The following is a 72,089-nucleotide window of genomic DNA, read 5'->3' as shown; positions in this document are numbered from 1 at the left end:
AAATAATGAGAAATCTCTAATCATCAACCTACTACCAAATCATTTCGTAAAACAACAATTATGTTTAGATTGAAGTACACATTGATATTATGCATGTTATGTGAACAAAACGAAGATTTTCGTTACCGTGTAAGGCCAAAATCGCTCACGCCCGCTTAGTTAATACCTATATCCGCTGTACTGATGATAAACGGTGTATACATATTTACTCGTCCTGAATATGCATGCAATATTTATTTGTCACTGCGCATTTAGAAAATAAATACAGTTTATTCAAAATCCTTACAGGTTTAATATCAATTGTAAAGATTTTAGTTTACATAAACTATAAGAATTGTGATTAATAAAATACGGACAGGAGGGTTGGGGGTTTAGTTTGTAAATTGTTTTTTTTTACTGGCTATTATATTTTTCTATTCTTTAACTTTTATGTTTATTATTAATAATGCGCTATGTAAACCCCATTTATACCCCATACACTACATGATACTTAAGAAGAGGCATCAGTCAGCGTACAGGCATCAGCATACCCGTCCAATAGTATACCAGAAAGACACCACTGTACCGGAAATCATTATCTAAAGTGAACTAGAAATAGTTTTACACAAAAGTAATATCTTTATGTAGCACTGATCTTCATGTGCTTTTTTATAATTTCAAATGTGGCGTCACTTTATGCGTTGAGGCTTTGGCTAACTTGGATATTTTTTTGTGCTGGGTTATGTTGGTTTATGTAATGTATTCGTTTTTATTCTGTAGTCAGTTAATACTTCGGTTTCATCATGTATATCCATTATATAGTCATTTTATAAAATTAACTTTTTGCAAAAGTATAAATTATTCTATATAATAAGGATGTTCTTATCCCAAGCAGAAAACTCTGGTCACAACTTTTTTTGAAATTTTGTTCCTCAGTGCCTTTCAACTTTGTATTTGTTTTTGGCATCTGAGCGTCACTGGTTAGTCTTGTGTGGACAAAACGCACTTCTGGCGTATTCAAATTTTACCTGGTGCAGGAATCCAAATATACATATAGATGTATACAAAATTGTTAACTATTACTTAATTGATCATAGTAAATTCTTTAAATATCGCTTTAAAAAATGAGATTGTCTTTTATAAAGCGATGTTCATAAGACGATATTATTATTTTTTTAAATTCCGTGATTTATTCAGAAAACTAAATTACCGTTGTTTCCTTGGATTCTTGTATTCCAGTGAACTGCAAGATGTAGCTGTAGCTTTGCCTTTCCTCTTGGTTCGTATTTCGACAGCGGACACAGTGGACAACGAAATGATATATAGTCACCATTACAACAAGCATCGCACTTTTCCAGCTTGCTTTTCAAATGATCGAATGATAGTTTAAACATATTTTATTGTCCAAAACCGACAAACGAATGATGTAAAAGTGAATTTGTCCATTGTTACAGTAGGACAGAGGGAAGAGCCTCTTGTAATAACATTAATAACGTCCACTTATTTTGTTTTTAAACTTATACAACGTTGTGTCCTTCTAAACCTATGCAGATTTCAAGGCGTCTGTATTGACAGTAATACATATTTATTCTCTCAAGTTCTTACAAAACTTTTTTTTGTTTATTAGATATACCATAAAGCAGGTAATTAGCTTCCAAGATTCAAAACGTGACTGAGAGTTTAAAATATGCTTTCAAAGACATAAAATAAAGTTATGTGTTAAATTTGTCTGATGCTGTCTGGTATGTTTACCTTATCCTCTGTAGCAAGTCGTAAAAAGGTCTGGAAATTTGACACAATTAAACCTAATTAACGATGTTGTGATATAGACGACAGTTTTAGGGAAAACGGTAGTATTAAACTTTCCCAGCATTAGGTTGGCTTTTGTGTACCCAAGGCAGGTGAAGGAAGTCAAATTAGGAGCGCTGTGATTGGATGTAAGGGTACAATATATTTTTGATTTATCTATGAATAACTGCAGTGTGTATATTTACAATATAAATTTTGAAACCTTTTGAAATATTTTCTAGAGAATTATTCGAAAAGACTTCCAAAATTTCATTAATTTAGTGCAAAATGACCGTGGGCATGGATAACATAAACAAGCTCCGTTGGAAGTTGGTCATGATACTATTTGGCTTTAATTTTTAAAACAGAATAATAAAGTACTAACACAACATATAACTGTTTTATCCAGGTTTTTATCTTAAAAAGTGGTAAATTTAGAAAATGTTACTATTGTCGCCTATGGAAGAATGAATAGTACCGTTTACGGGTACCCTGGTGTATGGAAGAGACTTTTACTAACCTCGGTAGCGCGCTATATATAAATCTATTTATATCTGGGATATTCCCGAAAATGTAAAACAATTTTTATACGGATAGGTTCCAATTTCAGATCAAACCGTATTTGATTAGAAGAGGTTTGTAGCATCAACTAGTAGTATTTATTGTCGATAATACATATATAATTTATTGAAATTAAATTTGAATTATACAGTCTGATTTATCAGTGATTTGATGGGTTTAATTTGTAGTGGGTGTGTGGTAGGGGGGTTGGGAATACTGTCACTGTAAACATATTTTTGGTGGTTACTAACTGTTTGTATTGCAATTTTACTTACTAGTTAATTGATCTTTTTTATCTTGAATTGTTTTCCAAGATGTTACATTGGATAGCCTGCATTTTCAGTAACATATGAAAAAATGTTGACTCCAATTTGTTGAAAGTCATGTTTTTTTTAAAATAAAAGTAAAATTTTAAAATTAAATATGTTGAGTGATCAATTTACTATACAGATGAAATTTATAGAAATATAGTTGCCATTTTAATGTGATGAAAATAATTCCTTTTTCAAACAAAACACACACAATAATTACATTTTCATAATGATTTCTTCCTAACCTAATACTGTTATTGTAAATGGTTATAGCATGTCACAAATTCATTTGTCTTTCGTCTTTTACGTCAAAAGCAATAGTGTGTTCAATTACAGGAACGACAATTTTTGCTTATACATAGATTTCCTCAATACAAAAGAACTAAAGTTCATTTGTTTTTGTAACTTCTATGTTTGACAACAATTCAAAGGCAATGAAAATATATGAATTGTAAATACAGTGTAAAGCTTTTTAATCTTTTGAATTGCCTTACTATACAAAACATTCATCCAAAACTTATTATGTTGAATGTTAAAGTTATTATATCGCAGGTTTTTTGAAGTAAAACTGATGAATATCACATTCTAGTGAATATTGAAAAATATATAATAATTAATTTGGATGAAATAACTCTGACCTCTCCTTGTAAATGGAATTTATGTTCTTCTTTTTTTGGCAGTTTGATCACCAATCTTTTGTCCATATTCAGATTAAGCTTTTTCTCGTCCGTCATGCCAGTTTCAATGTCTTTTGAAATGTTTTCACGCTGCCACTTTGAAACAGATTTCTGAAATAAAAGATGATAAATATTTATACCTGTTCTCCCATAGTTTGCAATACAACTTTATTGTTTTAAACCAAGGAATATAATCTCCCTCATGCAAAGCTTTGATTATTTGCCCGGCTGTTGGCTTTTTTATTTTGTCCTTTTTGGTTTATAGCTCTTTATCCTTTTAATAGGCTTTGAATTTTCAAATATTTTGGTCTCGAGCATCACTGAAGAGACATTGATTGTCGAAATGTGCATCTGGTGCAGCAACATTTGGTACTGTTTATGTTATTTTAGTTAACAATTTCTTACACCCTCAGTTTTCCAGTCTTTATTTCTGGATAGTATTTTCCCTTTTTAAATAGTCAAAATTTCTGTTGATCTAAGGCTACGACATTCAATAATTTTGGAGCTGACCTTGTGGTCACACAAACATTTAATCATTGAAATGTGAATTGAATTTTAATGAACGTCGTAAACAGTAAGATGTATTCAAAAACATCATACAGCCAAAGTTAGACCAATCAAAATCTATGCAAAGATAATCATTCCCTCCCCACTTTCCCTGAAGAAAGAATGGATGAAATGCATCACATTTTGATTATCAAAAATCAAATCCTCTGTCACCCGATATTTTTGTAAGGTTAGATAAAAGTTCACTAATGAATATAAAAATGATGATATGTGGTATGATTGCCTATTTGACAACTATCCACTAAAGTTCAATTGAAGTGAATGTTAGCTGTAGTAGGTAACCATATGGCCTTCAACAATGAGAAAAACACATACTGTATATACACTATAACAGGTTCGACATACAAAAATGTGAAACAATTCAATTGAGAAAACTAATCGCCTGATTCATAACAAAACCAATCACGTAACTACAGGCATCTGACTTGGGACAAGCACATAACGTTTGTGGTGGGGTACAGTTAAACATGTTCTTGAGTGCTCAACCCTCTCCTAACCTTGGACAGTCATGTTGCATCACATAATAAGAACAAACTGTAAAAATCAGTAGCAATTGACTTAACTCAAAAGATTGGTATAAGGCATAAAAACAACTGAAATAAACACAATAGACACAAAGCACAAAAATATCAGTAGATACAGACAGCTAGTTCAAAGCCGTTTACAACTAATTAATAAATCAAAATCTCCCAGACTTAAGTACCGATCAATACACATTCAATGAATTAATTGTGAAGACTTATAAATGCATGATCATGCGCTATGCCAAAATATAAGTAAATAATATCAACAGAATGTAGGATCTCAAGTTCTCATCAGTTTTCATTTAAAGCAATATATAATTTATAAGGATTAACTTTTAAGCTTACATTGATCAGAAAGGAAATAAAAATATCATATAAAGTTAACAGTTGAAATTGATACACTTTTAGTATGGGATACTATTAGCTCACTTTATTGTGTAGGTGATGCCATCCGGAATGCCACTACAGACAGGTTAATCTTGTTTTGTGTTTGTCTTTGTTATATGAATTTGTTGGTTAAACTTATGTGTGATTACACCATAGCTGTTCGTCTTTTTATATTCTATCAGTATATATATATAAATAAATATATCAAAAAGTGTGATTTAAGTTAACTCAATGTCTGATCAAGACTGATATCAATGTTTCCGACAGAACTTTGAATGGTTTATACCATATAGTCTGTGACAAAAATAACTTCTTGGGCAATAATTGTAGCAGGACAATTCATTTTCTTGGTTGGCTGAATTAAAAACAAAATTTTCCCATAAACATGGTCATGAACCTAAATTGGAAAAAAAGTGTTTACTTTTTAAACTGCATTGTAGTTATAAAATTAACACATATAACATTTAAAATGTTCGAGTATGTGTGTTAAATTTGGATAGAGAACCATCTTATATGTTACATTCCCAACATATAAACAGTACATTAGTTAACCAACTCATACTTATTCTTCACGTTTTCAAAAGAAAATTTTAGCAAATATCTTCTAAAAATTTTAATCAGTATTTTGCCTTAAGTAAAACAAATCAGAAGCTACTTATAGAACAAAAGTTTAATAATGTTAAATTTGACAATATACATTAAAAACTACAATGGTTTTATAAGTCGCAATACGTGTATTTACAGCATACTAGAAAAAACCCACACGAGCGTAGCTTGAAGGATAACTTGAAATGTTTATGGTGATACACAGCTTGGGTTCGTGTTTTTCACACTGTTTTAATGCACTTATGCATTATGTTGATGGATTTGATTAGTTTGTCAGTTCTTCTGTCAGTGTTCCGAGAAAGGAGGAATTTACTAAGAGAAGAAGAAAACAATATAATGATCAAACATATTTCTTCGAGTTTGTTATATTTCTTCTTATTTTGAGTGATGCGAGTTTGATAAAACGATGCAAGTTGTTATAATTAGTGAGAGTGTTTGAAAGGTGCGAGATGGCCGTGGGCTGAGTTGTCACAAAATTAAATACAAAACCATTTCCGCCTGCTTACAAAACGTAGACGGCAAGGAACCAGTTATAGAACTTTATTTGGAGTTTAATTTAAAAAGCTACACTAGTTAAAGCAATTACTATATGAAGTTTTTAAGTACATAACATACACTAACTTTTTATTATCAAATAATACTTCAGACGATGTAAGAATCTATATTTAACATAAATTTGAACTCATTATAAGTTATGGTTTGGAAAGTCTGCCAAGACATGCATCTGTTTATCAAGCTTGTATAAATAAATAATGTTGTTTTTTTGAAAATATAGTTATATTGCTTTTTCTAAACCGATGAAAATATTAAATTACAGATTCAGGTTTGTTCTTTTTTGCCTTATTTCTATCAGGTCCATAATGACACTTATATCGTTCTACTGATAAAACAATGTATGGATTGTCTGGCAGAAGTCCATCATTTTCATAATCCTTCCACTGAATTTTGTGCTGTTTTTCCTAATATCTACAAAACAGGCCAATAAATATCAACACATGCTGAATTAAAACCTAGTTGATGGCTTTTTTTTATGTTGTGCTCTAATGTGATTACCCTGTACCCCTTTTTTAAGAATTGCAATACATATCTGTAGAGTGACCTGTCTTCCTGTATAACTGTCAACCTGTTAATTAGAATGGCTCATTATCTTAGTCTAATTCATAGCAGGAAGCATTTATGTTCCTTTTTCTATCATGTGTCTCATGTTCTTTGCCCCAACAAAGGCTGCTCATGGATAAAACAGCAACAGCAATGAATCATACATAAATCATGTTAATACATATATCTGAAAACATTCTTTTGTTAACTGCACAACTTAATACTAGTTGGTTTTTGACATGATCTGTATCAGTATCTTTTGATAAAAATAAGACATGGATTATTTAAGTAACTTGTAAACAGACTTATCCACTTTTATCCTTAATATAAACAGTAAATTATGTTATTCATTTCCTGAATTTAGAGTAAATATTTTTGGTCTGAATATTGTATGGTGAACTAGTTTTCTATGTTTATCTTCATGTACTACCTGTGAATCAAATTTAATTGATTTTTGGAAGTGCTAACTGACTTTAGAATGATTACGATGATTCAAGATTGTTTTCTTATAGATAGCCTAGCTGACTACTAGAGTGACTCAAGTTCTTTTGTTTACATATAATACTGGGCTAGCAAGAGTACCTTCTTGGCTTCAAAAAATAAATTTAAGCCAGAAAACAAGATACTAAGTGCCTTTGGATCTCAAAATATTATTGAATTTGTGTCTTTCTCACCTTTGTAAAAAGCAATAATGTATGACAAATTTAAGTAAATTCCAAGATAAATCATTGCCTTAATGAATGAGTTCGGCTTCGTGCTTTCTTTTGCCTTTATTGGATTCGATTTTCACTGATGAGTCTATTGTAGACGAAACGTGCGTCTGGCGTATATACAAAATTAAGTCCTGGTATCTCTGATGAGTTAATTTACATCGGCTGACCCAAGGTCAATCGGTATTAACCATATCGTCTTACAATCAGTCCTTACTGTAACTTAATAAAATGAACACGAAATTTACCAGAAAGTGCATGAATTTGAAAGTGGTCTTTTTACGGGGGCCAGTAGCTGAATAGCACAATAATCAATTAAAATGCATAGACTTTATGCAAGTCTCACTCCTAGTCTTGTGTTTCTAGGGGCTCATTCATGGCAAGTGAGTTGGAATCCAATCTCAACTGACTATGATATTCACTTTTTACTAAAGCAAAAAGTAAAATCACAAAAATACTGAACTTAGAGGAAAATCAATTCGGAAAGTCCATAATCACTTGGCAAAATCAAATAACAAAACGCATCAAAAACGAATGGACAAGAACTGTCATATTCCTGACTTGGTACAGGCATTTTCAAATGTAGAAAATGGTGGATTAAACCTGGTTTTATAGCGCTAATCCTCTCACTTTGATGACCGTCTCATCAAATTCCGTTATATTTACATTGATGCGTTAACTAAACAGACACAATAAATAAAATAGTCAAAATATGGGTACATCAGTCATCATCGTATACAATTTTAAAAGGAACAATTGAACAGAACACAAAAACTTCTATCTACAAATCCAGCTTCTTCCATCAATGATAAACTGAAGATAAACGACAATTCGTACCTTCGTCAACTCCTACTCAACCGACCTAGATACCTAATATTTTATTTAGCATGATTTTGTTTCATTTATTAGGTTACCAGTATATTTTTTATTAAGTGTATTTTTAAAATGCAGGATTTATAGGCCTTTAATCGTGAAGTAACTAATTCATTATTTTAAACCCTTGTAGGTAAATACGAATATAATAGAACATCATGATCAAGCTTGATCAACTCATAGCATATTTGAAAAGGATATTTTTTACTGATTTTACTAGGGTAAATATTAAAAGATTAAGTAATCATTTTGATTGTTTTAAGAAGTCTTAAGATTTTCTTGTATTCGTAAACAGCGCGAAAGCTTGGATTCCGGAAGTGATCATAAGAAATCCCCTCAAAAATCTATTTTTATCTAATTATATTGCGTGCGCATTAGTACGGCTACCGAGGTTAGTATAAAGTCTCTTCCCTGGTGTATGTAAGCTGACTGATACTGGAGTACTTAAGAGTAGGTTTTCAAACAGAAATCCTCGGTCAACATCATTTATGTAAGTTTCTTCCTAATAATCAGCCAAACAAATATTTTATTGTTTTTAATTTACTTGAATAATAATTCATAAGTATTCATTATATATTTTTGTAAATATTGAATATAAACTCATCATAGATACCAGGACTAAATTTATATATATACGCCAGACGCGCGTTTCGTCTACAAAAATCTCATCAGTGACGCTCGAATCCAAAAAAGTTTAAAAAAAAAGGCCAAACTGAATAATAACAATAACGCATGAATTTAGATCGACATAGATGGGTCATTTTTAAAAAATGTCGAATTATAAGTACACCAATGCTAATTTTTTTTAAATTTCTAATGGAAATTTCAGTTGTAATTGGTTAAATGAAAGCTAGTAGGATTTATGATTCAGAACATTAATAATAAACACGATTTACATATATTTTGATAAGATTAAAATGTATTTCAGTACGATTTTTTGGTTATTTGTGTGCGTACAGTGTCAGAGTAACAAATTTCAAACGATTTTTTTTTCGATTTTCTGATCGCCTAGATATCTGCAAATTGGACTCTTTAAGAACGTTTATAATAACTCTAACGAAAAATTGAAGCTTCTTCATTATTATATGTATTTTGTCTACAAACTAAATTCAATCAGCGTACATGAGGTTCATGTCCATCCTGTTGCTGCTACTTAAATCAGCCGTTAATTTATTATTTCTATGAATATTAAATTAGTCAGCGTTGATTTCAAAAGTGCAAAGTAACCTTAACATTTCATTTAGTCCTTTTTTGATCGCTAGTGTTTCAAGACATTTGGTGAAGAAACATAGAGGGTACTTTTTTCCCTGTCTATGCTGTTACCAACATTTTGATTAATTACACCAAAAGTATACTTGTAAACACTGCAATCACGTATTGGAAACCAAAATCACAACAGAAAAACATTATCACTTCACCAAACGGAGTAGTTATTTCACAACAGCAATCAAAAATGAAGACATTTGTCTATCCTGGTATGTCTTACCTGTTACAATGGTTACAGTAACAGGATAGACAATTGTAGATAGAAACGTCTAAAAAATGCTGAACAATATGAATTGATATCTAAGACTTGCATTACTGGTGGTAATTTTTCTAACCTTTGAAAACCAATTTTTAGAAGCATTTTTCAGTACAACCTGAAAAATTGTACTTTCGTGTTAATTTGACTTGTTAACACCATTTGTGAGGCCCCTCATGGGGGGGTCCTAGTAATCACATAATCACCATTTTTTTGCCAATATAATCACATAATCATTAAATATTTGCTTATCTTTAGTAATCAAATAATCATAAACTAAAAATACAGTCCTAGGTAATCAAATAATCATGAAATATTTGGCTTAATAATCAAATAATCATTAAAAAAACGGCCAAGTAATCACATAATCAAAAACCCCATGAGGGCCCTCATTTGTAATGCGTTTCTTTAATTCAGATTTTACTTATTTTGTGTTCTATCTCGTCTCACTATTTTTAGTATGTACCACCTTTGACAGTTATTCAGTATGACGAAAAATTTTCAATTATGTAATCTTACTCTGAACAACAAATTTATTTTGTAATTTTTTTTTACTTCCGTACTGTAACGTCTATGTTACATAGAGATCTACGTTTTCATATTGTATTTATATTGTGTCGTAGATCAAACTTATTCGTTCAGTGTATGTTTTCTTGTTTTTGTTTAAATGTCTTTTTAATCGAGTTAAGCCATTTCAATTGATATTTTATAGTGTGTCTTTTATAATGGAATTTTGTAATGTTAGACTACTGTCTCAGGTAAGAGTGAAGGTTGGCGCATGTTAAAACGTTTAAACACGCTGCATTTATATGCTGTCCTAAGTCAGGAGCCTGTTGTTCAGTGGTTGTCGTTTGCTGGTGTGGTTCATAGGTGTTTCTCGTTTCTCGTTTTTTATATAGATTACACCATTGATTTTCCTGTTTGAATTGTTTTACACTAATCATTTTGGGGCCCTTTATGGCTTGCTGTTCAATATTAACCAAGGCTCCGTGTTGAAGGCCGTACTTAGACCTATAATTTTTAACTTTTTATACATTGTGACCTAGGTGGAAAGTTGTCTCATTGACACTCATACAACATCTTTTTATTTATATTGTATAAGTTCCAATAATTAGGTTTTTCCACTTTTCTGTGGAAAGACCTCTTGGTTTTCTTCTGATTATTATTTAGGTTTTTCCACTTTTCTGTGGAAGACCTCTTGGTTTTCTTCTGATTATTATTAGGTTTTTCCACTTTTCTGTGGAAAGACTTTTTGGTTTTTTTCTTCTGATTATTTTTTTTTCTTCTTCCACCACATTTTTCTGACGGTGCTTTTTAGTTACGCAAGATGTCGCTCAAATTTTTTGTGTAAGATATCGAACAGTTAATACAATTTTGAAACTCACCCTGTTAAGCTGAACACTTTTTATTGTAAGAGTTATCTCCCCAAAAACTGTTTTTCTTGTGTTCAAATCTCCTTCGCAACCATTCAAGATTACCAAAAAATTATTTCACCAATTTGCTCGTTATATACTCATGATCTTCAAAATAATTTTGACCGAAGCGGTTTGGAGACTTCATATGGGAGTTACTTCCCCTTTTGTATTTTTTAATAAGAAATATGTAGTTGTAATTGGTAAACCATAAGTGATAAAGACCTAGGGTCTTTTGAGTAGAGATCTTTGTTCCAAAAAAAAAAAAGAAAAATAGTATGCTGATTTCAAAAATTCATGGTTTCTATGCAATATTTTTAAAATAAGGTTGATAATTAAATACTTCTGGTTGAAAAATGTTACTTCCAGTATCATTTAACTGTTTAATTTACACAGTTTCCAAAATTATATTGTTCTATATAAATTTCCATTAAAAAAGAACAAAAAAATAGCTACTTCTAAATTGGGCTACGAAAACAATACATCTTTTACAGTCCATATTATACAGGTGTGTCGAAAATCCCATGAAGAAAATAGGGACAAGGTCAAAGGTCAAGGTCATTTTTAAATTTGTATTTTGGCCTATTTTCACCACTTTTCAAACACAATATACGATATCGACAACATATTTTTATTAAATGTTAGTTGCGACAAGTTGTAACACATACATATTGGCTTAAAGGGTGCGCTTACATCAAATTAGAGTTTTATCCCTCATTATTTAAAAATATGCATATGGAGATATAACTCATGAACAAATATAATTTAGATCTAGGGTCTTTTGATTTGAGGTCCTTGGTTGATGACCTTGAAATTGAGGTTAAATTGACGTTTTAGATTTTGACCTTTGCTTTTACCTCATATGTATACATGATAAAGCCATGGGACTTTTTGCATTCAGTTGGAAGCCATTTGACCTTGAATAAAGGAACCCCATTGAAACTGGAAGTAGCTATATTTTTGTACTTTTAGAATGGAAAAGTATATAGAACAATATAATTTTGAAAACAGTGTAAATTAAACAGTAAAATGATACCGGAAGTAACATTTTTCAACCAGAAGTATTTAATTATCAACCTTATTTTAAAAATATTGCATAGAAACCATGATTTTTTTAAAATCAGCATACTATTAGCTCTTATTTGAATCTGTTCTTGACATTTTAAACCAAAATTTTACTATTTTCATATCAAGATACTTGTTTTTTTTTTGGAAAGACCTTCAATTGTTCTCTCAACTTTAATTTTAAATAACTTTAGTTTTTTTTGAACAAATATCCAATTGAACCTGGAAACTTGAGTTTAACATTTGGACATTTTCATACGTGTGTTTAGTTTTTCTGTACTTTTAAAACAAAAGTCACCTGAAAATTCATAGTATAGAAATATTCATGAATTTTGCTAATCCAAGAGCAATTAAAAAAACTCACCAAAATACTAAGCTTATCATTTAAATTCTGCGAAAGGTATAGGTCAACAGTTTTTTTTTTGTGATATATTTTTGATTTACATAGTACCGATATCAAGTGAGTTCTGTATTTCGATTTAACACCCTTGTAAAATTGTTAGTTAAATTTAGTCTAACTGTATTTATTATTTACTGAATTTGTGATTTCATTTTCTTCAGAATGACGTATGGATGGAAAACATCCTTTATAGCCCTGACCATGGGATTTTCGACACACCTGTATAATGTGGACTGTAAAAGATGTATTGTTTTCGTAGCCCAATTTAGAAGTCATATCTCTCCTGTTATGGCCATTACAAAAGAATTAGAAAAGTACAATCACTCAGCAACATTTGTGCTTTCAACATCGATGGACAAAGAAATACGATCCAAGGGATTATCGATTAAGTCTGTAGTAGCAAACAGTCTTGATAAAGCGTCTTTTTTTGACGACGTACAAGCTATATTGGAAATGACAATGAATGGTTCTATGAATTTTCCCTTCCTTCAATTATTTAGAAATGCATATGATCACTGTCATTCGTTTTCGACCGATGATGAACTCTTCGGAATCATAGAAGCTGCAAAGTTTGACTATGCCATCGTTGATTATGGCCCTTTTCTTTGCTACGAAATTTTAGCATACAAACTTTCATTACCCTTCATTTTTGTTTCTGCAATCTATGATCAAAATCTCCACCGAACGCCATTTAATCCTGCCTATATGCCGGCATTCTTGTCAGGATTTACAGACAAAATGACCTTCTGGGAACGAATGATGAATACCGTATTGTATACTTATCAACTTATCAAACCCACAATGCCTTCGTTTGGATATCTTGTCTCTAAATATGTTCCAGAAAAGCCTTTTATGTCAAACAGCGAATTAAAAACTAGATTTTTGCTACACATAATTAACGGGGATATTTTAATGGATTATCCAATTTCCATTGCCTCGAATGCCATTTTATGTGGTGGATTGGCAGCCGGACCCTCTAAAACTTTGATGTCTAGGATAGAGTCATTTGTTGAGAAGTCTAAAGATGGCTTAGTAATTGTTTCCTTTGGTAGCATAATTAAGACATGCCCTGAAAAAATAATTAATAAATTAATTTCAGCCTTTCAAAAGATGAAGGATTTAAATTTTATATTTCGTAGTGGAGATTATGTAAAAGAAAATGGAAACATATTACTATTGCCATGGTTACCACAGAATGATCTGCTTGGGCATGTAAAAACGAAACTATTCATCACTCATTGTGGGAAGAGCGGCGTCTTTGAAGCTCTATACCATGGCGTACCAATGATTACATTTCCAATTGCTCTTGATCAAAACTCAAATGCAGCTGTTATAAAAGACAAAGGATATGGAATTTCAATGGATATTTTAGATTTTTCTGTGAACGAATTAGTTGACAACATCAATAAAGTAGTGCATAACAGCACTTTCATGTTCAGCATTAAAAATGCATCTGAGATATTCCACAGTCGTCCACAAACTCCAAGACAAAGAGCAGCTTATTGGATAGACTTGGTGACTAAGTATGGGTCAGAGCATTTCAGACCAGCATCGCTAGATATGCCGTGGTATTCATATTTTATGGTAGACGTTTATCTAGTTTACCTTGTCGGACTAGTTTTGGCCGTATATTCTGTTAAGTTATTTCTTAAGTATTGTATTAAAATATGCTGTTGGAAAAAGAATACAAAACAAAAACTGCAATGAACCTACGCGTGTTATGCAAATTGAATTTTTACACAGCAAATCTAAATATGTTACAAAAAGATAATTTTCACTTAGTTTCTTTCATAATGTATGATATTAGAACACTAATACTGATACATGGATATCGACAGGATTAAAATATTAATTTGATAAATTAACTATAAAGTATAAACGTTAAAAATAATAATGGAAAATTCACTTCTTACTATTGCACTAGAGATGACAGCGATGAAAACAAGCGTGAACGGGTAGAGATCAATCACCACAATGATATATATATATATATAAACAAGATTGCACACACTGAAATGTCTCGCCTTCTTTACTAATCATTGATATTATGTCGATAGTCCTAAGTATAAAGCTTTATTACAACTGTCACATAAACTTAACATTAACCAAGATAGCTAAACAAAGACCAATGAACCATGAAAATGAGGTCAAGGTCAGATGAATCATGAAACTGAGGTCAAGGTCAAATGAACCATGCCAGGCAGACATGTACAGCTAACAATGCTTCCATACAGCAAATATAGTTGACCTATTACTTATAGTTTAAGAAAAATAGACCAAAACACAAAACTTAACACTGTGCAATGAACCATGAAATTGAGGTCATGGTCAAATAAAACCTGCGGGACTGACACATAGATCATAACATATTTCCATACACCAAATATAGTTGACCTTTGGCATATAATAGTAGATAAAAAGACCAAAACTTAAAAACTTAACTTTGACCACTGAACCATGAAAATGAAGTCAAGGTCAGATGACATCTGCTCGCTAGACATGTACACCGTACAATCATTCTATACAACAAATATAGTAGACCTATTTCATACAGTATGAGAAAAACAGACCAACACACAAAAACTTAACTATAACCACTGAACCATGAAAATGAGATCAAGGTCAGATGACACCTGCCAGTTGGACATGTACACCTTACAGTTCTTCCATACACCAAATATACTAGCCCTATTGCTTATATTATCTGAGATATGGACTTGACCACCAAAACTTAACCTTGTTCACTGATCCATGAAATGAGGTCGAGGTCAAGTGAAGACTGTCTGACGGGCATGGAACCTTGCAAGGTACGCACATACCAAATATAGTTATCCTATTACTTATAATAAGAGAGAATTCAACATAACAAAAATTCTGAACTTTTTTTTCCATAGGTCACTGAACCATGAAAATGAGGCCAAGGACATTGTACATGTGACTGACGAAAACTTCGTAACATGAGGCATCTATATACAAAATATGAAGCATCCAGGTCTTTCACCTTCTAAAATATAAACCTTTAAAAAAGTTAGCTAACGCCGCCGCCGCCGCCGCCGCCGCCGGATCACTATCCCTATGTCGAGCTTTCTGCAACAAAAGTTGCAGGCTCGACAAAAACCAATGCATCTAATTCGTTTCGTTTGATCACAGATTCACCCGCGCACATGATGTTACTGAATTCTTTAGTTCTTGCAATTTATTCTAGTTTTTAAAGTGGAAATATTTTTGTATCAAACATAGAATAAGGCCGTGTTCACACCAAACGCTGTGTACAATAAACATGTTTACATTTGGTTTAATGTAATGTACACTAGTTTCACATTAAATTTGTTCACATCTATACACCTTGTTTAGCTACCTGTACATAAGATTTGTTCACACCGGTAAACTATATGTCATTTAAATGTTCATTACGTAGAACCGAATTCAAATTTTCGAACAACTTTTCTAGCAGTTGGGGAACGACCATTTGACTTTAAAAAAAGGGGGATGGATTTTCCCACCATTTGATTAAAACAAAAATCGGGTCTTACAGATGATTAGAATAAACAAATATTCCGAATCCAAAGTTTCCCCATACATTATAGTGTTAAATATTGAATTGGTACCATCGAAAAAAAACCTTAATATAAACTTTCGCGCGAGAAAATTATTTGACTAAACACCCCCCCCCCCCCCACCCCGCCTATTTTTTTGAAGTAAAGTGGTTGCTCCCTTAAGAAAGTCATTTTGGATGATTTGCAGTAGTTTAAGGATGTCTCGATGATGCATTAAAATCGTAGGCTCGGCATCAGCGTGCTTACAGGCGAAGAAAAAGAATTGCGATATTAAGGATCACTACATTTCTATCTTTTCTGTTTGTTTCAAATGGTATTTTTTCTCCAAGGAGTACTTGGCAAAGGGAGGGGGTAATGTTTTTTTCTTTCTTTTCTAATTGTATTTTTTCTTTTCTAATGGTATTTAAACGGATCTGAGATACTACACAAACAAACAATTAACCTCACTCTTTTTCAGTTATGCATTTATGAGTGAATCGTTGTTTGAGTAAAGACCAGTGGCAAATATTTCTGTCAGTGTGTACATGTACGTACAGTCGATTCGGGAATTGAATGAATTATGTGTTTGGCAATAATGATGGACGAGTCTTTCTAAGGGGTAAATAAGGCTACATAAAGTGTTTTTATAACAAATAAATATATCAAGTTTAGACAAATATTTCTGTAAAGAACTTTATTAATAAGTGTTATAAGTATCAATTTTATATAAAAATCGTTTCATTTTTAAATATAAATGGGGAAATTTAAGTTCTGAATGCCTAGTTTTGTAAACACTTAACCTACACAAGGCCTACGTCGACTAACGACTGCATGTAGACAAAACATGATTTAACTACATGTAAACATTGAATTTTATCTATTGGAACGTAATTATGTTTAGTTTATGTGTGAGTTACACTAACACAACACCGAGTTTAGGTCAATGTGAACACGGCCTTATACTAGTAGTATTTTCTTCTTTTTGACCAGTGGATTTTGAATTGGCCCCTTGGTATCTTCACGCTCTTTTGTCATATTATATATGTAGGGAGGGGTTAAAGAAATCGAACTGTAAAAACAGTATTAGTTTCTTTAGTATGGAAATGCGAAAGATACCCGTACACGTCTTCTACAGTATGAAAATGTAAAAGATACCCGTATAGGTCTATTTAAGAATATAAGGATGAACACATACGGCATATTATATATGTAGGGAGGGGTTAAAGAAATCGAACAGTATAAGTCTCTTTAGTATGGAAATGCGAAAGATACCCGTACACGTCTTCTACAGTGTGGCAATGTTAAAGATACCCGTATACGTCTATTTAAGAACAAGGATGAACACAAACGCAACTACGCCAACTAAAATTTTTTAATTTTATAAAGTGCAAGACTATCTTTATGAAAGAGTTACTCTAACAATGCAAAAAAAAAAAAAATCATTGTTTTATCACATTTTGGAATGAGACTAACACGGATGAAGTCCTTTAGTTGTGCAGAAATATATTTCAATACGATATCATTTCATCGTGTTTGTAGATTTTTATCTTGACAATATATCGTTGCACAAACCATAAGACTTTTATAATTTGTTTGTGGAGTAAACGTTAGACTTTCCGACATGTATTTAATTTGCTGGCATTTGATTATTTGTGTCGTTTGGTTGCTGTATTATTTCTGTTTACCCCGCATATTCTTCTCTTCATATACATATAACCTATGTTTTAACTGACATTGGTATGTCGTGATATGTTTTCAACATATACATACTGGTTGATTGCATTTATTTGAAGGTTATCGTTTTGCAAATCAATTATCTATACTACTTAAATGACAAGGTTCAATTTGTGAGCGAGCATCACTCAAAAACGTCGAATCAAAGAATTCAACTTTATATATAACTAATATAGGTCAATGATGTTGATAAAAAATACACCATTCCAGGCCCTTTTAGTTTCCACGTAATAATATCACCAATAATTAATGTCCGGGTCGAACCGATACCAGTATGAGTATATGTCACATGAAGTTTCCGTATGTAGTATGTATGTATTTTCTGTATCTTAATCCCTTAATAGGAGCACCACCACGAGTTATTGCGTAAAGGAGGAAATTTAACACACGGCATCGGTACAGATTTATATTAGCATTTGCCTAACAAGTTTTCCAGGCTGGCCGTGACGGGTTTTACTACAAGAAAGTTAACTTTCCCTTAAAACAATAAGTACAATGCAATAAAACATACGTACACACTCATATGATTCGTTCATTCTCAAAATATAAAAAAAAATGCAAAATATAAACACAATTATATACGAAAAATAGAAATAAGGTCAACCCGGATGCCGCACAAATGCCATGGCAACAAACGGGAAACCGGTAAGGACATACTCGGATTCTAAACCGATACCGCTAAGCGGTCCAGCTATATTCCTGGTAGAGTAAAGTCGAAAATCCTACGATAAAAAATCTCAGAACAAAACTACCTATTTATTAGGGGAACAGCTAAAACCCTCAGACATCAAATAGATTGGTCTGATAGTTTCCCTCATAGAAACTACTAATGGATCCCATGTCTCAATCAAACTTGAAAATATCTGCAGAAACTTTCCTCAACAAAATATATAATCCAAATAAAATTGTGAATGGAAATGGAGAACAACCCGACCATAGAAAAGACAACAGCAGAAGGTCGCCAACAGGTCTTCAATGTAGCGAGAAATTCCCGCACCCGGAGGCGTCCTTTCAGATGGCCCCTAAACAAATATATACTAATTCAGTGATAATGAACGCCACACTAAACTCCAAATTGTACACAAGAAACTAAAATAAAAATAATGCAAGAATAACAAAGGCCAGAGGCTCCAGACTTGTGACAGGCGCAAAAATGCGGCGGGGTTAAACATGTTTATGAGATTCAAAACATGAAATATACGATGTAAGGATAAATAAAATTTATTATTGAAACCAATTTGACAAAGCAATTTCAAAGATGTTGAAGGATTTTTTTTACGTCAGCTTTCATCGGCCAGTGGTATGCAAAAAATCAAGTAAGAAAACCAGGACAAGTTCAAACAGAAATATTTTGAAAGCAGCGAAAACAGTGCACCCTATAATCAGCATAACTTTATCAGATGACAATACGAATAAGGCTAAAAATAATGCGTACGTATTTCAATTTAGTCACGGAACCGCAATGTCGCGGGTGTGTTCTAGTTACATTTAAGTAATTAGAAATGGGTTTAACTATCACTATTTTCTCTTCAGTAGAATGCATTCAAATCAATATTAAAATTAATTAGTTTCGTTTGTCATTTTTTTACACAAAAGTGTAATGATAATAATTTAGAAATGCAATGTTCAATAAATACCACGCTGTTAGTACCTGAATTTGTTTTATAAGGATAAAACAACATTATAATGGTCACCCTCTGGGAGCTTTAATGACCTTCTTTCACATCTTCATTATCCGCTACATAATAACTACTCTTTTTTCACAGCCTATTGATTTTCTAAAATGTTTGACTGATTGTGCACTTGACAAGGGATGCATAAATACATTTTCTGCAATAAACAGACTGGTCAGTAAAATTTATGATGTGGCTGTTTTCCGTCTTTTTAAACCAGTAAGATCGGAACTATTACATGATGAAAAGAGGAAATTCCTGCCAGTCAGTTTTCGAATAAGTCTGTTCCTATTGTATCCTACAGTAACACCAAAAACCATTGCACCAAAAGTATTTAACTATAAACAAGCATTGCAAGACCTTGATTTTAGAGAATACTTATGAAACCCTCTGCCATGTGATTAAGTTCAGGGAACCCCAACACATCAACCATAACTAAAAATAATTATGGATTTCATTGAGGACTACACAAGAGCATGGGCTAAACGAGAAGAAGTTGAACTGGACACTTTGTCAGAATGGGTCAAAACAATCAGGTCTCTCATTCTGTTTTTGAAAGCTACTTATTATGTTAAAATATTCCCTGATGCTTGAAGTTTGTTGGATGAACTTCAAAACCACTAATTTTAGCAACTGTGTGAGGTGAGGGGAAAACTTTCTGTTATTTTTCAAATACTGTGGATTCATTTATATTCGTGGGTATCAATTTTCGTGGATTGCTGAAAACTTGCATATTCGTGGATATTTGATTTCGTGGTTTTGCCAATCTCTGTATACAAAGCCTATTGGAAATATGATATTCGTGGAACATTTGAATTCGTGGTTTATCTGTACCTACGAAAACCACGAAAATTGGTATCCAACGAATAATAATGAATCCACAGTATTGTAATTATTATTCCCTTTTCAGGTGTTTCGTACAACGACTTTTTAGTTTTTAAGTGCCTGCGCCAACGTGACCCAGGATTTTTTTTTATTCCAATGTCATAAGCACTGTTTTTGCTATCTAAATTACCGTACTTTTCTCCGGGTCACGTAAGCGCACCTTATAAAGTTTTAAGAAACAATGACCAAAAATCGTGATGTTTCCTTTTTTTGGCGTTTTTGTGCCCTTTTACCCCCTTACCGCACCCATCTTCTGAAATTAATGGTTTGGAAGTTCATCCAAACAAACTTCAAACCTAAGAGCATGTTTAAACATGATAAGTAGCTTTCCAAAACAAAATTTGAAAAATGAGAAAATAGGGGAACCAAAAACGGGCCTTATTGTGCCTTGTCCTTTATAACTATGGAATTAGAAATGAAAGAAAAAACAGACACTACTTCTTCCACCTCATTTTTAGACTTATACCTCACATTTGACATAAGCGGTCATCTCAGTTCCGCAATCGAAATTATAAATTTCCCTATTTTCTCCTTTTAAAAAAGTTCATCGGAAGATACGTTGTTTAAGTGTCATCTTTATTACGTGTTTTATTTGTCTTTGTATATTTTTAACCTTAACTATTTAGTTCAGTTTTTGTAATATACTTTTGGCAAATAATAAATTTGAAATCCTTCCATGACACGATAAAGCCTTTAATGTATATTGTTCTAAGCATGTAGTCAGCATTAAAGGTAGCACAATACAAAGATTTCATAACTCCAACTCCTAGTTTTTAAATTCTGTAACTTTCTTAATAATGATTGAAAATTTATAACAGTGGTAGTTATGGATAGCTAAAAGATTACTCCTTCAAATTAATTCAATGTTAGTATTATGCAACAATTATGTAAATAATTATAATGTTAATTGTGTCTAAAATATTTTTCACCAAATTTCCACTAGTAAATTAGCTTCTGCATATTCATAGAGGGCTGATTTTATTATATGTTGTTCCTATAGCCATTATCTACAAAAGGGTGTCTCAGATTTCAGATAGAATGTATAGAACAAGTTTTACACCTACATCTTTCATGCGGTTAAGATATTTACACTAATTAGAGATTCATGAGAGAATGAAATACCATAGGGACAAGTTGAGACACCCTTTTGGAACCCATGACGTGTTGATTAAGATTACGTTAAAATTTTCTATATAGTTAAAGATATGATAGAGCTAAATTCATTCAAGTGAACTGACCGAGATTTTGTTACTTATTACATAATAAGTGATTACATAATAATTGCACAATAAAAATATTGCATTCATTTACAGAAAGTTACAACATTTTGAAGGTTCGTGATTGGAAGTAAACAAATCTTTGTATTGTGCTACCTTAAAAGGATATTTATTTTTACGTTTACACTTGTTGAAATGGGATCGTTTGCGATGTGTATCATCAGTAGACTTCGCATATTAGACGATGACATACTGACATATTATTCGAATAGAAAAGAGCAAGCATTAATGTTTTATATAGTTAGATGTATAGACATACATGTTTAAACGAATGACATAGCATTAAATGAAAGATCTTAGAACTAAATAAATCAAATTGTAGCTATTGAGGGACCAGCAATTAAAATGTTACATTTAGGTATAAGCAATTTCATGTAATACATTAATATAACATACAATTTTGGTTTTAACGTTTTGTACTTTCAATTTTTATGATTACTACTCTGACATCATAAATGTTGCATACATACTGCAAAGTGAAAGCACCAACACAAAATGATATAAATGGGATTCAACCACAAATATGCAAAAGCATGAATAAAAGTAGATTTAAAAATGTTGTATATATTTATACACATATTGTATGATACACAATATTCATGAAAAGGTAACTTCACTTAAACAGGTTTGCAGAAAAGTATAAGCCAGTGAGCTCCATTTAGAGTGAGATACATAATGTTGAAATGAACGACATCAACTTCTGTTGATCAGTACCAGTAAAGACTTACTGCGATGGAAATCAAAATCTTCTCTTTTGTACAACTATCATCCTATCGTTACTCCCTTTCATCATTAGAGTTGATTTTATATTATTTATTCAATGATTTGTACTGTACAATCCTTATTTACATTGTAAAAAGCTATCCAATGCCATCACGAATGACGGTCTTAATAATTGTTGATTCCATATATCCAGTAAATGATTAAATTAAATATCGGTGTGCTCAAATGTTAAATACTCATAAGGTTTTGGCACTTCGATTCTTTTGTGGTAGTAATGTTTGACAAAACATAGACCATTATAGCTTCTGAGATATAGTTTAAATCTTAATTTCTCAACATTAGCATATATTATGTTGCTAACGACAATAGTTACATATTGAAGTGGCTCACCCCTGACATTCATTTCAAAGGAAATCCCCAACCTCCGAGACTTTAAAAAGAAAAGGGTCCTTTGACCATTTTGTATCTCAAAAAGCTTAGCAGGTATGATACATGTATAACTGTATCTTATTCAAGTACATCTTGCAGCTACCACATATTACACAATCATGTTTATCAACGTATATAGATGACCTCAGTTGCCTAGTCATCTAAGTGCTCCATCTGCAATGATCAATAAGTCTTGCCTGTCAAACAAGTTTGTGAGTTTAAATCCTCCCCTTGGTAGATGCAAGGTACTCAAAAGTTGCTGGTTGTCTCTATGTACTCTAGGTTCTTCCAACAAAACAATTGCAAATAAAATAAGAAGATACGGTATAATTGCGAATGAGACAACTCTCCATCAAATTCACAATGTATAAAAAGTTTACAATTATAGGTAAAAGTACGGCCTTCCATATGGAGTCTTGGCTCACAACGAATAGCAAAAGCTATAAAGGGCCCAAACCTTCATATAGGCAATTTAAAGTGTTAAAGGTGGTGCTAGACTACATATATCAACCAACCAACAATGTACACAATTATTGTATATCGACTTACGTGTAATGATGTGCAGGTGTCAATTCCAGGGAATTATGTGGGAACGGGAAATAGAAAATTACAGGTATGTAAAATGTGACATTTCCATTGTGATTACTGAGGTCCAAATTTTAGGGCTCTTGCATGTGTAAACTAGAGGCTCTTAAGAGACAAAATTGTGTTTTGGTGATGGTGATGTGTTTGTAGATCTTACTTTACTGAACATTCTTGCCTCTTACAATGATCTTTTTTCCTCAATTTATAATGAACTTGGCCCATTAGTTACAGAGGAAAATATTTTATTACAAAAATTTACAAAATTTACAAAATTATTAAAAATTGACTATAAAAGGCAATAACTCCTCTTAAGGGATCAACTGACCTTTTTGGTTTCGTTGACTTATTTGTGGATCTTACTTTGCTGAACATTATTGCTGTTCACAGTTTATCTCTATAAAATATAATATTCAAGATAACAACCAAAAACAGCCAAATTTCCTTAAAATTACCAATTCAGGGGCATCAACCTAACAACGGGTTGTCCGATTCATCTAACAATTTTAGGGCAGATAGATCTTGACATGATAAACAATTTAACCCCGTCAGATTTTTGAGTTATAAGCCAAAAACTGCATTTTACCCATATGTTCTATTTTTAGCCATGGCGGTCATCTTGGTTGCTGACCGGGTCACCGGACAAAATTTTAAAACTAGATACCCGAATGATGATTTTGGCCTTTCAGGTCAGGTGAGGTAAAAATGCTTAAAATTATCTGAAATTAACAACATTTCCGTTTCAAAGGATGTTGAACTCATTAAAGAAGAAAAATAAAAAGATATGATAGAAAACGTGGGTGTAAAACGTGCCCCTCCAAAGGTGTTGTTTCATTTTCATTTTGTTTGATACCAGGCTTATAAGTTTACTTCGTCAAACGCACGTTCAGTTTACAATCGAGCTTGTATCAAAACGTTCAGAAAAAGCAATCCCTTCTTTCAAATTTATTGTGATATCAATCATATCTGCTAGTTTTGAATATGATAGTGTTGCATGTTATTTGCTTTCGGAAATGTTATAATGAATTTTGTACTGCATACATGTATTGATATACTATTTATGAAGAATCTTCTATGTATCTGTTTTGGGATCATACGTCATGTATTATTCTTAGTTTTTGGCGGCTTGGATTTTATACAGCCATATGGTTTTCTTGTAATCTCTAGCGAATATATGTTTTTCCATCGAATGCAAAGTTCATAAAGTTTTATAAACTAATAACTTTCGAGTTCCGAACATTCGGTTTGTCAATGAGTTTTGTGGTACTTTTGTCTGCTTTTGATTTTAATTTAATATTTACGTATCGGACGTGTATCTTATATTCTGCTAGTATTATGTTAAGGGGTAAGTAAAATTGGCTTTTCACTCTATACTCTTCTATCATTCCAATAAGATTATTTAATTAACATGTTTACTTTTAATATTAAACACTTCATATAGCCCTTCTAGTTGTTATGTCATTAAAAAGACACTATCAAAGGTCATTTTATGATATATCTATTATAAATTAATAATAACAAGATTAAAACTAAAAAAAAAGCAGTTTCACACAGTTAATGTCATCACTAGTCAAAACTATAGTAAACATATTTTATTGTTTATACTATAAACTGACATTAAAGTCGACAGGATAAAGAGTCTAATAATTTGCTTACTTTTGAAACTTTATACAATTAGCAGTGCAATATTCAGAATTTTGTTACTCATACGTGGTTTTGTTTTAAAAAAAAATGAATTATGTCACCGACAAGGACAATAGTTTATTTTTAAAGTTGTCTGGTAATATGATGTAATTCAGTCATGTTACAAAATTGGAAATCTAGAGCTTTTTAAAAACACCGTAGGTACATGGGAATAACCCTGGACCCAATAAAAGCTATGATACCGTGTGGAAGTCATTGTCACCCTATGCATACATGCAAGAATGCAATTAGCTTTGAAAACTAACTTTGACCTCAATATAATGTTTATGTAGCCTTTGAATTGTAACTAATAAATTTGCATGTAGCCATCATTATATTGTTTATAAGGTTTTCTAATGCATATTATTAAAAAAAAAATATACCTATATTGTCCAAATATACGCGTATGGTCGGACCATATGAGTACACGTATATGGTCATGACCATACGCGTATGGTCCAATCACGCATATGGTCCGGAACATAACTATGACAAATGAAAATTTTGTAGAAAGATACAAACAGATTGATCTCCGTTTGAAGAGTTTTGAAGAAAAATAATGGTACGTTTGGTATTCATTTTTACCATTTACATTAAAAAAGGAGTTGTATTAATAACTTAAACCAAATGCATATTATGATTACTGTATTTAAAGCATGCATGACCTGCAATTTCTCTTTTGATTCAAATGCAAACTCTGTTTGCAGAGTATAAACATAAAGGATTACGTCAGCAAATTGTAAATGACCGAATTAGGAGCCGTTTTGATAATACTTCATTTATGATCACGAAAAAAAGTATATGATCGCATCGAATAACATAGATTTAAATTTTAAAGTTCATTGTTTCTGTTTTAAACAGAAATATTTTGTATCAATTTTTACAAAGTGATATGACCCATCCAAATCTCGTGTTCGTTTATGTAATGTCACTTTTATTCAATTACAGACAAATGCCACAAGAACAAAATTAGAGTTAAATAGTTATTGAAATCTCTGTTTGCTAATTATCGGTATTATTTGTAATTTTCTACATGTTACAAAATGTATGCTTGTATTTTTCAAGTTACATAAAAAGAGAAAAAAAAAACTATCACATCTTTTCTATCATTTCATTAATATTGCTTATTTGATGCTGATGTTTGGTTCGATATCTTCTTCGTGTTATCAGAACTCATCAAAGAAACTATACTCAAATTTAATACTCCAGATGTGCATTTAGTTTACAGAGAACTCCAAAGTAGCGCCTAAATCTAATCATTCCTTCGTAAATTTTACGAACGCCATCAGGAGTTGGTTGACCGTTATGGAATAACCGTTTCACTAATGATATCGGCTATGTTCCTAACGTTTTTCTGTCAAGGATTATGGCAGGCAATGGGCTAAACGCGAGAAAGAAGACGTAGATACTCTTTCCGAACGGATTAAGGCTGCGAGATTGTTAATACAAATCAAAATAAGGAAACTCAATGGGTCTATTAATACCCATGCTAAATCAATGTTTAAAGACCCAAATGTTGCAAAACGCGTGTTCTTCCTCCATGACAAATATGGTGTTGTCCCCGCAGATAAAGCCCTAAACAACATCGTTTTATGTGCAAATAACATTATATAAACTGCTTGATAAACGAATTAGATATTGACAATTTACTAGGAAACTCAAGATATACACACACGAGACTTACTAAAGAAAATATACTGATAATCATGGGTTCTTTTCCATGTTCCTTTGCAATTTCGACCAAAGATATAGAACTAGATCTTCTATCGCTGTATTGGATACTTAAACTAACAACCAAGGGTATATTTCTGGGTCTTGCGAGTGCTCCACGAAACCTCTTTCTAAATTATTAACATCAATTTTATCAACAATCAAAGACGGGCTTCAAAGTTATTGTGAAACCACCTATTCTAGAGGTGGCGTGAATCAGATGTGGATACTAAAAAAATCAAAAGATCTTTTAGAGTACATACAATCTAAGTTTCTATCTTGCAATAGTATTTAAAAAATTGACTTTTCTGCACTTTACACAAGTATTCCCCGTTTCACTATAAATGTATTATGTTGCTAATGCTGTAAAGGGATATTATGTGTTCGTATAAAATCACGACATCAGTATCATATACTCGTCCTTGGTAAATGTAAATTGCATGTTTTTGTATCGAATGTTGCACGTGATAATTGTTTCGATCAAAATTTAGAACGTAAGCACAGATTACATATTTTCACATTCAATATAGAATGGAAATCCCGTGTTCTATGAAGTTGCATCTTTGTTAAAAGTTTCTCAGATAAAAATAGTGAGAGGTATAACAATATCACAGCCATTTGCAATTTATGCTCTGTCTCAGCATTGTATCATCCCCACCAAAAAAAAAAACAATAAAAAAAAAAACAAAAAAAAAACAAAATTCGCAGTCTTTAAATTTCTTTTATCCAATATGTATATTTGAAACAGTTGCTGAAATGTTTTCATTTGGTATGTTACATAACATATTTGTTTTTGATTTAAATATCATAAATTTAACATCATATGTTTTAATTAAAGAAACGTGTTTCTCGAACATTGTACATCAGGCTTGTTAAAGTGTGGGTATTAGAAAGTTAAAAATGCGAAATTATACACACTTTGGTAGTTGTCTCATCGGGAATCGTACAGCATCTCTTTGTATATATATTGGAATAATGAAATTTTAAGACTGCGATTTTTATAGTTTTTTTTAACTGGACAAAAAACATAAATCACCATCAAACTTAAAAATGTCAAATCATTAACTCTCATAAAATTAACAAGTACAAGTACAATACTGAGAATCGTCATTAAGATTTTGAAATAGCAGATAACTATCGGTCTAAATCTTTATCGAAATGTGCTAATTTCGAGAGCAGTATGTAATTCATGTGTAAGAGTTTTCATATTAATATAGAAATTATGTGTTTTATCATATTTTACAAAAAACAGGAAATATATTTTAGGTTCATTCTTTTTCAACTTTGCCACATAAGGGGATATAACCCAGATAAAGTAACTTTTATAATAGAATGTGTTGTGAATTTACCTATTTTATTATAGAGCGAGAAAATGAGTCCGCTGACCTAATTTTTTCCTTTTCTTATCTGAAAGCATATTATTAGAGATATCTTTTCATATTTTATCACAATTATATGGTGTAGTTTTCTTTTTATCACACACAATTGGGGGTTCCATGCATAATCTATACAAAATCTGACAATTTTGCACAACCTTTATCGTGAAAAAAAGCCCGGTGATCCATACTATCATGGTCCGTTTCCATGTATGTTGGCGTTTGTTTTTGTAGCAGTTCACTGTTTATGCTGTTCCGTTGTTTTCCTCTTATAATTGATGTGTTTCTTCGGTTTTAATTTTTGACCTGTATATGTTTTAGTTAAATCGATTTAAGACTATTGAACAGCGGTATACTACTGATGCCTTTTTAAACTACATTTTGACACAAGTTTTTAAAAAGATCTATGGATTTTAATGTAGACCCCAACATACTACTTTAATGGAGTGTTTTACCTGATTCCAAGTAGTTATAGAGACATTATGATCTTATTTGTTATTTGTGAAAGTGTATTGATAGGTTAGTTGCCATTATTATCTATTGTGAAAGGAGAAGAATGCGATCTGTGGTGCAAAATGCAAGACAGAGAATATCCCTCTTGTTTGAAAAAGCATTTTATGATAAACTATGCTCTATTAGCTATTACGTTATGACACTCCTTTCTTTCTTTCCTTCTGTTCTGTTTCTTTTTTTTCTTTACATAATGATCCATATAAGATCAAATCTTACTGGTAATTAAATTGCTTACCTCGCAATCGAGTTATTTGAATCAAGATAAAAAAAAAAAAAAAAAACCGAGGCAGAAGCTACGTCGTGTAGATAATTAGTCATTAAAACTCTTATTTTCTCATCTACCGATTAAAACTGTCTTGCATTTTGCACGACAGATCGTCTACGTCTCCTTTCCCAATGGATAATAATTGCAACTAACCTATCAGTACTTACAAATGTAACACATTTTGCCTCAACTTACTAGTCTAAAATGAGTTTTACTAGTCTGAGGCATCTGTCTAATGGCTAACAGTGCAAAACAGCTATATCTGTAACACTTTTCAGTAAGATGTAAATTCATCCACTTTTATGTATTTATGATCATCAAGCTTTTTCAAAGATTTATTAGAAAGTCAAATGATATTGTCAGAACTCTGCATTTAGATATTACACTTACAATTTGATGATTTTATGAAATTTCTATTTCCATATACTAGCGTAGGAGTACTGGTACAACATTAAAGAAGTTTATGAACATCTACAATAAAGGAAAATGTACTCAGTGTGACGGTAAAGTGTTGATATGTAGACTTGGTGAAGAAAATGATAGAACGACACACTTCTGTGGACAATGTCAGGATAACAACCTCAAACAAAAAAAACCAAGGTGAATTCAACACTTCATCAAATCTGTTAACTACTGTGGGTTCATTGTTTTCATTGGATACAATTTTCATGGTTTTCATTGTTACTTAGGAACCACAAAGTCCAATGTACAACGAATTATAAAAAGATATTTAAACTTTGAAAAAATATGAAATTAAATGTTAATGAAAAGTTTTCTTTAACCACGAAAAATTGGTACCCACAGAAATAAATAAATTCACAGTATCTTAATTTTATATTATCATGCTGATCTTCATGTCTCAAACAGAATACATATATCAGCATTGTAAACAGGTTAACTTCCTGATTTTAGCAGCATCTTTCTTATAAACTGCTGGTAACCTATTTTTCGTCAATTTTGAGCACCTAATTATAACACAAAGAAAGATAACTAGAATTTTATCATTTTGTTATTACTGAAACACGAACTCAAGATCTGTTTCCATCCGTCAAACTATATAACATTTAGGTTTAAGTCTTTTGAGTCATGGTACCAAGATAAGAAGGTCTTTTAAGGGAGAGAGGGGTCTTCATTTTGTATCCTTTATTTTTTAGGCCATTTTTGTCTATTCTTGAGTTATTATGCCAATTTAATTAATACATTATCAAGAATGATGCAAATAAAAGAAAACAAGACTTCTTAGCTTAGCATCAGTATACTTCGTATTACTCTATTTCTAGAGTAAAAAACAAGGCTCACAGAATCGCTGTAAAAATCAAAACCCTTTAAAATCTTGTTGCATACCTAAACCCCCATGAGAATTTTCAAAAGTTAGAAAGTTTGCAGCAAGAATTTTAAAATGGATTTTCAAAAAATCAGATTTTTTTCTTTTGAAAATTTTCAGTAGAAAAATCTAAAGCTGGGCTTATGAATATTTTTGTTTTGTCATGTTAATTTAAAATGACAGTTTCATGTCAAAAGGCATAGATAAAAGCACAGGAAGGAGTTGACTGGGCATGCTCGGTTTGTACCCTTGTAAATAAAGCAATAGCAGTCACGTGTGATTCTTGTATGACTAAAAGGGAAAGTAATCCTACCCAAGATGTGAAGAAAAAAGGCAGAAAATTAGTGTATCAGGGGAGACGAACATACATAGATTTAGAATTTTTTTTTTTTAAAGTCATTGTTCATACAGTACTAAAAGTACTAAAGCCTGCCTGATTTCAAACTTATGACTGCTGACCCTTATCTAACCATATATTTTCCAATCTCATGTTCCCCATAAATATGTTATGTGTATCAACAGAAGGAAAATTAGTGTCAGTAGTGTAATTATAGACTAAAGTATGTTCCTTCAAGCATATGTATATTGACTTTTATTCATGTTTTTTTTTAGTGAATAAGTTTAATATGAACAGATGAAAAAGGATTTTTTTTACTGATAAAACCTTTGAAGCATACATGAACCTAATCCCCTTTTTTGTAAATGATCCTATATATTCATTTAATTTTACTTTTATGCCAGGTAAAGCTGTCGCTAATTTGACGAATGGAACAAAAGACAATCTTATAAACTTAACTGCAAATTATCAAAAAAGAAAACCTCAAGTACCTTAAAAGACTTAAAATAGACAAAGATGTCAAAAATAATGCAAAACTAGATGTTCTTATCAGTAAGATTCCCCTTGTCCTGGGCAAAAACAGAAATGCTATATGACAGAAGTACGCAAAAAGGGAGATAACTATCTCAGATGGTTTTTTTTAGTTGCAGTCTTCCAAGATCAAAACAGTGGAATTTTTTAAAGGTTCGTATCAAGTCTTCATTCATGATCAGTTATTTTGTTTTTAAAACAAATTAGAAAATATATTGTTGCTAACCGGTACTATTGAAATGAAATTTAAACAAAATGGAATACAGCTTCCATTTAAGAAATTTGCAACATAGACAAATTGATGAAAATTGATTACATTTTTTGAAATACAATGTACTTTAAAGTCCGAAATGTTTGCTTTTCTTTATATGTAAAATTGTAATAGGACAGATACATAGTTAAATGAAATTCATTAATTCAATTCCGAGCTAAAATTATAGAAAACAGTTGAATCGAAGTGAAATATAAAAAAAAATAGCTTACCTAAATTCCTGTATTCTATTAAGACAAAATCAAATATTCCTATACCAAAATTGAAAAGGTCTTCTTTTACAATGACATTCATAAAATAAGTCGAAATTTTGAAATAAAAACTTGTGTTATTAATAATAATAAAAAAATCAATGCATTTTCACTATACCTTTAGACATTACAACCTGTGTACAGTACAACATGTGACATACTCTGAATGAAGGTCATCATCTGCTTTGTTCTTCATCAAAAGGTGATAATTTATTCAGGGTCATAAAACATTGGATGTCAGCCACTAATTGGGATCATATATCATTTCTAGTAACTTCCTTTCTTATTAAGGTAAAATAATGATTGTACATCATAGGCATTGTAATCAATTGTTCCTTTGCGTTATTATAAATAAATATGTATTAACCTCTGATTATGCAAATGCATACCTGTCAACATTCAAAATGCCCATAGGTTTTAACGTGCAAGATGGCTCTCAAATTCATTCAAAACCCTTAAAGGAGGTTTCAAATTCATTTTTGTCTCGCTTGACGCAGTCAAAAAGCAAGACATAGGTATGCTGTTGTATAAGAATTTGCACATCTCATCACCATGAAGATTTTTGGGCCCCGGCCCGTCAGTTATGGTCTGTTGACTTCAAAACGTTTGCTTGGTTTTCATATATTAGTTTGTGATAAGGTGAGTATATGGGGAACACTAGTGGTAAGTTAATGGTACTAAGTAATTGGTATGCAGTTGTATAAGCATTCGCATATCTCATTTCAATGTAGATTTCTATGTACCGTCCCCCTCAGACATGGTCTATTGACTTTTTTGCTTGGTTTTCACTAAGTTTGTGATAAGGTCAGTTTTTGGGAACAACTGGTGGTAAGTAATTAGATCATGATATTTGCTGGTATGCAGGTGTATATAGCATTCGCATATCTCATTTCCATGGAGATTATTTTGCCCCGCCTTCATTGTCTATAGACTGAAATATTTGCTAAATTTTCACGTATGGTTTGTGATTAGGTCAGTTTATTGGCAAACACTAGTGGTAAGTTAATGGTAATTGGTATGCAGTTGTATAAGTATTTGCATATCTCATTTTCATGGATATTATTTTGCCCCGCCCCCTCAGTCATGGTCTTTTGACTTTGAAACCTTTGCTTAGTTTTCATGTATTAGTTTGCTATTAGGTAAGTTTATGGGGAACCACTAGTGGTAGATCAATGATATTTGGTTTGCAGTTGAATTAGCTTTAGTACATCACATTTCCATGGAGATTTTATACCACGGACCCTCAGTTATTGTTAATTGACTTTGAAATTTTGCTTAGTTTATAGGTATAAAGTTGTGTTTAGGTTTGTTTGAAGGGAACTACTTATAAAAAGTCAAAGGTATTTGGTATGCAGTTGTATTTCCATGGAGATTGCTTCGTCATGTAACTTCAGTCATGGTGTATTGACTTTCAATATTTGCCAAACTTGCATGTTAAAGAGTTGCTATTTTAATTTCAGCATTTGCATTATCGAAATTAGCAAAAAGCGACACATACCTCTGTAATAACAGTTTATAATGTTGTTTATTTGCTTTTTCTTTTTTTACAATCCTATACCCGTGGTAAAGTTGATTGTTTTGTTCTAAATTGTAGACAACATTGCTTTTCAAATACTAATTGGGAATGACAGTTGGCAGGTATACCAATGATATGTTTATAGGAACTTTAAGCTAGTAATTTAACAAGCTTGTTTTCTTCTAGATGTAACAATACAATGATGTACATGTAACTATTCTTTTACATTAGTTTTCGATAACAAAGTGGTACACATTAGTTTTCGATAAGAAAGTGGTACACATTAGTTTTCGATAACAAAGTGGTACAATCTATTATAATTAACTACAAATATGATTTCCGAAACAACTATTTTGTTAATTTCTTGGATTATTCTGTTGTTTTTTGCTTATTATTTTTGTCACAAACTAATTATTATATGTGAATATGGCAATAAAAGTATTGAATTTGTCTGTAATGAATATTTTGAGATGTAAATAGAGAGAGAATAGATTTCCTAAATTCAATTTAGATAAAGTTCTAAAAAATTAGAAAACATTTGTTAAACAATTTTGAATAGAGATATGTAGCCAAAAATCTTAACAGTTTTGATTTTGCGGCTTTACTGCGATCACTGCTTTTTTGTTTAAAAGAGTCATATATTTACTCTTTACTTTCTGATTTTACTGATGAGCTAGCATGTTTAACCCTGCCACATTCTGTATTTATGTGCCTGTACAAAGTCTGATAGGAGACTGTATTCAGTGGTTGTTGTTTGTTGATGTGTTACATTTTTATTTTTCGTTCATTTTTTGTACTTAAATTAGACCATTATTTCTCATTTGAGTTATTTTACATTTGTCATCTCAGGGCCTTTTATAGCTGACTATGCGGTATGGGCGTTGCTAATTGTTGAAGGCCCTACAGTGATATATAGTTGTAAATTTCTGTGAAATTTTGTCTCTTGTTGAGAGTTGTCTCATTTGCAACCATACCACAGCTTATTTTTTTTAAAAGAAGTCTTGTTTTTGCATATACTTGTACTTATTAATTGGCATAATAACTCAATAAAAAAATAAGAATACAAAATGAAAACCCCCCTCCCATAAAAAATCTTCTTACCTTTGTACCATGACTCAAAAGACCTAACCTAAATGTCCTAACGTCAGAAGGAGGAAACATATTTTGAGTTAGTGTATCAGTAATATGATTATGGATAAATTTGGAGTTATCCTTCTTGGTATTGAAAGGTGCTCCAAGTTGGTGAAGTCCTATACACGCTAGAAGTGAAAATCAAAATAGGTAAAAAGCAGTTTGATGATGTAGATTCTGTGAAAATCAGTATTTTTACCTGTTTTACGATGCCAATATATGGATTCAGGTTGAGACATGAAAATAGAGAGGTTTTACAAACATTGGATTCTGTGGAATCATTTATTTCAGTGTTTTTAAATTTTCCTGGCTTGAGAAAAACTTTCGTGGATATTTGATTTCAAGTTTTTGTTTAAAGTTTACATACATTCGTATAGAAAATTTGTAATTCATTGTATATTGGAATTAGTGGTTCCTGGGTAATTATGAAATCCATGAAAATTGGCAGGTCTGATTCTGTAATAACGTTTATTCTGTAAAGTTGTTGTTGATTTTTGGAAAATAAAGTGTTGACTTTACCTTGTTTGTTTTTGTTTGAGGTTGTTATCTTGGAATTAATTTAAACATATTTCTTTATAGTGGATTGGGAAACAAGTTTTGCAACTTATATTAATCCCTTTCCACTTTGCTGGTGGGAGTGCTGCCTTGTAGTGGCATTAGCCTGCTCTTTTTCGAAATCTACAAAGGTGTCTTTAACGTGCAAAAGATATGGCTCTTTCTTAACACGGGTCAGCCATTTATCGTCCCTTTCCGATGGACTATCATCGTTTCCTACAGACCATACTCGCAAATGGTGTCAAGGCATTGTCCACAGAAGTATGTCATTCTATCATTATCTTCACCAAGTCTACATATCACCACTTAACCGTCACACTGAGCACATTTTCCGTTATTGTAGATATTCATAAACTTCTTTAAATTTGTACCAGTACTCCAACTCTAGTACATAAAATTAAGAATTTCATATAAATCATCAAATTTTTAGTGTAACAAATAAATGCACAAAGTGTTCAGACAACATCATAGGACTTTCTAATAAAACTTGTAATAGCTTGATGATAAAAAATACTTGAAAGTGGATAAATATATCTTACTGAAAATGTTACAGGTGCAGATAATTGTTCAGTTCATGCCTGCAATATTGGCACAAAATACCTTTGTACAGACACCATTTTGATTCGGTTTAACATCTGGAATATGTGTGACATAGATGATCATATATATTTTCCCATTGTCATAGCCAGAGCCATGTCCCCTTGACTTTGATTTTAGCATCAGCCTCTATGAATGATCACCATATTTTGTAACTTGCCATAAGCTACGTAAATATAAAAAGTGTGCTACTAGTGTGGGAGGATCTGCTTGCCTTGTTGGAGCACCTCCTCTCCCCCTGGTTTTCTGTGAAGTTTGTGATGCTCAGATTTTAGTTTTTTTGGTAATGATTTTTAGAGACTGCATTGTGTCATCTGCTTGTTATTCTATTGCTTGTAGTCTTGTCCTAAAATTTTAGAGTTATGTCCCATGGTGCCGTCTGTCCCTTTTTTATAGATCAAGAAGGCAGTGTAATAAATATAAAGGAGTAGGTCCAGTAAGACCTCTTTTTGGCTTCAAAATATAGTAGTTTCACAAAATTGTGTAAATGTAAACTTTTAGTTATATATTGGAAAGTAGAATGCTTCTGCTACATAAATATGTTTTGATAATACAATGCACATATATCGGGTACTAGCATCATTAAGTCATGCTAAATTACTGCAATCTTCACAATTGTAGCATTTTAGTTAAATTTTAGACAGTTTCCGTCTTAAATGAAAGTGGCCTCATTTGTGTTCATTCTTATTATTGAAATGTGAGTTGTAATCGATGAAAATAAATAACATTCAGAAAGATTAAGGATGAACGCGGATGTGGCCACTTTCATTGTTGACAAAAACCATCTGAAAAGTGACATTATTTTGCAAATTTGATAGATTTTTCATATTTAAGCTTGAATCGGTGCGTTTTTAATGAGTAAATCAGTTAAAATCTTTCACATAAACTATTTGAATCAACTGAAATAGAAACTTAAGTGTTTTAAAAGTGTCCAAACTCGTTCGTCCGATGAACCTGAAATTTGAGGCCTTTATCGGACTTACTCCTTTATTAACGTACAGAAAACCATAGAGCCATCTCTGGTCATCTTCACTAAATGTAGTACATGTTCTTCTTTCAATTCATTTATCTTAAAAAATGTTATACATTCAAATCCTTGCCCATAAGTAAATACAATATAGATCTTAAAACAGAAAATGATAAATTCCTACTCGACCAACCATATTCTATTAATCATTTACTGTGGATTCATTATTATTCCTGTAACCTTATCAATGATCGTTCTTCAAACATTGTTATAGCTTACTTATATTAATTAAATGAAAAGATAGATTACTCTATTTACCTATTTACAACATTTCACAATAAAACTTCTGTTTTTAAAAAAAACTTCACGTTTTGTTTTCTGATTTATTTGATGTATTTATTTCTCCCCTAAAATAACATTGAAACTAAATTCATCTTAACTAAATTAATCTCTCTGATTTCACAACAACTGCATCGAACATTCTTATGATGTTCCAATTTTGCCTTTTGTACATAAACTTTTGTTTTCCCTTATTTTTTATTTGCCTGAATTTCATGAATGATCATTCGAATTATATGTGTTTATCTTGCATCATGGTTTTCAAAGCAGTCATATTTCTTTTATTGTCATTTACATGTATTGTCTTGTATTTGACAAATGGGATATAGTAGCATATAAATACAATAGGACTGTCTTATCAAAAGATAAGTCTGGGTTGTTTGAGAAAAAAAAACACATTTGTATCGTTCTCAGTGTATGACTTACTTGTAGCGTTATTTATGACTGTTTCAAGACTCAAACTATGTATTTTTAGTTTATACAGATCTTCTGCTTATATGATTTCATTTAACATAGTTATTATGTTTATTGCTAATAATTGGTGACATCTAACCGAACCCGTGTCATGAGCGCACATGCGAAATATCTGAGAAAACATTGTCAATTTTCCTTGGTAAAATAAGAAGCCTTAGAAATAAACTGAATTATATTGTCGATATAGTTGAAGATAACGATGTCGTATTCTTGACAGAAACCCATTTAGACTCAAATATAACAGATTCTGAATTATATATATCCGGTTTGAAATACCGGTTCGAAAAAATAGAAATTCTCATGGGGGTTTCATTATTATGTATTATAAAAGCTATGTCGACATGATTTAGAGAATTGCCAACTTGAGAGTATGTGGTTTGAGCTAAAAACTAAATTCCGATCCATATTAATAAACATCAATTATAGATCGGAACGGCAATCTTCTGTTTATTTCTGGCAGTATTTTGATCAAATATTGAAAAATGCCCTGGATAAAAATAATTGCATAATTTGCTTAGCTAGGTGACCTGAATAAAAACTTTATGTCAGATCTACCGTCAAATATAAGAGATATTTTTTTCATCAATGGCCTTGTTAACATAATTGATAAAGCTACTCATTTTGACAGACGAACAGGTAGCACGTCTTTACTTGATCCTATTTTAGTCACTAATTCTATACCAGTTCTAGAAAAAGACACAATACCTTTTGATAGAGGTATTAGTGATCATGATGTAACATATTTCACAACTGATTGTGGTTTTAGTAAAAAACAAACTTATAAAAGATTGATATGGGATTATAAAAAAGGTGATTATGACATAATGAAACAAAAAGTAGTCGAAACAAATTGGGAATATTTAATTTCTGATGAAAGCGACGTTCATGTTGCTGCAACTAATTTCACGAACACATTTCTTAATATAGCATACCAGTGACGATAAAGTTTGGTATGATTCGAATTTGCGGCGTGAAACAAGAAAACGCGAAAGGCTTCGAATTGTTTTATTCGCTCGAATAGTACATCCGCATAAAAGGAATTTAAACAACAAAGGAACAAAGTAAATAACTTAAAAAAGCAAACTAAAAAACATTTTTTAACAGTATTAATGAAAATTTAGATGATCTAAAAGTTACAAACTGTAAACAGTACTGGAAAACGGTTAACATGTTAATTAAAAGTGATACACCGTCTCATGATTTACCTCCCATAACGGACCCTGATCATAACTTTAAACTTGCGTACACTAGTAACCCGAATTTAACTTGATCGGACAAAAACGCATTAACGCTGTTTAAATGAGATTAATCGTATGAGGGAACCGAAAAGTCCGACATTTTAATTAAGTATTTTTGTTCAATTTCTAATTTAGATGGCGCTTGTAAAGATTTGCCGGAATTTGAAGACCGATGTCTTGAGATTATTTCACAAATTGTAGTTAGTGAACAAGATGTACTTGATATTCTTTCAACGCTCGATGTTAATTAAGCTGTTGGACCAGATATCATTAGCAACAGAATGTAACTTGCTGTCAGAAATGAAATTTCCAAACCATTATGTCTTTCTTTAACAAATCTTTAAATGATTAAATATTTTCAGAAAAATGGAAGATTGCACATGTTCCCTTATTCAAAGGTGGTGACAAGTCATTACCTTCTAACTACAGGCCAGTCTATTGTCATGTGGGAGTTAGTCTTAGGAAAAAATGTTTTCAAAAATATTTTTAACCATTTACATGAAAATAAACTATTATACAAGTATCAATCAGTCAAACTCACAGATCGAAAATAAACTGACAAAGCCAAAAATGAAAAAGACAAACAGACAAACAATAGCACACATGACACAACATAGAAAAACAAAGGATAAGCAAAACGAACCCCCCCCCCCCCAAAAAAATAAGGGTGATCTCAGGTGCTCCGGAAGGGTAAGCAGATCCTGCTCCACATGTGCCACCCGTCGTGTTGCTTATGTGATAACAAATTCGGTAAAAAGTCTAAATCGGTTGGTCACATTCATATTCATATTTAAACTAACGAGACCAACCGTAAGCATATGTGTAAAAACCGTAATAAAAGAAAATATTTAAGTATTAACATACAAATATTCTCAATGGGTTATATATAAACACTAAAAGGATGAAAATCACCATGTAATCTTAATTATCTCATCGCACCTTATAATTCAAGTATTAAGTACCAGGTATAACCCACCATTTTTTTTTTATTAAAATGTCCTGTTCCAAGTCAGTTATATTATAGTTCGTTTCTGTGTGTGTTACATTTTAATGATGTGTTTTGTCGTGTCGTAGTTCTCATCTTATATTTTATGTGTTTCCCTCAGCTTTAGTTTGTAACCCGGTTTTTTTCAATCGATTTATGTATTTCGAACAGCGGTATACTACTGTTGCCTTTATTTATTGTTGTAATAAGATCTTAGAAAATTGTTTATATTGGCACTAACAGCGATTTTATCATCAAACCCAAAACATATTTTAAATTTGTATTCTTATTAACTGCTTTCAGGGATTTATAAATACACATATTCGTTAATTTTCTATTCAGAGATTGCTTTATCTATATATAACAGGATACTTATGTATTTTAAAGGTTACATTCTTACGATAGTGCATACAAATGTTCCGGGTTTAAACGTTGTAACAGGCGCCAACGTTCACCCAAACCTGAGACTGCAGTGTAAATTATCCACCGAAATGGTTCAACTCCTTCAAAAGACATTTAACAAAAAACAGGTAAACCTTCCCGGAACAAACCAGTTTTATCTATGACACAATATCTATGGAATATTAAAGCGTAGATGCTTTTATAATATAGACAATACTGTAATAACACAACGTACACACGTAAGTTCAAATATAATAATATTGTTGTTATGAGTAAAAAGTAAACATTTTTTTACATTTTCGGGCCCTTCATAGCTGGCTGTACGGTGTGAGCCAAGGCTCTGTGTTGAAGGCCGTACTTTGACCTCCAATCGGTAGCTATGTATACTAGTGCATTGTGACTCGCTTGAAGAGTTGTGTCATGCAGGGGCACTCATATCCACATCTTCTTATAAAAATTGTATAATAATGATTGTTTTCTAAGTTCAAACATTTCTTAGTATAAATTTCAACAATTTTCTATTCCTTAAAATTAGGCTTTCTTGAACAAAATTGAATTGAACATGGCATTTGAGTTTTTTATGCTTGTGTTTATATTTCCGCACTAGATGTGACTGACTCCGCCTGCATTCTTATCTCTAAAAGAATGTCGATCAACTGGAAAGTCGTGATACAGAGAGATTCACGAAATTCTGTTAATCTAAGAGCAGTAAAAATACTACAAAGCTTATTTTCAACTGTTTTTTTAGTTCTCTCCTAGGTTAGGGGGAGGGTTGGGATCCCGCTAACATGTTTAACCCCGCCACATTATATATGTATGTGCCTGTCCCAAGTCAGGAGCCTGTAATTCAGTGTTTGTCGTTTGTTTATGTGTTACATATTTGTTTTTCGTTCATTTTTTTTCTTTTACATAAATAAGGCCGTTATTTTTCTCGTTTGAATTGTTTTACATTGTCTTATCGGGGCCTTCTATAGCTGACTATGCGGTATGGACTTTGCTCATTGTTGAAGGCCGTACGGTGACCTATAGTTGTTAATGTCTGTGTCATTTTGGTCTTTTGTGGATAGTTGTCTCATTGGCAATCATACCACATCTTCTTTTTTAAATTATGATTTAAATACTGCAAAAGATAAATAAAATTGTCAGTTGTATTTCGTCTAACTGTTTTTTTCATTTACTGAATTAATGATTTTATATTCTTCAGGATGACGTATGAATAGAAAACATTCGATATTGCTGTAATCCTGGGATCTTTGAAAAATTTGTATTATGTGGACTCTAAAAAAATGTAATGTTTTCGTAGACCAATTGAGAAGTCACTTCTCTACTGTAATAGACATTACAAAAAAATTAGAAAAGTACAATCACTCAGCAACATTTGTGCTTTCAACATCAATGGACAAAGAAATACGTTCCAATGGATTATCGATTAGTTATGTAGTAGCAAAAAGTCTTGATAATGCCACGTGGATAATGCGTCCATTTTTCATTACGTTCAACTTATATCGGAATTAAAAATGAATGGTTCTAAGTCTTTTTCCTTACTTCAATTACTGGGAAATATGATCACTGTCATTCGTTTTTGACAAATGATGAACTATTTGGAATCTTAAAAGCTGCAAAGTTTGACTATGCCATCGTTGACTATGCTCCTTTTGTTTGCTACGAAAATTAAGCATACAAACTTTCATTACCCTTCATTTTAAGTTCTGCCCACTATGATACAAGTCTCCACCGAACGCCATTTAATCCTGTCTATATGCCAGCACTATGGTCAGGATATATAGACAAAATGACATTCCTGGAACGAATGATTAATATCGTATTGTATAATATTCATCTTATCAAACCCACAATGCCTTCATTTGGCAATCTAGTTGCAATCTAGTTCCAGAAAAGCCGTTTATGTCAAACAGCGAATTGAAAAGTAGCTTTTTGCTGCACATAATTGAGGGGATAGTTTAATGGATTATCCAATTCCCATTGCCTCGAATGCCATTTTATGTGGTGGATTAGCAGCCAGGCCCGTTAATTCGTTGATATCTAAGATAGAGACATTTGTTGAGAAGTCTAAAGATGACTTAGTTATCGTTGCCTTTGGTAGCATAATTAAGTCATGCCCTGAATATATAATGAATAAATTAATTTCAGCTTTTCAAAAGATGAAGCATTTCAGTTTTATATTTCGTAATGAAGATTATGAAAAAGAATATGGAAACATATTACTTTTGCCATGGTTACCACAGAATGATCTGCTTTGGCATGTCAAAACCAAACTATTTATCACTCATTGTGGAAAGAGCAGCATCTTTGAACCATGGCGTACCTATGCTTGCATTTCCAATTGCTCTTTATAAAAAAAAACAAATGCCGCTGTTATATAAGAAAAGGGTTATGGAATTTCAATGGATATTTTAGATTTTTCTGTGAACGAATTAGTTGACAACATTAATGAAGTAGTGCATAACAGCAATTTCATGTTCAGCATTAAAAATGCATCTGAGATATTCCACAGTCGTCCACAAACACCAACACAAAAGGAAGCTTATTGGATAGACTTGGTGACTAAGTATGGAACAGAACATTTCAGACCAGCATCGCTAGATATTCAGTGGTATTCATATTTTATGGTAGATGTTTATCTGATCTACATTCTGGGACTAGGTTTTGTCGTATATTCTTTTAAGTTATTTCTTAAGTTTTGTATTAAAATATGTTGTAGAAAAAAGAATGCCAAAGAAAAACTGCACTAAAACCAAGTGTTTTATGTAAATTGAATTTGTACAAACTAATATCTGAAAATATTAGAAAAGACCATTTACAGGCTCTATGTTTGTTTCAAAATGTATGATATAATAATACTGATACTGATACATGCATATCAACATGGTTCAAACATGAATTTGTTTAAGGCCGTGTTCACATCAAACGCTGTGTACAGTAAACATGTTTACATTTGGTTTAATGTAATGTACACAAGTTTTACATTAAATTTGTTCACATCTATACACCTTGTTTAGCTACCTGTACATAAGATTTGTTCACACTTGTAAACTATATGTCATTTAAATGTTCATTACGTAGAACGTAATTCAAATTTTCGAACAACTTTTCTAGCAGTTAGGGAACTATCATTTGACTTTAAAAAAAAAGTGTGATGGATTTTTCCACATTTTGATTAAAACAAAAATCGGGTCATTCAGATGATTAGAATGAACAAATATTCTGAATCCAAAGTTTCCCCATACATTAAAGTGTAAAATATTGAATTGGTACCATAGAAAAAAAACCACTAATTATAAACTTTCGCGCGAGAAAAAAATCTTACTCAGAACCCCCCTCCCCCTTTTTTTAAGTAAAGTGGTTGCTCCTTTAAGAAAGTCATTTTGGATGATTTGCAGTAGTTTAAAGATGTCTCGATTACGCATTAAAAACGTAGGCTCGCCATCACCGTGCTTACAGACGAAGAAAAAGAATTGCGATGTTAAGGATCACTACATTTTTATCTTTTCTGTTTGTTTCAAGTGGTATTTTTTCTCCAAGGAGTATTTGGCAAAGGGAGGGGGTAATGTTTTTTTTTATTTCTAATTTTCTTTTAACGGATCAGAGATACTACACAAACAAACAACTAACCTCGCCCATTTTTCAGTAATAAAATTGAGAAAGGGAATGGGGAATGTGTCAAAGCGACAACAACACGACATCAGCCGAAGGCAACCAATGGGTCTTCAATGTAGCGAGAAACACCCGCACCCGTAGGCGTCCTTCAGCTGGCCCCTTAAAAAATATGTAAACTAGTACAGTGATAATGGACGTCATACTAAACTCCAAATTATACACAAGAAACTAAAATTAAAAATCATACAAGACTAACAAAGGCCAGAGGCTTTTATGAGTGAATCGTTGTTTGAGTATAAAGACCATTGGCAAATATTTCTGTCAGTGTGTACGTCCAATCGATTCGGGAAGACCTTTTCAAATGAATTATGTGTTCGGCAATGATGATGGATGAGTCTTGATAAGGGGTTGATAAGGCTACGTAAAGTGTTTTTATAACAAATAAATATATCAAGTTTAGACAAATATTTCTGTAAAGAACTTTATTAATAAGTGTTATAAATATCAATTTTATATAAAAATTGTTTTTTTTTAAATATACATGGGAAAATTTAAGTTCTGAATGCCTAGTGTTGTGTACACTTAACCTACACAAGGCCAACATCGACCATCGACTGCATGTAGACAAAACATGATTCAAACTACATGTAAACATTGAGTTTTATCAATGGGAACGTAATTATGTTTAGTTTATGTGAGAGTTACACTAACACAACACCGAGTTTAGGTCAATGTGAACACGGCCTTAGTAACTGTAAAGTATAAAAATTCAAAATAATAATAGGAAACCTATTTCTAATGATAGCACCAGCGATGACAGCTACGAAGCTAAGCGTGAACGGGTAGAGATCATTCACCATCGTGTTTGTTAAGAAAAACAATGCATCTGATTCTCTTTGTTTATTAAAATATGCTCACTACCGATATGATTTTACTGAATTGTAGATATCCGACAATTTATTTCAGTTGATGAATTTTTAACGTGGAAATTTTTTTTTGTATGGAACAGAGTCTTTTCTTATTTTCTTCTTTTTGTCCAGACGGTTTTTGATTTCTTCTTTTTACATATTATATATGTAAGGAGAGATCGGGCTGTAAAACAAAGTATGCATTTCTTTAGTATGAAAATATGAAAGATACCTGTGCATATCTATTTAGGTATAGGGATGAACACATACGATGCCAAGCATAACCTACTAAGAAGTAAAAAAATAAATTTGACAAAGTTCAAGACTGCCAGCAGTATGAAAGAGATAGTCAGTTTTTTCACACAAAAAACTTAGTATGTTTATCACATTTTTGAATAGGTCGTGTCTGATGAAGGTCTGTTGTGCCGAAATATGTATTTCCATGCGATTTCATTTCATCTTGTGTGTTGATCTTTAATTGTTTGTCAATAACGTTGCTTAAACCATAAAACTTTTATAATTTTGTTTTTCTGTGCTGTAAATATCAGACTGTCCGATATATATGTGCTGGCATTTCATTATTTGTGTCGTATTGGTTGCTGTCTAAATTACGTTCACTTTACATTTTCTTTTATTCATTATGTTCAAACTGACATTTCATGTCGGGGACTTTTATAGCCGATTTTACGGTATGGGTTTTTCTAATTGTTGAAAGCCGCACTGTTGCCTATAGTTGCTTACATCCACTTTATTTGAACTTTGGTGGATAGTTGTATCTATGGAAATTATACTTCATCTCATTACTGTCATATTGATATGTCGTGTTATGTTTTCAACATATACATTTGTACACACTGGTTGATTGCATTTATTTTGAGGGTTATCATTTTTGGAAATCAGTATTTACATTTAATTGAATAGACATAAGTTTAAAGGATCAATTAATATTCTTCAGTAGAATATATTCAAACCAAATCAAATATTAAAGTAATTCTGGAACAACCCCAATTCGTTTGTCAATTTTTTTAAACAGTGTAATAGATAAGATGTTCAAGCGCAATGTTCAATAAATACCACGCTGTTAGTACTTGGATTTGTTTTGCATTTTAAGGAGTACATTATAACTCAGTGAAAATGGCAAAGGAACGCTCACGTCGAACGAATTGTATCAAATGTTCTTGTTTCATTTTCTGGATTTTAACTGGAATAATTTGTATTTTAGCAACAGAAGTTATTCAAAGTTATTCATGCACCCATGAAGATTCTGCGACACGAAATGGATTTATAATTTTGCCAATTGTAGGCAGTTTCTCCGTATTTTGTGCTGGAATGAGTTTGTTTCCACAGATGGGAAAACGATTCTGCCTGAAAGTTGTTTGTTCCATTCTTTGGGTTTCCATAGCAGTGCCGTGCATTGCTATATCATGTGTACTTGTTTCCAGAAAATGCAATAATCATATCGCAATAATTATTTTGATTGCTATTGGTATTGTCTCAAAACTAATCGCTGGTTTGGTAACTGGTAGTTGGGTAAACAAAGGAAATTCCTGTCGAGAAGGTGGAAAGAAGAGATCCGGGGATAAATCCAAAATTATCGAATAGCATTAAAAAAAAAAGACATGAAAGGACAGAGTGGAATTAGAAATGTACTGTGATCAATTGAACATAAGATTTGTTCAAGTGGCTGAACGTTTATTGTAATACTTAAGTGTTACCATAACTTGAAACTGTTAGTATTTTCTTTTATCTTTTTGAATAAAAATAGGCAGATGTAGTGTGATTGACAATTAGACAACTAAGTCCACAAAAATGTTAAGATAAGTTTTAATTTTCCTTACCTCTAAATTTAACTTATTCATATTTAATTATTTCATAAAAATTAAGAGAGAAGTTCGTTCCTTTTCTTCTAATATTCAGTGTTGAATAGTTCAAAGTAGTTTCTTTTTTTGGGGGGATATGGGGGTTGGAGGGTGTGTGTGTTAAAATTCAGTTACCCTGTTTAATTTCTTTGTTGACGACCGTGAAACGCACAAATAATGTTACTGCTCATTAATAGATGGGAACATTATATGTATTGTCTATTGCAAGCCAGCAATTCTATATAATATGCAGGAGCCCTCTTAAATAGAGAGGTGAAAGATACAAAAGAGCCATTTAAACTAATGAGTAGAAAAAATAATTTAAACGCCATTGCTAAAAAAGAAAAGAGATAAACATACAAACAACAGTACACAAAATACAACATAAAAAACCTTAAGACTGGGCAACACGAACCCGGGGTGATATTAGGTGCGCAAAGATAAAATTATTCGCTATTAAAATAAACATCTGTTAAACTAAAAAGATATATACCATTATTCGAAAGACGGCAAACAGGAATAAACGATAAAATCAAAAAGACAAAATGTATCGATTTTTGTGTAGTCCTTAGTTATGATAACATTGAGATAGTAGTTTTTCTTCCTATAAATTATGACAGCAAATTGGTTGTAGAATGATCGTTGTTATTGAGAGAAAATTTAATGTATACTTACATAGCGACACGACGGTATTCAAATGTGGAGCAGAATCTGCTAACCCTTCCGGAGCACCTGAGATAACCCCTAGTTTTTGGTGGGATTCGTGTTGCTTATTCTTTAGTTTTCTATGTTGTGTCATGTGGACTATTGTTTGTCTGTTTATCTTTTTCATCTTTAGTCATGGCGTTGTCAGTTTATTTTCGATTTATAAGTTTGACTGTCGCTCTGGTATCTTTCGTCCCTCTTTTACAAATAGACTTGTAAATGTTTACATGACAATTAAGTTATATAAACACCTCTTTAGGCAGCAACCATTTGATTTTCTGGGGGGGGGGGGGGGGGGGGGCTATGGTTTTTTTTTCTGTACAAACTTTTTTTTTCGCCTGTGGCGAAAAACAAACTATTTTTTTCGCGACAAGTCGAAAACATTTTTTTTCTTTCAATTTTAGCATTACATATAGTGGCAGCTGAAGGTGTAACAAACAATTTTTTTTTTTCAGAATTCAAAACAAATTATTTTTTCTCCAAAAACTGGAAACAAACTTTTTTTTCAAAAAAAAACCATAGCCTCCCCCCCCCCCCCCAGAAAATCAAATGGTTGCTGCCTTATTAAACGTTGGTTTGATTTTGCATTCGTGTTGCATGCGTGTTTTATCAACTATGATTAGAAATTATTGATATTATATTATTTCTCGAAGCTATCCTAATAGGAAAATAATGTTTCATTTCCATGAATAATCAAAACATTTGCCTTCAATAAGTAGCATCTTCTGTTAGCGTCTGATACCAATTTAGAGAAGTGTGTTTGAAACTGCATACATGTATATGATACGCTCAATACCAAAAGTTGTGGAAACCACATAAAATCGTCTAGATCATGTATTGTTCAGTAGATTTTTTGTGGTCTTTTTTGTTGTTGTTGTGTAGTTGACAAACAGACTTATACCTCATGTTGATCAAATCGCTTAAAACCTGCTTCATAAAGGTTGCTGACAGTCGTAAATAATCTTACTACCTTTGGGAATCACGCAATTCCTAGTTATTGATATACATGTATATATATATACTCCAGCGTTTATAATGTAACCGTTTCTATCAAACCAAATGATGATTTTCCATAAATATATCTTTTAAAAATTATATCATATGTTTTAATACCACAATTTGTGTACCACTGCTGATGAACTATCAGTGTCCAAGGGTCGTCACCTGTACAGAAGCCTCCAGTTTATTTTTTTTTATATTTTTTTTAGAATTTGATGTTGATGACAAATCTCTGTGTAATAATCAAGTTTTCGGCTATGGGCGATTTAGAACTTAGCATATAGTGTACACACCTATATATGGTATACCGGTGTTTAAATGACGTATACCCTTTGTTCATGTAACATATGTATACATATATTTTTTAACTGACATCTGCACACAATGTGCATACTTCAAATTAGATTTTAATAGATATATATATATGACATAAAGTACTGGGTGACTGGGTTTATTTCAATTGAGTTCAAATGAATAACACTGGGTATCAAACGATCATAAATTCCTCTGCAATAGCATGTCGAAAAATAAGAGTACAATAATTCAAAAGCAGAACATTTTATAGATAAATTGTAACAAAATAGATGATTTAAAAAAGTCTATGCACATTTGTTTTTATAGTATATATAACATATTCATTTTTTTGTGTTAGATTTTAAATATCATATGACTTCAACTGTTTGATTTTATCCAAAAACTACTGAAGAGGAATTTATGATCGTCGTATTGCTGACTTGGTACAGACATTTTCTCATGTAAAAACTATTTTATTAAACCTGATTTGTAGCTAGCTTAAGCTCTCACTTACATAACAGTCACATTATATTTCGTTATATTGACAACGATGTGTGAACAAAACAAACAGATATAATATGTCAAAAATAGGGGTACAGCAGTCAACATTGTCTTATAATTTTTATCTCTATAAAAACAAGCAAATATGACAACTAAGATGAACAAAAAGGCATATAGACAAAGCACATTAGCAGAAACGAAAATGACAAAATTACGAAAACTTACCATAGCCTAATAACACAATGACGGGATGTAAAAGTACCGAGCCACGTCAAATGAATATTGCAAAAAATGGACTAAATAGCAAAAGTAAAAATTTGTAAAGACAAATGAAATAATACGTTAATAAGATGATAAACAATGTCAATACCTGGAATCTATACTTCAAGACCATCGGGGTTTTAATTCAACAAATACATGTATGTTGTAAATAAGATACTTAAGCATACTGATCACGTGTTCTTCTGTGTAGCACGTTTGACCTTTTTGCGCAGGTAAGAAAGTAAGGAACAAAATATACCGTTTGGTATCCCATCGTAATAAACTTGGAGCGTATTGTAACATATTTTTTCAAATTTCCGTGGGGAATCGTGGTACATAGGGTTGAAAAATCAAAAGTTTGGATAGAACTAATTTCGGAGAAATATTGCGATTGAAAATTATCCAGAAGTTCTTTTGAGTTTTTCAGAATCCACATATGGTTAATAGCACAAAGCGAGTAAACAGCTTCCGGAGCACCTGAGATCACCCCCAGTTTTTGGTTGGGTTTGTGTTGATTAGTCTTTAGCTTTCTGTGTTGTTTCTTCTGTACTATCATTTGTCTGTTTGTTTTTTTAATTTTCATCCATGGCGTTGTCAGTTTATTTTCGATCTATGAGTTTGACTGCCCCTTTTTCGCAGTTTTTATGAAGACCCTCTTTCACTGCGGACAGAATCTTGGTCAATCTAATAGACAATTCCTTAGACGAACATGCAGTTGAGCTTGCAATGTATCTTTGTTTGTACGGAATTTTTGAAGCTTATATATCCAATACAATCAAGGGAAATCCTCCGATTTGCTGTTCAATGTAATTTTCAATAAAGCCATCAAGGACTTATGATTCGCCAAAGTGTCATTCATGTCAAATAATATGTTTTTGTATGTGGCATTAACTGAGTGCTCACATATTCCTAATTCTTTGTCAATACACTCGTAGTAGTACGATTTACATTCAAAGACACTATTATTTGAAACTTATAAGTTATACGACGGATGCCACATGTGGAGCAGGATAGGCTCCTTTAGGAGCACCGGATACTCCCTTCGTGTTGCTTAAGCCTTAGTTGTGTTGTTTTTTCTTTTTCTTTTTTAATTTTTTTTAAAATGTGTTATAACAAATCAACGTATTCAAATGTGGAACAAGATCTGCATACCCTTTTCGGAGCACTTGAGGTCACTCCCATTTTTTTATTTTTTTTTGGGGGGGGGTCGTAGTGCTCAGGTTTTAGTGATTTCTATGTTGTGTTTGTGTTGTTCAGTTTGCCGGACGATCGAACGAACAGACGAACGGACGGACGGACGGACGAACGGACGCACAGACCAGAAAACATAATGGAGCATAAAAAGATATCGAAGGAATATTCAGCTCATAAGTGGAAAACAAATTGACAATGTCATGTCAAAAAACGAAAACGACGAAAAGATAAACAGTACACAAAACACAACAAAGAAAACTAAAGACTGAGCAACACGAACCCTAGCGTTGCAAAAACTGATTGGGATTTCAGGTGCTTCGGAAGGGTAATGACAAGGAGAAAACGATAAATAGTAAATAAAAATATCAAGAATGGATAACAACACTTTTTGTTGTGGAACGAATAATTTTAAATTCTATTGGTTCATATTCTTAATCATTACTGGAGATACTTTTATCTTAGTAGCAATAGCAATGCACTTTTACTCGTGTAGCCAAGAAGACTCTGAATTACGATATGGAATGATGGCTCTTCCCACTGCTGGCGGCTCCTCTTTTTGCCGGATTGAGTTTGTTTTCAGGAACGGAATGGTGCCCGACAACTGTTTGTTCCCTTATTTTGGTTTCCATGGGATTGTCATGCATTACTGTATCATGTGTACTAGTTGAAAGAAACTGTAGTGAGCACATCACCATAACTGTTCTAATTGTTATTGGTATTGCCATGATATTGATCGGTGGTTCCATTCATGGGAATTTGATCAACATGCGTCAACCCTTTTGTAACATAAGAAGGAGATCGTCAGAAATCTAAATTTTCCTGGAGCATCTAAAAACTGTCTTCTTGTGTGCCGTAAGTAAAGTCATAAAGATAGTGGTCTTAAATATATGTAAATAGGGTGAAAAAAAAAGATTTTCGAGAGTACGCATATGTATATGTTGGTAATAAGTTGGTGTACCCAACTATAAATAAACTGCTTTCTTTTATATGTATATATATATATATATATATTAAGATTTATTCGTTCTTTATTTCAAACTGTATTTTATAAATAAAATAAATCAAATTAAGAAGATTTTTTTTATCTGCCATTAAATGACGGTATTACGCACGAAGAAACTTTATTCAAGTATATATACAATGCGAAAATAAATATGTCCCTTTATTGACTCTAGAAAAAATAGAAACGAAAATCAGATTTTAGATGTAATTGTCCTTCAGTCTAAAATTAAGCAAAAATACTCTGGTTTGTAGTCATATGCATAAATGATCTTAATAATTATAGCATGGATACGGAAATAGTATCAAACTGAACAGTGTCCAGGCCTAGAAGAAGAAAAGAGAAAAAGGACAAGATGAATACTAAATTGTTTTATGAAAATGAAATTATATTTTACGGGAATATACATGTATATATATAATTATAGATGTATCAATACAAAATTGTAGTAGACTGCACTGTTTTTAGCTTCAGACAATTTTAAACACAAATAAAATTAAAAAAAATATCACCTTCACATGATTTTCATACTAATACTTCGTCGACACATTTTTATGTCTTTTCGTGGTAAATAAAAAGACTTAGCTGTTATGGGAGAGCTAGGTCGTACTGCGTTGCGTTTTGACATTATTTTTCTATTCTTTAGTTTTTACAAAGAGTTTATATTTTAAAGGGGGAGGATTTGATAAAACAAGCCCTGGTCAGAAGTATTGACAGTCAAAATTGTGATAAGTCATCTCGGTATTATAATATTATATAAATTTTAGATGCATCGATGATGATATGAAAGTTTTACATTATAAATATTGTAAAAAATATTGTGAATACTAAATATGCACTTTGGACTAATTGGTGTTAATTTTATTCATTTACATTTTTAAACTTTTGTATAGTTTTTTAGCCACCATATTTTATGAAGATGTATATCATGTATCTTTTGTTTCAAGTCAAAACAAATGAAAATTAAGGCCGTTTTCTTTTTTTCTGTTCTTCTTTCGTTTGTTTTTAAAGAGAGCAGATATCAACTATTTCCTACACACTATTTACCAATGATTACAAGAAAACAACAAAAAAACATTATGGCGCAATGTTAAATCAAAACGACAGGAAAACATTGGTATACCAGGAATGAAACCGAATGTAGCCCTTGTTAACGACTACAAAGAGGAGGCAAATTTACTCCTTAGCTAATTTGAATCGGTATTTAAAAAAGACACAAAAAAAAACACAACACCGAGCATTGACAAAAAAGAAGATCAGTCACTACCATCACTGACAATAACAACAAAAAGATGTAAAAAACATAAAACCATGTAAAGTCATTTGGTCCTGACAAACTGCTCTAAACAACTAGCACCTGGGCTTGGACACATTTTTCGGCAATCCATAAACTCTAGCACCCTACCTACTAATTGGTTAAATACAAACATCACTTATGTATATAATAGATATAGAAAGATGTGGTATGAGTGACAATGAGACAACTCTCCATCCAAGTCAATTTATAAAAGTAAACCATTATAGGTCAAGGTACGTCCTTCAACACGGAGCCTAGGCTCACACCGAACAGCAAGCTATAAAGGGCCCCAAAATTACTAGTGTAAAACTATTCAAACGGGAAAACCAACGGTCTAATCTATATAAAAAACAAGAAACGAAAATCACTTATGACAAACATAAACAGACGACAACCACTGAACATCGGGTTAAGTAAAGAAATATTAACACACCAGAGAACAATAGACCTGTTTCTCTTATCTACGTTAGCTGAAAGTTGCGTGAACATATTTAATATATGTAAGAATATATCCTAAAACACCTAGAAAAGACTCATATACTGACACCACACCAGGGAGGCTGTCGTCTAGGTTTCTTTTGAGAACACAATGTTTACCAACTATGAACAACATACTTAAACTTAATGGCAAAGGCTACCAGACATATATTGTGATACTGGGTTTCTCTAAAGCCATCGATACAGTCCCAAAGAAAAGGTTGTTATCCATACTCAAAAGTAGTTGTATGGATGGTCTAAATCTTGATTGGCTCAATATGTTCCTTGCAAAACGAAATATGTGAGTCCTGGTAGAAGGCGAAAATTATAACTCTGTAGGTGAAGCATCAGGAATATATCAGGACCTGTGTCACACTAATGACCTTCATGAAACTGTTAAATCACAAGTAAGATTTTTTGACGATGATTACCTAATTTATATAGGAAGTAAAACACAACAGGATCAACAACTACTATAAAACGACCTTGCATCATTGGAAGAATGGGCCACATAATGGGTTATTAGATTTAATACTAGAGAGTGTTACGTGATGAGCACAACAACAAATTATCTCATTTCTACAAACTAGACAATGATATCCTGCAACAAATTCTAGCAACGAAACCTCCGCCACTGTCCAAAAGATTGCAGGAAACAAGCGTATATAGGACTTATCCGGTCAATGTTAAAATACGCATCTAATGTATGGGACCAATATTTTATCAAGGACATTAATGCACTAGAACGCGTCCAGAGTCAAGCTGTGACGGTTTCATCAGTGGAGATTGGACAAGCAGAGGAAAGTAGTATAAGGAGACTTTCAACACTTGAAAACTTTTCTCAACAAGGTGGCCAGGGAGCTGGTACCAGATATCCCGCAAGACACAGTATTTAAATTAGTCAAGGAGAGACCAAAAATAATAAAATCCAAACAATTTAGTGACTATTTATAAAACAACAAACATTCTAAAATTATTGTAGATAAAGTACAAAACAACATTTCAACATTCCATGTAGCAAATTCAAGCAATATGAACAGTCATTTTTTGTGAAGAACAATTTCCGATTGGAATATAGATACGGGTTATGTTCTCATATATTTTATGATGGTATGATAGTAAACCCTAACGGGAGGGATTTTTCTTGATTTTCATATGAAGAAGACATAATCCTTTAATCATTTTAATTGAGATCTGGACCTTGCATGTCAGTAACTGCTAGTAGTCCTTTGTTAATTTATGTATCATTTTCTTTTTGCTTAGTTTCTGTTGTTACCTATTCTGACATCGGACTCGATCTTCTTTTAAACTGAGTTTTACTGTGCGTATTACTAGGTGTTTCTTTATTCTACATTGGCTAGAGGCATAGAGGAGGGTTTAACCCCGCCCCATTTTTGTGCCTGTTCCAAGTTATGGGCCGCTGGCCTTTGTTAGTCTAGCTTGTATGTTCTTTTTTAATTAAGTTCATTTGTTTTGGAGTTAAGTGTGACAACCATTTTCACTGAACTGAATTTTATTTAGGGGCCAGCTGAGGATCACTTCCAGGCGCTGGATTTTCAAGACTGTTGTCTGCTTTTTGGTCGGGTTGTTGCCTCTTTAACATATTCCCCATTTCCATTCGCAATTCTTAATTTACAAGACACGATCTTTTTGTGAGAGAGAAAAATTGTGAGATGGAAAAATTGATTGATAGCGTCGAAAAACAAAATAAAAATGTTCACGTTTTGCGCGAGAAAAAAAATCCGACGCAGACAAAACATAACACCCCCACTCACCCACCCCTTTTTTCAATGGTTGCTCCGTTATGCTTGTTCCTGGACTGATATTGTCCCCCATATCATAAATGTAAAGCATTAGTATAATAGTCCCAGATCGACACCATAGTTAGGAGATATCGATGTTGTAAGTGCCAAACGCCTTACTGAAATCAATTATGATATGTCTGCTATGCTCTTTTGGTCTTCTTCTTCTTTAAGTTTCTAGCGATCCTTCAATTATTGAAGATTATTCGCCGGGCGTCGATTATTAAATCATTATAATTTACATTGTAGCAAAAATAACAAAATCAAACAAGAACTATCTTTAAAAAAGATATCCGACGTATTTAAATTTGAGTATATGTTTAAAACTATCATTTCGATAACCTTCAGAAGCACAATGACTTAATGATGCAGGACCTCTTTAATTAAATCTCAATCTGAATGTAACTACAAGAAGGCGATTGCAGTGCACTGAAAACCTGCATAGTTTGACACAATTTGTCCTTGGTGGCAACGCCCGTACTTTGAATGACAAAATTATTTTATTGATTAATATTACTTTTACTGTTAACCCACGTTTTTGTGATATACATTTGACGTGACTCTGTACTTATGTATCCCGTCATACTTTGAACCACACTATTATTTTATTTTTTATTATTACTTTAACTGTTAAGTCAGTTTTTGTTATATCTATTTTGCGTGACTGTATTTATGCATCCAATCATACTTTGAACGACAAAATTATTTCATGTCTACCTGTACGAATTTCAAACGCTCAATTTTACACCAGTACTGAAACACCGTGTAGAACGCCACATGCGGGGTGTCGGCTATGTTTGACATGGGGTGGCAATTTTGAAGCGACGAAAAAGTAACAACGTAAGTTCAAGCATCAAAATTTCTTATTTTTAGATCTCTCAGTACCATATAATGTATTGCACGGAAGGAACCGCAACATAATCTATTTCCTGAAAGCAGAAGCAGTCGTCTTCAGTGCTCAGTTTTCTCAAACACCTCGCCCTAGTTTTTCGTGTTGCAGATTTTGAGCCTTTATATGCAAATTTCGGTTTAAAAAACTACTTTACACTGCTACCCTCCGTATCATTTATATAGAATTGTATTCCTCTCATTGACTTATATCAAATACCAGTTTTTTAGTTAAAATCAGTTGGTTTTAAAACTGTTATTCATCAAAATATAAAGTGTCGCTTGGGGTGCCAGATTTTGCCATGCATTTGTGTTCATTCTTATTATTGAAATGTGAGTTGTAATCGATGAAAATAAATAACATTCAGAAAGATTAAGGATGAACGCGGATGTGGCCACTTTCATTGTTGACAAAAACCATCTGAAAAGTGACATTATTTTGCAAATTTGATAGATTTTTCATATTTAAGCTTGAATCGGTGCGTTTTTAATGACTAAATCAGTTAAAATCTTTCACATAAACTATTTGAATCAACTGAAATAGAAACTTAAGTGTTTTAAAAGTGTCCAAACTCGTCCGTCCGATGAACCTGAAATTTGAGGCCTTTATCGGACTTACTCCTTTATTAACGTACAGAAAATCATAGAGCAATCTCTGGTCATCTTCACTAAATGTAGTACATGTTCTTCTTTCAATTCATTTATCTTAAAAAAGGTTATATCTTCAAATCATTGCCCACAAGTAAATATAATATAGATCTTAAAACAGAAAATGCTAAATTCCTACTCGACCAACCTTATTCTATTAATCATTTACTGTGGATTCATTATTATTCCTGTAACCTTATCAATGATCGTTCTTCAAACATTGTTATAGCTTACCTGTATTGATTAAATGAAATTAAAGATAGATTACTCTATTTACCTATTTATAACATTTCACAAAAAAACTTCTGTTTTAACTTCACATTTTGTTTTCTGATTTATTTGATGTATTTATTTCCCCCCTAAAATAACATTGAAACTAAATTCATCTTAACTTAATTGATCTCTCTGATTTCACTACAACTGCATCGAACATTCTTATGATGTTCCAATTTTGCCTTTTGTACATAAACTTTTGTTTTACCTTATTTTTTATTTGCCTGAATTTCATGAATGATCATTCGAATTATATGTGCATCATGGTTTTCAAAGCAGTCATATTTTTTTTATTGTCATTTACATGTATTGTCTTGTATTTGACAATGGGTAATGATATAGTAGCATATAGAATGACAATAGGATTGTTTTATCAAAAGATAAGTCTGGGTTGTTTGAGAAAAAAAAAACCATTTGTATCGTTGTCAGTGTATGACTTACTTGTAGCTTTATTTACGCATGTTTGAAGACTCAAACTATGTATTTTTAATTTATACAGATATTCTGCTACATTTAATATGATTTCATTTAACATAGTTATTATGTTTATTGCTAAAATGTGGTGACATCGAACCGAATCCGGGTCATGAGCGCACACCAAAAATATCTGAGAAAACATTGTCAATTTTCCATGGTAAAATAAGAAGCCTTAGAAACAAACTGAATTATATTGTCGATATAATTGAAGTAACAATGTCGTATTCTTGACAAAAACCCATTTAGACTCAAATATAACAGATTCGGATTTATATATATCAGGTTTTGAAACACCGGTTCGAAAAGATAGAAACTCTCATGGGGGTGGCATTATTATGTATTATAAAAGTTATGTTCGCATAACTCGTCGACATGATTTAGAGAATTGCCAACTTGAGAGTATGTGGTTTGAGCTAAAAGCTAAATTACGATCCATATTGATATCAATTATTATAGATCGGAACGGCAATCTTCAGTTTATTTCTGGCAGTATTTTGATCTGTTGAAAAATGCCCTGAATGAAAATAATTGAATAATTTGCATAGGTGACCTGAATAAAAACTGTATGTCAGATTTACCGTCAAATATAAGAGATATTTTTTTTTATCAATGGCCTTGTTAACATAATTGACAAAGCTACTCATTTTGACACACGAACAGATAACACGTCTTTACTTGATCCTATTTTAGTCACTGATTCTATACCAGTTTTAAAAAAAGTCACAATACCTTTTGATAGAGGTATTAGTGATCATGATGGAACATATGTCACAGCTGATTGTGGTTTTAGTACAAGACGAACTTATAACAGATTGATATGGAATTATAAAAAAGTGATTATGACATAATGAAACAAAAAGTAGTTGAAACAAATTGGGAGTATTTAATTTCTGATGCAAGTGACGTTCATGTTGCTGCGACTAATTTCACGAACACATTTCTTAAAATTGCCTCCGAATGTATACCTACAAGGGAAGTAACTATAAGATGTGACGATAAAGTTTGGTATGATTCGAATTTGCGGCGTGAAACAAAAAAACGCGAAAGCTTCATTCGCTCGAATAGTACATCCGCAGAAAAGAAATTTAAACAACAAAGGAACAAAGTAAATAACTTAAAAAAGCAAGCCAAAAACATTTTTTTAACAGTATTAAGGAAAATTTAGATGAACTAAAAGTTACAAACTGTAAACAGTACTGGAAAACAGTTAACATGTTAATCAAAAGTGATATACATCGTCTAATGATTCACCTCCCATGACGGACCCTGATCATAACCTTAAACTTGCGTAAGAGGGAACCGAAAAGTCCGACATTTAAAATAAATATTTTTGTTTAATTTCTAATTCAGATGGCGCTTGTAAAGATGTGCCGGAATTTGAAGACCGATGTCTTGAGTTTATTTCACAAATTGTAGTTAGTGAACAAGATGTACTTGATATTCTTTCATCGCTCGATGTTAATTAAGCTGTTGGACCAGATATCGTTAGCAACAGAATGTAACTTGCTGTCAGAAATGAAATTTCCAAACCATTATTTCTACTTTTTAACAAATCTTTAAATGATTAAATATTTTCAGAACAATGAAAGATTGCACATGTTATTTCCTTATTCAAAAGTGGTGACAAGTCATTACCTTCTAACAACAGGCCAGTCTCCTTATTGTCATGTGTGAGTAAAGTCTTAGAATAAATGTTTTCAAAAATATTGTTAAAAAAAGAGGGACGAAAGATACCAAAGGGACAGTTAACCATTTACATGAAAATAAACTATTATACAAGTATTAATCAGTCAAACTCACAAATCGAAAATAAATTGACAAAGCCAAAAATGAAAAAGACAAACAGACAAACAATAGCACACGAACCCAAGAAAACTAGGGGTGATCTAAGGTGCTCTGGAAGGGTAAGCAGATCCTGCTTCACATGTGGCAACCGTCGTGTTGCTTATGTGATAACAAATCCGGTAAATAGTCTAATTCGGTAGGTCACATTCATATTCATATTTAAACTAACGAGACCAGCCGTAAGCATATGTGTAAAAACAGTAATAAAAGAAAATATCTAAAGGATTAACATACAAATATTTTCAATGGATTATATATAAACACTTAAAGGATGAAAATCAACATGTAATCTTAATTATCTCATCGCACCTTATTATTCAAGTATTAAGTACCAGGTTCAACCCACCAATTATTTTTTTTATTAAAATGTCCTGTTCCAAGTCAGTTATATTATAGATCGTTTCTGTGTGTGTCACATTTTAATGATGTGTTTTGTCGTGTCGTAGTTCTCATCTTATATTTAATGTGTTTCCCTCAGTTTTAGTTTCTAACCCGGTTTTTTTTCAATCGATTTATGTATTTCGAACAGCGGTATACTACTATTGCCTTTATTTATTGTTGTAATAAGATCTTAGAAAATTGTTTATATTGGCACTAGCGGCGATTTTGTCATCAAACCCACAACATATTTTAAATTTGTATTCTTATTAACTGGTTTCAGGGATTTATAAATATATATACTCGTTCATTTTTTATTCAGAGATTGCTTTATCTATATATAACAGGATACGTATGTATTTTAAAGGTTACATTCTTACGATAGTGCATACAAATGTTCCGGGATTAAACGTTGTAGCAGGCTCCAACGTTCACCGTAACCTGAGACTGCAGTGTAAATTATCCACCGAAATGGTTCAACTCCTTAAAAAGACATTTATAGCTCAATATGCAGACTTCTAATACGTTCAGGTATTTCACATCCAATTTTTTATGGTAATATTCTTTATAAAGCACAAAGGTGTCAGTCTTCACCTCAGAAACTTACAAAACCTTTGAATAGACTTATTAAGAAGGGATATAATTACGATACTGTTGTCAAGTCATTAAAGATTGCATATTTTGGCGTTAATATTGAGTCACTGATAAGGTCTTTGCATCTGAACTAAACACATTATTTTTTAAAAACAGTTGTTGGCATGACACGGGTTATGTTCTTCTCATATATGTTATGATGGTATGATACTAAACCCCTAACGGGAAGGATTGTGCCTGATGTTCATATGATGAAATCATAATCTTTCAGTCAGTTTAATTGAAGTCTGGAGCTGACATGTCAGTTAACTGCTAGTAGTCTGTTGTTATTTATGTATTATTGTCATTTTGTTTATTTTCTTTGGTTACAACTTCTGACAATCGGACTCGGATTTCTCTTGAACTGAATTTTAATGTGCGTATTGTTATGCGTTTACTTTACTACATTGGTTAGAGGTATAGGGGGAGGGTTGAGATCTCACAAACATGTTTAACCCCGCCGCATTTTTGCGCTTGTTCCAAGTCAGGAGCCTCTGGCCTTTGTTAGTCTTGTATTACTTTAATTTTAGTTTCTTGTGTACAATTTGGAAATAAGTATGGCGTTCATTATCACTGGACTAGTATATATTTGTTTAGGGGCCAGCTGAAGGACGCCTCCGGTGCGGGAATTTCTCGCTACATTTCCATTCTCAATTTTATTTAAACAAAAAAACAGGTAAACATTCCCGGAACTAACCAGTTTCATCTATGACACAATATCTATGGAATATTAAGTACAGCTCTTTGTAAGAACCAGGCAGGGCGATTTATGAGGGTTTCAGATTTTATCTATAAATGGCCTAGAAGAAGCAGTAACTGAATACTGCTAAAAAAATAAACATGAGTGGGAAAATACGAGTGGTTGCCATGGTAACAGACACTCTTTTTTTTGGTGGTGAAGCATAGTAAAATCTTCCAAAAATCGGCTAAATCACTACAATTTAGATGCTTTTATAATATAGACAATACTGTAATAACACAACGTACACACTTAAGTTCAAATATAATAATATTGTTGTTGGTGACCCTCTGCTGTTGTTTTTTATTTGGTCGGGTTGTTGTCTCTTTGACACATTCCCCATTTCCATTCTCAATTTTATTAATATGAGTAAAAAGTAAACATTTTTTACATTTTCGTGCCCTTTATAGCTGGACGTACAGTGTGAGACAAGGCTCTGTGTTGAAGGCCGTACTTTGACCTACAATCGATAACTTTGTATACTAGTGCATTGTGACTCGCTTTAAGAGTTGTGTCATGCAGGGGCACTCATTTCCACATCTTCTTATAAAAATTGTACTATATTGATCGTTTTCTAAGTTCAAACATTTCTTAGTATAATTTTCAACAATTTTCTATTCCTTAAAATTAGGCTTTCTTGAACAAAAGTGAATTGAACATGGCATTTGAGTTTTTTATGCTTGTGTTTATATTTCCGCACTTCTAGATGTGACAGACTCCGCCTGCATCCTTATCTCTAAAAGAATGTCGATCAACTGGAAAGTCGTGATACAGAGAGATTCATGAAATTCTTTTATTCTAAGAGCAGTAAAAATACCAGAAAGCTTATGGTTTAAATACTTCAAAAGATAAATAAAATTGTCAGTTGTATTTCGTCTAACTGTTTTTTTTATTTACTGAATTAATGATTTTATATTCTTCATGATGACGTATGAATGGAAAACATTCGTTATTGCTGTAATCCTGGGATATTTCACAAATTTGTATTATGTGGACTCTAAAATATATTGTGGCCCAATTGAGAAGTCACATCTCTACTGTAAGACCTGTTGGTGACCTTCTGCTGTTGTTTTTTTTTCGATGGTCGGGTTGTTGTCTCTTTGGCACATTCCCCATTCTCAATTTTATAACAAAAGAATTAGCAACATTTGTGCTTTCAACATCAATGGACAAAGAATTACGTTCCATTTTACGTTTGGATTCGAGCGTCACTGATGAGTCTTTTGTAGACGAAACGCGCATCTGGCGTATATACAAAATTTAGTCCTGGTATCCATGATGAGTTTATTTCCAATGGATTGTCGATTAATTCTGTAGCAGCAATGAGTCTTGATAATTCGTCCATTTTTCATGACGTTCAACTTATATCGGAATTAAAAACGAATGGTTATAAGTCTTTTTCCTTACTTCAATTACTGGGAAATGCATATGATCACTGTCATTCGTTTTTGACAGATGATGAACTATTTGGAATCTTAAAGTTTGACTATGCCATCGTTGACTATGATCCTTTTGTTTGCTACGAAATTTTAGGATACAAACTTTCATTACCCTTCATATTAAGCTCTGCCCACTATGATCCAAGTCTCCACCGAACGCCATTTAATCCTGCCTACATGCCAGCACTCTTGTCAGGATATATAGACAAAATGACATTCCTGGAACGAATGATTAATATCGTATTGTATACTATTCATCTGATCAAACCCACAATGCCTTCATTTGGCATTCTAATTGCTAAATATGTTCCGGAAAACCGTTGATGTCAAACAGCGAATTGAATAGTACCTTTTTTGCTACATATAATTAACAGGGATATTTTAATGGATTATCCAATTCCCATCGCCTCGAATGCCATTTTATGTGGTGGATTAGCAGCCAAGCCGCTAAATCATTGATATCTAGGATAGAGGCATTTGTTGAGAAGTCTAAAGATGGCTTAGTTATTGTTGCCTTTGATAGCATAATTAAGTCATGCCTTGAAAATATAATGAATAAATTAATTTCATCTTTTCAAAAGTTGAAGCATTTTAATTTTATTTTTCGTAATGGAGATTATGAAAAAGAATATGGAAACATATTACTTTTGCCATGGTTACCACAGAATGATCTTCTTGGGCAAGTCAAAACGAAACTATTCATCACTCATTGCGGAAAGAGCAGTATCTTTGAAGCTCTCTACCATGGCGTACCGATGCTTTTCATTTCCAATTGCTCTTGATCAAATATCAAATGCCGCTGTTTTGAAAGAAAAGGGTTATGGAATTTCAATGGATATTTTAGATTTTTCTATGAACGAATTAGTTGACAACATCAATAAAGTAGTGCATAACAGCAGTTTCATGTTCAGCATTAAAAATGCTTCTGCGATATTCCACAGTCGTCCACAAACACCAACACAAAGAGCAGCTAATTGGATAGATTTGGTGACTAAGTATGGATCAGAACATTTCAGACCAGCTAGATATGCCCTGATATGGTAGACGTGTATCTGGTCTACATTGTGGGACTAGTATTTGTCGTGTATTCTTTTAAGATATTTCTGACGTTTTGTATTAAACTATGTTGTAGAAAAATGAATGCCAAAGAAAAACAACAATAAAGCTACGCGTTTTATGTAAATTAAATTTTAATTTTAAATTGAATATTTACAAACTATATACTGAAAATGTAATCAAAGACTATTTTCACTCAGGCTTTTAAAAATGTATGATGTATTAATATTAATACAGGTACGTTCATATCGACAAGATTTAGAAATTAATGTGATCAATTACGTAACAATTAAGTATGAAGGTAAAAAAAAAATGAAATATTTACTTCTGACTATTGCACCGGGGATGACATCGATGAAAACACACGTGAACAGATAGAGATTAATCACCACCATGCTTAAAACCAGCACCGTATTTGCTTCGTTTGATCGAAGAAACACCTAGTTTGATGCTAGTGAATTTAGGAGTTCCTACTCTTTCTTTAAGTCTCATAAAGGCAACAGTAGTATAAGCTGTTTAATTGTGAGACTTTTTAACATGTAAATCCTTTTGTATTGAATATAGTCTTTTTTATATTTTCTTCTTATTTGCAAAAGGATGTTTGATTGCCCCCCCCCCCCCCCTTTTCTAGTATCTTCAAACTCTTTTGTCATATAAAATATGTGAGGAGGTGTTGGGGAAATCGTACTGTGCAAAAGTATAAGTCTCTCAAATAAGCTTAATGAAACGTTTAGTTCAGTATGGTAATGTCAAATAAAGGCAACAGTAGTATACCCGTGTTCAAAAGTTATATATCAATTGGGAGAACATAAATCCGTGTAGCAAACCAATACTGAGACAAACGCGCTAACTAAAAGAAAACAAAAGAATAACAAGAACGCTGAAGTGCAACAGAAAGAACCCGTCAACATACATATTGATTACATCTGCCATATTACTGACTTGGTACGGGTTATTGTAAGAAAAATAGTGGGTTGAACCTGGTTTATTGACTAGCCAAACCTCCCGCGCAAAGATACTCGTATATGTCTATTTAAGTACATGTATAAGGATGAAAACATACACAACCACGCCTACTAAGTTTTGATAAAGAGCAAGTTTACCGATAAGAAAGAATTAGCTCTAGAAAAGAAACAACGTTTTTTTAAATGAGACGGACACAGATGATTTTTTGTTGTGCAGAAATATATTTCAATACGATTTCATTTCATCTTGTTTTTAAAATTTTGTCTTGACTTTTAATCATTTGTGTCTGTAGAGTAAATGTCTGATATAAATTAAATTTGCAGGTATTTTATTATTTGTATCGTTTGATTGCTGTCTTATTTAGATTGACCACACGTCTTCTTTTATGTATATACATACAAACTTTATTTTAACTGAAATCAGTATGTCGTATATGTGACCAGCCACGACATATCCAGGCTTATGGAGGTAGAACGTCATTGTTAACTATACGTGACTAGCCACTTTCAGGCTAAGAAGGGTACATTGTCTAAAATTTGCTTTTTGTATATTTATCTAGAATATTCCAAAACAAAACTCTCTGTCATGTTATTATGACATATTTGTTTTAATAGCAATGAAACTAGTCATTACGAATATCTGTATGAAAATGAGACTGTTCTATGACGGCTTTTATTTATTGCAGGCACTAATTTATAAAATACAAAATTATTGTATTTATTGGCTCATAGTAATGTTCAATAGCGTATTTGAATAGAATGTCAAAGACTTAAATTTACTACAATACAAACAATTCTTAGCTCTATTTTAGAACATGTAATTTAAACTTGTTGAAATGACGTTAGTTTAAAATTTGTCAAAGTAAGCTTTGATAATTCCTTTTTTTTAAATTCGTCTTTTAATTTAGATTTATCATGCATGTCTTAAAACATAGTATGCGACGCGTAACAGTTTATAAGTAGGTGTTCTCATATATGCACTTGATACGGTGCATTTATTATGGATATATTTCAGACTCCATTTATGAAAGAAAATTTATAAAGCAAAGAATTTGTTTTGTAGCTCTATTTTAGAACATGTAATTTAAACTTGTTGAAATGAAGTTAGTTTAAAATTTGTCAAAGTAAGCTTTAAGAATTCCTTCTTTTAATTTAGATGTATTATGCATTTCTCTATACTTAGTATGCGACGCGTAACAGTTTATAAGTAGGTGTTCTCTTATATGCATTTTATACGGTGCATTTGTTAGGGATATATTTCAGATTTCATTTATGAAAGGAAATCTATAGAGCAGAAATTTGATTTTTTTTTGTATTAATTTAAAATGTAGATTCAAATATTTTTCACTCAAAACGATAAAGTAAAACTTCTTCAAAACTTATATGATGTATAGTTCGGCGTCAGCAAAAAAGAAACTAGGGAAAGTGTTTACCTCTTCTTCACAAATACGTATTTCATTGAATCTCGATATTTATCATGTTTATAAGCCTGCAAATGTCATGGCGGGTCACATATGTTTTCAACAAATAAATAAGGTTGATTGCATTTGAAGGTTATCATTTTGCAAATCAATTGTTACATCGTAGTAAATATTCATGGGCTTAACCGATTCATGTCTTTTCTTCCGTTAAAGGCATTTAAGTATGACATTAATATCAATTAATTCTGGAACAAACCCAATTCATGTCTCGCTTCTTTAACAGTGACAACAATGTAGATTTGGCTATTTAATAATACCATTCTGTTACGCGTCTGACGTATATACAAAATTTAGTCCTGGTATCTATGATGAGTTTTTTACAACTTAAATTTGTATTATATTGAAAGGCGAAAACTACATGCTAACCCAGTTAGCATGTCGAAAAGGGATGTCAATGCGATTTTCTGCGGAACAGATTGTTTCAAATGGTCTTGTTTGATATTCTGGACCATGACAGGAGTTATATTTATCTTAGTAGCAGAAGTTATTCACAGTTTTACATGTAACCCAGGAGATGTTGCGTCACGAAATGGATTGATAGCTTTACCCATTGTAGGCTGTTTCTGCGTATTTTGTGCCGGACTGAGTATGTTTTCAAAAATGGGTGAAAGATTCTGCCTGAAGGTTGTTTGTTCCTTAGTTTGGGTATCCGTAGGAGTGTCATGTATTATTGTATCGTGTGTACTTATTTCCAGAAGTTGCAGTAAGCATTTCGCAATAAACATTTTGATTATTTTTGGTATTGTCTCAACATTGATTGCTGGATCTGTGTCCGGGATTTTGATGAATAAAGGAACGCCCTGTCGTAAACTTCCAGGTGACAAATCCAAAATTATTAAAAAATCTAACAAAAGATAAAGCAAAAGAAGACATAGAAGAAATACAAATGTACAGTGTCTATTCAAAATAAGATGAATTCAAGTGGCTAAACTTTTTCTGTAATCTTTTACATGTATTACTTATAATGTTACGATGGAGACTTCCTATGAGTATAACAAAAAACCACAAAATCAAGGTGGGTATGCCAAATGTAAAATAATAAATCTACCGAACTCCGAAGTAAATTCAAAACGGAAAGTCCCTTATTTAATGATAATATCAAAAGCTTAAACTGTCATATTCCTGACTTGGTTACAGTCATTTTCTTAAGAAGAAATAGTGGATTGATCTGGTTTTATAGCTAGCTTCACATCTCACTTGTATCCCAGTCGTATACAATTCCATCATACTGACAACAATGTTTGAACAAAACAAACAGACATATTTTTTATGTAAAAGGTTGAAAATAGGGATACTGAAGTCAGCATTGTGTTATAGTCTGACTGTGCTATGTGTTGCTACTGTGCTTTGTTTATATGTCTTTTTATTTTCTTTGTAGACACACTTGTTTGTGTTCATAGCGATTAAGGCTACACCACAATGGTGACGCCTGAACTTAGGAATTCTTATCAAAATTTTTTTTAACTAAAAGAAGATATACACACACAATGTATATATATCCATAAACTAGTTTAACTTGATATCATTGTTTAGAAATGGATATATAACTGTATGTCCTGTATTCAATGTTATTCTAAACTATATTAAGGTGGTACCCAACACTTTCACTAAAATTGATTTGGCTCGTTTAATTTTCATAAAATTTTGTCAAAGTATTTACTTTGAGACTTTAATAAAAATATAAAAATTTCAAATTTTTTGAACCAACCGTTTTGTCAGAAAAATTACACTGGTTATATAGCAATTTGACAAATACCAATTTTGATCATTGAAAAGCTTAATATTCCCGTAACAACACGACGTAATTAAAACGTTTAGCTGATTTTACAGAGTTATCTCCCTGTAGTGTTAGGTACCACCTTAAATGAAAATACTGAGTTTTTATTCCTTTTTTGCTAATTTGCTTTTTTCAATAGTGTTACGTTGTTTGTTTACATTAAGACGTGTCTTTTCTGTATCCTGATGTTTTTTTTTAACTTTTTAGATATTTAGCTGGTATATCAAGTAGAGCGTTTATTTTACTTTCTTTTTCATTATGTACACCAAATATGTATTTGCAGTCCCTATATATAGTATCAATACTCATCAAATATACTAGTAGCTCATTTAACCAAAAACAAAAAGATTCTTAAAAGAATTGATAGAAGGTCATACTATATGGTTCATGGAAAACGGGTAGTTACTTTAGAGTTTTGAAATGTCATCAACTGAAACTCTTTGACCTTTCTTTTACATCCCTAATTGTCAACTGCTTTTTTTACTTTAAATTTACAAGATGACAACTATGCATAGCCTATCCCTAAACAATCCATGTAGACCATATTAACATATTGATAAACAATTGTCAGTTCTGTGTCATTTATTTTGTCTATGTTTTTCATACAAAAAAGATTTAAAAGCCAATGTCCAATAACATTGATATTATCTAGCCAACTAATGACGCACGAAACCGTGCATGTATTTGATCTTTCATTCGTCCTTTAATAGATAAAATCTGATTCAATGTATATCAATTTATAAAATTAAATACCTATTAAATATACAATTACAATAGATGCCTTTAATAACTGTAAACACACACTTACAGATAAAATACATTCCCTATTTTCAGCTTTGTAAGAATGACTTCTACGGAAAATTGTATTATAACTTTTCACATAGACAAAAAAAAAATGTATATTAAATTGAAGTTTGGAATGCCGTTTTTGTCTCCATTTTTTTAGTATTCAAATCAAATTATGAAAAGATCAATTAATAGTCGGTATAACATATATATAAAAAAAGTGAAAAACCTAGCTTTATATTCAAATCCAGCAGATGCAGCTTTTTTAAGCCTATAGTCAAAGTCAAACGAGGAATAGCAAAATATGGTAGTATTACTGACATCAATTTGTCAGCGACGTCAACACAACTGAATATAGTGAAAACAGTTCCAATTTGCAAAAAGAAGAATCACAAACTCCGAGGAAATTCGAAACGTAAAGTCCCTAATCAAATGGAAAAAAAAAAGTCAAAGCATATCAAATGAATTGATAGTATAGTGATGGTTCAAAATAGTGTAGATTGAAATTTACTACATTTTAAACCTCTTATATTTTTAACATGTTTAAACATGCGCTAAATGTGTGGTGATCAGATGGAACATTTCACAAAATTAATGTCTGTATCTTTTTCCTTAACTGTATGTCTTCATTGTTAAGCATACTGTCGTATGTCGTAGCTTTACTAAGATTTACTAATTGTAAATTGTAAAATTATCTACTCGAGGATTTCTGACCCTCTAGAAATAGTATATCAACGCAATAAATTACAACTACAACAATAATAAACTATCTTCTTATATTATGTCAAAAAAAAAAGTAAAATCACAAAAAATATTGAAAGTCCCTAATCAAATGGCAAAATCAAAGGATAAAACACATCACACGATGGACTACAACTGTCATATTCCTGACTTTTTACAGGGATTTTCAAATGTAGAAAGTGGTGTATTGAATCTGGTTTAATAGCGTTAAACCTCTCACTTTTGTGACAGTCGCATCAAATTCCGTTATTTTTTCAACGATGTCTGAACAAAACAGGCATAATCGGTAAAATAGCCAAAATATGGTTACAGCAGTCATCACTTTGTTGAGCACAACTCATTTTAGCATTCTATTACACTACTGGTAAATGATATTTCCGCCATTCAACCCAATGCATGGATTTCAAGCCACACTAAGAAATTAGTAAAACATGAAACAGCGATTTCACTGGTGCATGTAGAGGATTTGTGGTAAAATGCAACGAAAAAGTTTAAGAAGCCAACACCAATATAAACACTTTACTTTCATCGACCATATAACCAAATACCGGGCCTAAGGTAATTGCTACATGTGCAACTAATCGTGAAAACAAATCTAAGAACATACATCTACTTGAAAGGATTACAACATAAATATCAAAATCATGAGAAACACCAATATTCAAAGACCTACAACTTGATAAAAATACATGTTTCATAAAGCAATCGCTAATAACGACTGACGTAGATTTTAGCGTGTAACTAACGACTACATAACGATTACGTTTACGTGCGTTTCATAAAGCATACGTTGACGAATCGTTAGATTTTTCGATCGTTATACAATCGCTATTTATTTTTAGAACGGGAATCCCAGGATTTCGCACTTTCTATCGTTGGAGAAAAATATGCTTGTAAACGACGGAGAGTAAGAGTCTTAATCCAAGAAAGCCATATTAATAATTGTTCCTCCAAAAAGGTAGACTTACTAAAATTGTTTCTAGATAAGTTGAAAATTGTCACATCTTCGTTGAATGGTCTATTCTAAACAAACACAATTTTGGAAATAAATTCCCCAGCCAAAAGATCTCAGCATTTAATTTTAGTACCACTTCTATCTTCCGTTATGTTAGATAAATGAACAAATGTAACCTCTGTAGAATGTAATCTCCGTTGACGTTTTGGTAAAGAGTGCTTTCTATCACGTCCGCAATTTTATCGAGTATGGCATGCCGAATAAACATATATATATAAGTTAATTATTACGAACGGCAAATATATATATAGATTTCAGAAAAATTCGTTGACTTGAAATATTGGTTCACCTGTACCCACGAAAGCCATGAAAATTGCTCTCTAACGAACCTTAATGTTGAATCTCGCACAGTATCAAAATATCTGACAAGTTTTTTTTTTATAAATATCTTCATGAAAGAGTGCTGCTTTTTTTTAATTAACAGCTACTGATAGATTTGGATAGTTTCAAATGCCCTCGAAATCAAAAAAAGAAAAATATAATATTTCAACCGGAGTTATTATAATTGGACAAACAAGCACTCCCTGCCAAAAACGCGGACGTGACAGAAGACACCTTTAAGTAGCGTCAACAGTAAACATTGGTATAAAATTTATTGTCTAGATGTTTTTGTTCATATATCACAAACAAATGGTTTGGTTCAGATATTTCTGATTGTTCTGTTGAAATAACTTGTTATACATATGAATTGTAAGTACATAGCACGCAAATTATCTTTTACTTTACTCGAAAGTCAGTGTGAAAGGAGGTCAAAGTTGGAGAAATTTACTAAAGTCGTCCTTTCAAGGCGTGATAAAAGCGTATCTGCAAACTTAAATATGCCCTGTCTAACAAGACGGTAGCGAGATATGATATATGTGTCATTCAAATTGTCACTGATTTCAATCCTTCCCTGTAAACCCTTTGTCGTCTAAAAATTCGGCGTTGGTTGTACCCCAAAGTATGCAAGGCGACGGCCATCTTTTATTTAACGATCGCTTTGCGACAGGTTTAACCACACGTAAATAGCGTTCGCGATTCACACGCAATTTACGACCATCGCAAAGTACGATTGTTTTATGAAACGGAGTTTTAGCGTTACGTTTGGTTAACGTTCAAACGTACGCTAACGATCGTTTTATGAAACGGCAGAAAAGAACGAGTGAAATCAGAATCTGTATAGGTGGTACAAGTCCTTCACCGTTAAAAAAGTCGAAAACAAGCTAGATGACAAGAAGCAGAAAATCGCAAATGACAATATGGCACCAGTTGACTGATTATCAGCTCTAACCACAAGTCTTTACTGTATATTTGATGAAGACGCGGCAAAAGTGTTTAATTATGATTCTTAACTTTTATTGTATTTCTTATATGACAATATTCCCCGTAACTAAATATTAATTATGAACCATTTTCATCAATTGTTTTGTTTTTATTTGGCATTAGATACTTCATACAGAAAAAAATTCCTCCACTTGATTGTATTGTGTGTGTTTGCAGATCCCGAAATAACGATTGCTTTCGAGCCCATGTTTTTTCCCCATTAATACCTGGATCTTTCTCTTAATTTCGCCGGAGATCTGAATGGTTCCTTTATTTTCCGATAATTAAAAATAAAAATTTACTTGTATTGTGCGAATTGGAACTCGTTGGTTATTTTTTTTTTATGTATAGATTTACAGTTTGCAAAAATAAGAATTATTCTAAATACTAAGGATTTTCTTATACCAGGCATAGATAACCTTATCCATATTTGGCATAACTGTTTAGAATTTTGGGTCATCAATGCTCTTCAACTTTGTTCTTGTCTGTCTTTCTTTACTTTTTTATCTGAGCGTCACTGGAGAGTCTTATGTAGACGAAACACACGTATGGTGTATTAAATTATAAGCCTGGTACCTTTGATAACTATGAGCATGTCGAAATGTCATATTGTAATCTCAGTCCTGAATGTTCTTGCATTTATTTGTACTGTAGTCCTGTAATGTAATGTTGTCCTTTTAGTGTTATATTTAACATTGCCATTAAAGTGCGAGCTTTGGCTAGCCACAAAACCAGGTGCAACCCATCATTTTTTCTTAAAATGTCCTGTACCAAGTCAGGATATGGAAGCATTTTATCTTATACAAGTTATAGTTCGTTTCTGTGTGTGTCGCATTTTTTTTTTGTTGCACTTCATTTTTTCTGTTGTTTCGTCGCTTTCCTCTTATAGTTGACGTGTTTACCTCAGTTTTAGTTTGTAACCCGGATTTGTTTTCTCGCAATCGATT

At 32.2% G+C, this 72,089-nt stretch overlaps 3 protein-coding genes across 3 annotated transcripts; all 3 read left to right on the top strand.

Annotated features, from left to right (window-relative positions):
- The first annotated feature begins 8,458 nt into the window (after positions 1–8,458).
- On the top strand, positions 8,459–14,381 carry LOC139485664 (UDP-glucuronosyltransferase 2B15-like). Its single transcript, XM_071270292.1, has 2 exons — positions 8,459–8,571; positions 12,642–14,381. Exon 2 carries the CDS (start codon positions 12,643–12,645, stop codon positions 14,185–14,187), a length of 1,545 nt encoding a protein of 514 aa, XP_071126393.1. The 5' UTR covers positions 8,459–8,571; position 12,642; the 3' UTR covers positions 14,188–14,381.
- Positions 14,382–39,772: 25,391 nt separating this feature from the next.
- Positions 39,773–46,084, top strand: LOC139484115 (UDP-glucosyltransferase 2-like). The gene is made up of 4 exons (XM_071267843.1): positions 39,773–40,023; positions 40,989–41,671; positions 41,745–41,884; positions 42,170–46,084. The coding sequence occupies exons 2-4, from the start codon at positions 41,544–41,546 to the stop codon at positions 42,535–42,537; spliced, it is 636 nt and encodes a 211-aa protein (XP_071123944.1). The 5' UTR covers positions 39,773–40,023; positions 40,989–41,543; the 3' UTR covers positions 42,538–46,084.
- A 7,496-nt stretch (positions 46,085–53,580) lies between these two features.
- LOC139484114 (UDP-glucuronosyltransferase 2B31-like) lies at positions 53,581–63,063 on the top strand. The gene is given in 4 exon segments (XM_071267842.1): positions 53,581–53,785; positions 62,036–62,259; positions 62,394–62,786; positions 62,788–63,063. Coding segments are annotated over 4 exon segments (1,098 nt in total).
- Positions 63,064–72,089: the final 9,026 nt, after the last annotated feature.

The sequence above is a fragment of the Mytilus edulis genome, chromosome 8 (genome assembly GCF_963676685.1).
Source record: "Mytilus edulis chromosome 8, xbMytEdul2.2, whole genome shotgun sequence".
NCBI classification, from domain to species: Eukaryota; Metazoa; Mollusca; class Bivalvia; order Mytilida; family Mytilidae; genus Mytilus; species Mytilus edulis.
The sequence above is the reverse complement of the archived record's forward strand: the minus strand, read 5'-3'. Positions and strand labels throughout refer to the sequence as shown.

Coding starts and splice junctions, on each gene's coding strand:
- LOC139485664 (XM_071270292.1), top strand. CDS start 12,643: ATGACGTATGGATGGAAAACATCCTTTATAGCCCTGACCATGGGATTT.
- LOC139484115 (XM_071267843.1), top strand. CDS start 41,544: ATGCCAGCACTATGGTCAGGATATATAGACAAAATGACATTCCTGGAA. Junction 41,672..41,744: donor GGCAATCTAGTTGCAATCTA/GTTCCAGAAAAG, acceptor TTGAGGGGATAG/TTTAATGGATTATCCAATTC. Junction 41,885..42,169: donor CTTAGTTATCGTTGCCTTTG/GTAGCATAATTA, acceptor CTGTTATATAAG/AAAAGGGTTATGGAATTTCA.